The sequence below is a fragment of the Calypte anna genome, chromosome 20 (genome assembly GCF_003957555.1).
Source record: "Calypte anna isolate BGI_N300 chromosome 20, bCalAnn1_v1.p, whole genome shotgun sequence".
Classification (NCBI taxonomy): Eukaryota; Metazoa; Chordata; class Aves; order Apodiformes; family Trochilidae; genus Calypte; species Calypte anna.
In genome coordinates, this window is record NC_044265.1 from 14107623 (window position 1) to 14172029 (window position 64407).

The window sequence follows — 64407 nt, forward strand, 5'->3', positions numbered from 1 at the left end:
AAGTGGATCCCACAGGCTGGGCAGTGGCTCCAGGTGTACGTGCATGGTGCAGCTGCAGTGGGAAATCCTCCCAACCCCAAGTGGGTTTTTTTGGGGACCTCAAGTGCTGGGTGGAGGCCTCAGTGCTGCCCTGGCTGAGCCAGATAGAAGCTTCCTGGGGTGGCAGCACCTCTGGTCTTTTAAAAAATGAAACCTGCAGCCCTGGACTTTGTCCCTGGCCCATCACTATTCCACACATGTAGGGTTTTTCAAGCAGCACCAGTGCCAAGCTCCATGCTTCACCACTGTGGCTGTAGCTGGAGGGAGGCAGCAGCAGGGCCAGTGTCCAGGGGGTCCCTCGGGTGCAGGCTTTGGTGGCTTTGGTGCCAGCCTCCCTAGCAGGGGGAACACCAGCATGGCAAGGAGCAGGGGGACCTCACTGGCACAGGAGGTGCCAGGGGCCACGGTGCTGCCCCAGGCTAACACACAGATGTGTTTCATCTTCAAAGAACTCCCTGCACCGACTTTAATCCTCACACTCCTCAGCACTCCTGGGAGGTCCCCGCTATCACCGCCCCCCATCTCACAGCCCCCCAGGAGCCGGGACTGGGCCAAGCTCTGCGGTGCTTTGCTGGAGCACTGGTGGGCTGCAGGGCTGGCAGGGTGCTGGCTGCAGCACCCAGGGGAACCCTGCCAGTCAGGGCTCTGCTGGGACCTGCCAGACCCAACCACCACCGTTGTGCCCGCCAGGCCCCGCGCTGGCATGCCATGGCACAGCAAAGCACACGGCTGCCAAAGCAGAGATTTAATAAAAACAGCCACATTATTAATAATAATAATAATATTACTATTTACAGATCAAACATCAGGAAAAACAGTAGAAATGAGGAAAAGACCAACTGTCATCTTCATAAATATCAGGGCCCAGCATCCCTAGGGCTGGGTGCCCACTGGGACTCGTGAGGGTTAAAGGAGAGGTTGGCTCTGCCCCTCTGAAGAACCCCACTTCTCCCAGACCTCCAGCATTAAGATGGGGACCACCAGAATGTGGCCCCCTTTGTGGAGGCTGCAAGGGGGGCAGCTCCTTCCCCTGGGCTCTGCCTCTGCTCCCTGCTAGGGGATGAACCAGCACCTTATCCCCCACCCATGGGTGCTGGTGAGGAGTGGAGCAGGCAGGGACATCCAGCAGGCCGACCACACACAGCGTCCTGCAGGAGTGGGTGAGGGGAGGGTGTTGGGGACCAGCCATACACCCGGGGACACACGTCCCTTCCCACAGGCTCACGGGGGTCTGAAGGAGCCAGAGTCAGCAGGACGGGTGCCCAGCCACCACACCAGGGCTCTGCCAGTACCACTGTGGCACAGGGGCTGGGAAGCAAGCCCTGGGGGTTGGTTTCCAGTGTCCTGTCACCACCAGGATATCTCCACTCCTCCTGGGACACAGCCGGCACCTCCGCTGCCCCGTCCAGCATCTCCTGCTCCTCACCATACCGTCCCAGCACCTGCCACCACCATGGCACCGCTACACATTGGAGACCTGCTGTGTCTCCCGGGCCTGGCGCAGCCCGTACAGCCACTTGATGACACGGGCGTTGCGCTCGATGACGGAGATGCCGTAGGGGACGCGCTCGGCCGGACGTCCCTCTGGCGTGGCCGCGCTGGGTGGCGAGCGGCCGCCCTCGGAGCTGGCCGTGCTCACACTGTGGAACTTGAGGGACACGATGTCGGAGCTGGCACGGGCGAAGCGCTCAGCACCCATGTCCTGCACCTCCTGGGGGTCGAGGCCGCAGTAGTTGAAGAAGCGCTCGAGGTCGGCGGTGGCCCGCGAGAGGCGGTCGCTCAGGTCCGATTTGGAGCGGTGCAGCAGGGGCTGCCGGCGGGCACTCTCGGGGCGGGCGGCGGGAGAGCTCCGGGATGGGGTGGCAGGCAGCCCCCCGGGGACGGGGGATGCGGGCACGGGTGTCACCTGGCCCCGCGGAGCCCCGCAGGGATGGACGTCCACCCTCCGCACGGCCACGCTGCCGGGGGGCTTGTTGGGGGTCTCCGGCGGCTTCTCAGCACCCTCTGTCCCACCGCTCGGTGCCGTTGGCACCTCCGCCCTCCACTTGCACTCCCGGCCCAGCGGGCTCTCCGCCTTGGGGAAGGGGCTGTCGCAGAGGTTGATGAGGTTGTTGAGGATCTCCAGGTCGAGCGAGGTTTTTGGGCCACCAGCTTCTGCACGGCGTGGCCCCGGGGGTGCCCTGCGGCTGGGGGTGAGCGCAGCCCGGCGGACCCCCGGGGTGAAGAGGGGCTGCTTGAGCAGCGGCGGCTTCACCGGCTCCTGCTTGGTGCTGGCGACCCGCTGGCTCTTCACGTACTTGGCCTTGTCCGCCTCCAACCTTTCCACAGCACTGGGCTTCCCGGCACCCGGCTCCGCTCGCCGACGGAAATACGCGGGGCCCTTGCGGAGGATGCGGATGGGCATGGCCGAAGTGAAAGGTGCCGTCACCGTCACCCCCTTCATGGCGTCACCGGCTTGCAGGGCCTCGACGGGCATCCTCCCCGCCGGCACCGGGCTGTGGGGTGGGCAGCCGCCACGGGCAGCGAGGGGCTGCAAAGAGGGACCGGAGTGAGGAGGGGGTGGCGGAGAGGGGTGGGGGGGTTGGGAAGGGATTCTGCGGGCAGACAAAGGGCCCGCGAGGCTGTGCGGGGCAGCACTGCCTGCACCGCCCGCGCCGCGATTCCTATTTGAAGGCAGGGACCACGCCTCCGCCCGCCGCCCTCGCTGCCCCCGAACCTGCCCTGGCCAATCCGCGCACCAAAGACTGCTTCAAACCGCACCAGGGCCAATGGGGCCGGCGGGGAGGGCACCCCGGCTCCCCCGAGGAGTACCTCAGGGACTGAGGACGGGGACAAGAGGGACGGCCGTGGCCCGGTGCCCTCCGCCCTCGATTCTTTGCCACATTTCCCAGTCCAGGGGACGCATCCCCGGTCCCAGGGGGAGCAACGCTCACATCCAGGGATGCATCGCCCATCCCATTCACTCACCACTCCCCCAGGCTGGGGGATTCGAGGCTCCTCTCCCCCCCCATTCCCTCGGCTTTCAGCCCTCCCGCAGGCTCCGGAGCTGCTCCCGAGCTCCCCGCTCCTATCCTTGAACCCTCTGGAAAGCCCCGGCGAGGGCTTCCACCAGCACTTTCCCGGGCCGAGGTGTGCCAGGAGCCGCGCTGGGGCCCCCCCACCCCTTGTCCTTGGGCCCCCGCCAACCCCAACAAGCGCACCCTCCCTCCCCAACGGTCGTGCAGAAGCTCCGGCCCTCCCACAGTGCGGGGTGGGGTTCCCCAAACCTGCCCTGCACCCCTCCGCAGCCCCCTGCCCGGGGGTGAGCACAGCCGGGGGGTCTCAATGCGCAGAGAGGCTCAAGCAGTGACGGGGTGCACGGGGGGACGTGCAGGATTCATTCTCCCCCTTCCTCCCTTTCCCTCCCTATCGCCCTTCCCGAACTGCTCTGAGAACCACCCTTGGGGCCTCTCGGGTTACAGGCGACCCCCGGGGAGGTGACAGCAAGCCCCGGCACTCACCGAGCACGGCGGTGGCTCCCGGAGTGTCCCCGAGCTGGCGACTGTCCCAGCCATTCACCCACGGCCACAACTTCCTGGGTGCAACCCAAGGCCCGTCCCAGCACCCACAACACCACGCCACGGCCACGCCGAGCCACGGCTGCACGTGTGCCAGTGTGTCACCCGCGGGGTCTGTACCACAACGGGGTTCCCAGCATCGCCTGATGAACTGCGACGGGCGCGCAGCCTGGGGGAGTCTGTCTGGCTGTCACTGTCCCCTGTTCCCTGCCCGGAAGGGACAGACTGCCTTCTGACCTGGAAAGTGTCTGCAGGGGGCCCGGCCAGGAATGGGGACAGCTGGGGATGGTCCCAGCGCCAGCACAGACCTTCCCGCCTCCTGCCTGCAGGCAATTTTCCGTACCTCTTTGTGGGGACCCCAGCATGGGGCGGGGGGGCAGATGGACCTGGGGACAGAGCCAGCAGTGCAGGGCACCATTGTCCTTTGGGCAAATGCAAGGACAGAGATGGATCCTGCAGCCCAGCAGCCAGCTTGGGTGGTGGGGAGCCCTGGTGCCCGTGCAGCAGCAGCCACCCCTCAGTTCCCACTCTGACCAGACCCCTGTCCCATACATGCAGCATGCTGGGGGCCGGCCCCCCTGCCCCCCTACTCTGGGCCAGGCTCAGGGAGAGATCCCCGACTCGAGACAGGGGGGCAAATGTGCCCCCCAGGGCAAGGAAATGTCCCCATGTCAGGTGCTGGAGCTCGGCACGGTGTCAGGGATCAGATGGGTGTTGGGGTGCGGGGATATGGACACAGGGTCCCCCAACACAGCTCTCCGTGGCCGGTGTGGGGTTCCCTCCCTGCCTGGCCAGCAAGGGCGGCCCGGCTGGGCACAACCTGCTGCTCCACATTCCTGCGGTGCTGCGCTGCCTGCCCTGGCATGGCTGCACTGAACCGGGCTGCACCGAGCCCAGCCAAGCCCAGCTGCCCTCCCGACAGCCCCAAAATATTAACCCAAGCCTCGATGGAGTGTAGAGATCTAAGTGCTGGGGCTGACAACCCCACTCCCACCGGACAATGCCCAGCCATGGCCCCAGGGTCCTGCTGTGGGCAGCCTGGCCGGTATCACTCAGCACACCGGATCACTCCGGAACTGGGATCACTCAGCACACCGGATCACCTCCTTCCTCAAAGTAGATACTCCAGAGACCCACGCCAGGAGGTGTATGCTTGTACCTCCCCCCACCCCAGCCCACGCAGCTGTAACTGGACCCACACAGGACCAGCGCAGCCTCTGCCACCCACCTGGATCAGCCCCGCGATGTGGGAATCCCCTCGGCACGGCTCAGCCACCACTTCTGCTGCTTCTCCCTGCTTTGGTCTCTGTGGTGTCTTCAAGCCTCCTCCCCAGCCACGTCCTCTCCCAGCAGGATGGCGGCTGGCAGGGTGCTGGAGCAGCTCCGTGCTGTGGCTGCTCTGAGTCAGCGCCGGACTGGGAGGCAGCTTGGCACTCTCATGGGATTCAAACCACGGGGCATTCCCCCATGCCAGGCTGCGTCACACAGCGTGGGGGGAAGTGGTGACGTCCCAGCACGGGTTGCCAGTTCAGTGCGGATGGATGGATGGATGGATGGCCTCAGGTGCTCACAACACGGGAACAAAAACACCTCTGGGCATCCCCTGCCTGCTGCGAGCGAAGGGTCCCGGTGCCCTGCCAGGATTTGGGGTGAGGGGACAATCCCAGCCAGCTGGTGTGTCCTGGTCTGGTTTGGAGAATTCACCTTCTTCTCCCATGCACTTGGCAGTGACCCTCCACAATAAACCCCAAAATGCAGCAAAATAACCCATAGAGAAGGAAGGAAGGTGACAAACCAGAGCAAAGTCACCAAACCTGTAGCCTCATGGACCTGAACCCAGTCCCAGGGTGACTCCTGCCCCATGGCAGGGGACATGTCCCACAGCAAGGAGGGGCCGAGCGTTTGGCCCAGGCAGCTCAATGACAGCCTCACGTTTTTCAAACTGCTCTTGGAAGGAAGACAAGGAGCTGGCAGAGGGGGAAGAGCTGAAGGAAACAGACAGCAAAACAGGCACCAGGGCTGCCCTCAGCTTGGGCAATGGCAAAGGCAGATCCGCAGCACTGAGCCTGCTCAGGGTGCAGGCAGCAGGGTGCAGCCTGGACATGTCCTGGCAGCCGGGTGGTTTTGGAGCAGGGCGTTGGAGACAGGCAGTGCCTGGAGCCTCGGCTTCCCTGGGAGCATCCCAGGACAGTTTTTGGGAGGGCAGCTCCCCATCACCAGGTTCAACACCTCTGCCTCTGCCCTGGGGACACGGGGACAGGGTGGGGATGGAGAAATGGTGTCTGCAGACAGGAGGGCAGGGGGGGTGCTGGCGCTGGCTCTGCTCTCGCCTCCCACAGAGGCTCGGGGCTCCTCTTGGCCCTTCAGGGACCTCCTCAGAGCTCAGTGCAGCTGCCAATGAGCAAAAAACCTGTTCAGAGGTCAAATCCTTCCTGGAAGCACTGCTCCAGCAGCCCTGGAGACAAGAAACCCAACAACACCCTCGCCTCTGCAGGTGCTAATTTCTGGTGTTTAATTACAGCTCCACATTGAGGCTGCACCCAGCTTTGTGGTGGGGGAATTGCCCCCGTGCCACACGCACTGACTCGGGGCAAGCTACCGGCTCCTGCTTCGGTTTCCCCACCTGTGGGCTCTGCAGAGGAGCTTTGCTCCACTTCCCGAGGGACTTGGGTGCTCCATGGGGAAGCTCCTGCTGGGCCCAGCCTCGCCTTGCTCCCCCGGGCAGAGGGAAGGATGCTGCCCGCACCCGGCTGCCCTCACACGTCTCCGCAGGCGGCAGCTCGGGGCCAGGAGCTGGGGAGGTGACAGATGGGGACATGCCGGGCGCGAGGCCTTTGTCTGCACGACGGCAGCGGCAGGGACCCGCAGATGGTGGCTGCCGGCGGGGCCGGGGCTGCAGCCCGTGGCCAGGCGAGCGCCGGGCCCTGGGGATCCGGCCCTTTTGTCGGGGGTCTCACCTCCGGCAGCGGCCCCTTCCCCGCCAGCCTTTCAACTTTCAACTTGACCTGCTCCTTTCACATGAAAATGAGACGCAAATGAGGCCGGGGGGCTGCCAGGGGGCCAGCGGCTGCGACCTGCCAGCAGGGCCCCGCACCCAAGTCTAGGGGGTCATACCCACTCGGCCGGTGGTCCCCGGGGTGAAGGTGTCCCCTTTGTTCCCCAGCAGTGGGGCAGCAGCATTTCTGTCCTGCCCAACAAGACCATCCCCACTGCTCTCCACTGAAAGCAGGTATTAGAGGGTGGTCTTGCCCGGGCTGAGCTCAGGGACGGATTCCTGCTCTCCCGGGCTCCCGATCCGCCCTGTGCCCATCCATCACCGCGACGTCACCCCTGAACAGGCAGCGTGCCCACCCCGGGGAGCCCCGCAGCACCCCCTGCCCTGCACTGCCTGGAGGTGGGGAGGGGGCTTCCCGGCCGGCCTCTCACCCGAGCCTGGCAAAGTCCCGCGGCCGGGGACCTCTCGGCTACCAAATGTTGCCATCTGCCTCTGGGGCCTTCGCTCGCATCTGCCGGGGTGCGGTGGTGCGAGAGGGGCCGGGGAAGGGGGCGGGGGGGCTCAGCTGCAGCGCGGGGAGGGGGTGGAGAGGCCCCGGCCGTCTCACAGAGATCAGGCAGCACGGGCAGATTTGGGTGAGGAGCGTGAAGAGGGGGCGCGGGGTCCCCGCACCCCTCCAGACTCCTCTGACCCATTCGCCCTCGGGGAGGGTCTCGCCACCGGCTGCGCCGATTCTTTGTGCTGCCAAATTAAACACAGGACAAACCCCGTCCCCTCGCTGTCCCCCTCCCCGCGGACACACGGGGACCTCAGCTGCCCCGGGCAAGCCCGAGATTCCCCTCCACGCCTGGCTTCTCGTGCACCTGCGCACCTCTTCCCAGATCCCCCTGGGCACCTGTACTGGTTTTGCCTGGGATAGGGTTAATTTTCTGGGTAGGCGCTGGCGCGGCGCGGGTTTGGATTGGCGCTGAGCACAGCGCTGATAACCCGCGAGGTTTGAGTTCCCCCGAGCGACGCCTGCGCAGTGCCACGGGTTGGCACAGGAACACGGATGGGCACAATTGACCCCACTAGGGTGTCCCACCCATGGGACGTCCAAAAACATGGGGAGAAGAAGGAAAAGGGGACTTTGCAGTCTTTATCTCAACCCACCCCTTTTAACTCTTTTTTTTTTTTTTTTTTTTTTTTTTTTAACCCTTTTCATTCTCTCCCCCATCCCATCACAAGCGAGTGGTTAAACTGGGGGTTTAAACCACACCAGCCCCCAGACCGTGCCCCCGCCGCGGGTACCCGTCCATCCCACCATCCCCGGGGCACAGGGACACCCTTGTCCCCGCGGCACTCGGATCATCCATGATCAGGGCAAGGACGGGTCCAGGAGCGGAGCAGGGTGCAGGGGGGAGTCTGGAGCCCCCCGCAGGGACAGGGGACAGGCAGGGCGGACAGGCAGGGCGGGCACTGGAGGAGGCAGCCCCAGGTTTCGCAGGGTTGCAGCCCGCTCTCCCAGCGACACCCGGTGGGTGCTGGGGGAAGAGCCGCGTCCCGGGACGGTGGGTGCTGGGATGGAGTGGAACGGGGGGGGGTTGTGCTGGTGGGGGTGACCTGGCTTCTGTCTTCTCACCTGTGTCACCTCCCGGTCGGTGCAAGTGGCTCATGGCTCTGCTCATCCTTTGGTCCCCCTTGGACGTAGGTCAGAGGTGCCCAACGCCGCCGTGAGCCCGAGGGGGGACAGACACCCCGCGGCCATGTTCAGGGGGACCCCGAGGGTCCATCCCAACCCGAGATCCCCGGTGGGGACACAGGTTGTTATTGGGTGACATTCACACCTGCGAGAAGCAGCTTGAAATCAGTGTGACGCAGTTCAGCCAGGGCCAAGTGCCATGACCGGGACATCGCCAAGAATAATCATCGGCACTCGGCCAAGCCGGGGAGCACCGGGCCAGCGGTGACACTGCGGCCACGGCTATGGAACTGTCGCCGGCAGCGGCGGTACGTGGGGACGAAAGGCAGAGGTGACCCCCAGGGCAGGGTAGGGGCTGGGGTGTCCGCAAGCTGTCAGGGAGAGGGCAGGAGGTGACCGGGAGGGGGCGGTGGGGGGTGGGGGGGATATGCGGGACAAAGAAGGGGGAGGCATGGTAGAGTTTGGCCATCGGGGACAAAAACTGGGGACCCACCGCGAGGGGAGGCAGGAACAGGGGGGTCCTGAGCCCCTGTCCCCTATATCTGTGCCCAGGCTGATGCCAGCCCCTTGCCCTGCCCCGCGGGGGGTCGGGGTGGGGGGTGGGGGGTGCGTGCTGGGACCCGAGCTGGTGCCTCTGAGCCCTGGACATTCGCCCCTTAGTCCACGAGGGTCCCCTGGGGAGCGGGACCACCCCCTCATCCCCCCAGGGACAGCAGTGCTTTCCTTACACTTTCTTACCCCTTCTATCCCATCACACCCTGTGCCAGCAGCCGACCAACCCCGCAGCTCAAGTGTCACCCGGGGACCTGCTGGAATGTCCCCACCGCGGACAGACACCTTGAAATGCAACTTTGGGGTGAGCAGGTGACAGGAGGGCTCAAGGTCCCTCCCGGTGGGGAGCAGGACAGAGCGGGGCCAGGCCGTCACCCGTCTGCATCCGGAGGTGGTGGTGACGCGGCTGCACGTCACTGTCCCGGCAGCCAGGAGTGGCCCCCGCCGCGTGCCGTGTCCCCAAAGCGCAGTGAGTTCCCCCTGGGGAGGTGGCCGAGGGACCGGTCAGACCGGCCGACCGCTTCCTGCCTGGCTCCTGCTCCCCACCGGAGCCCCTCGGGGGGGGGGGGATGACCCCGGAGCCATGGGGGAGGGGGGGAGCTTGTGGACACCCCTTAGCCCCCCCGGAGCCTTTGAGTTTCCTCCGCCCAAGGGCTGGAGCTGGGGGGACGGGGACATGGGGGTCCCCCGCGCCGGGAGCGGGATGGGAGCCAACGCCCTGGGGCTGTGGCCGGATCCAGGCTGAGTCAGCCCGCCGGGACGAGCCGGGGCCGGTTGGCAGGTGGGGCCGCCGGGGCCCCGCTCCCGCCGCCGCCGGAGCCTGCCGGGATCGCAAGGAGCCGCCTGGGAGGAGACGGGCGCTGCTCTCTACCGGCCCTGCGGATGCGGTGGGAGAATACGAGGCCTCCGTGCCCAGCAGAGCGGCTGCCCCGGCCTCCTGGTCCCCCAGGTGAGAGCCATCGTCACCCCCCTGCCAGCCCGGGCCGTGCCGGGCTGTGCTGAGCCGTTCCAACCTGTGCCACGCAGGCCAAGCCAGGCTGTGCCAAGCCATGCCGGGCAACACACACACGTCGTGTGCCGGGCTGTGCTGAGACATGACAAACCTGGGCCACATCAGGCCAGGCCACCAGTGCCAGCCCACACTGTGCCAGCCCATCCCATGCCAGGCTGTGCCATGCCATGCCAGGCTGTGCCATGCCATGCCAGCCCGTGCCGTGCCGCACGATGAGGTGGGGCAGGTTCAATGCCCTGTTGGGTCCTGTCCCCAGCCCAGGATGGGGCCCAGGAAGAGCTGCGCAGGTCCCACACCCAGAGCAGGAGGGTGCGGTGTCATCACCCAGGGGAAACAGGAGGGTCCCCAGGGTTTGCAGAGGACAAAGGTGGGCCGGGGCGGGCCGTGGGAAGGCTGTGCTGCTCTGCCATCCGTGAGAGGAGCCACTCAGCCTGTCTGCCTCCCGGAGCGGGACTGCGGGGCTGTGGCTGCAGGACACCAGGGTCAGAGTCCGGAGAGGCCGAATCTCATCCCACCACTGACCAAAGCTTCTTTCCACAGCGTTGTCCCCAGGCCCGGGCATCCAGCCCTGAGCCATGGCACTGCTCACCCACCTCCTGGCCTGTGCCTTTGGCATGGGCTCCTGGGTGGCCATCAACGGGCTGTGGGTTGAGCTGCCAGTGCTGGTGACAGTGCTGCCAGAGCAGTGGGACCTGCCCTCCTACATCACCATCATCATCCAGATGGCCAACGTGGGGCCTCTCTTTGTCACCCTCATGCACCGCTTTCGGCCCGGCTTGCTGAAGGAGGTGGCTGTCATCTACGTGGTCGTGTCTGTGGGTGTCTTGGCCTGCTTGCTCTTGGCCTTCCTCTGGAGCCACGTGTCTGTCATCGCCGGGAGAACCCACAGCACTGCCTTCCTCGTCCTCACCTTCTTCCTAGCCTTGGTGGACTGCACCTCCTCCGTCACCTTCCTGCCCTTCATGATGCAGCTGGAGCCCCAGTACCTGACCACCTTCTTCATAGGTGAAGGACTCAGTGGACTGATCCCAGCTGTCATCGCCCTGGGCCAGGGCTCTGGCATCTCCAGCTGTGTCAATGTCACTCACGTGGTCAACATCACCACAGACAATGGGACTGTGGAGGCCACCATCTCCCAGATGGAGACCCGCTACTTCCCAGCCAATTTCTCCACCTTCTTCTTCTTCCTTTTCATGACTATAATGATGCTGGGCTGCTTGCTGGCCTTCTTCCTCCTCACCAGGCAGCCCAAGGTGTGGGAGCTCTCCCATCAGCAGCTGTTTCCCAGCAGCATCATGCTGAGCTCATTTGACCAGATCCCTGATGAAGGAGCTGGCTCACGGCTGAGCGGAGGCTGTGCGTGCCCAAAGGACACCAAGGGACGTGGGGACATCCTCCCAGAGAATGTCTATTACTCCTTGGCCAAGCTCACCTTCATCTACCTCCTCATCGCTTGGGTGAGCACGCTGATGAATGGGGTCCTCCCATCCGTGCAGTCCTACTCCTGCCTGCCCTATGGCAATACCGCCTACCACCTGGCAGCCACCCTCAGCTCCGTGGCCAACCCCCTCGCCTGCGTGGTGGCCATGCTCCTGCCCAGCAGGTGGGTAACAGGGTGCTGGGGGGCACGGTGGGGTTCTGCCCCCCAAACATCCCCCATTTTGCAATGGGGAAAGGAACAAGGCAGTGGGTGGGAGAGGGTCCGTGGGGTATCTGTGCCCTGGCAGCAGCAGACACGCTAGGAAAGGAGGATGGAGCCTGCATGGAGTTGTTGTGCTGTGCCTCTGGTCAGTTCCCCTCACCAGGGACGGGCTGGTAGTGTTCCCCAGTGTCACCTGAATGTCCCTTGCAGGTCCCTGGTCCTGCTGGGCACCCTCACCGTGGCAGGGATGGGCTTTGCCTCCTACAACATGGCCATCGCCGTCATGAGTCCCTGCCCGCTCCTCCAGCAGTCCCAGTGGGGCAGCGCCCTCATCGTAAGTCACGGGGTGCTTCTCACCCGAGGAGGCCTCTGGGGTCACCACAACGTCCCCTGTGGTTGTGGGGAACGTGGGGAACCCCTCCCACCAGCCCTTGCTGACCAGTCTCCTCCCTGCACCACCAGGTCCTCTCCTGGGTACTCTTCACCGGAACGCTCTCCTACGTGAAGGTGATGGCCGGGGTGATCCTGCGGAGCCGCAGCCACAGTGCACTGGTGTGGTACGGGGCCCTGGAGCAGCTGGGCTCCCTCCTGGGGGCCTTCCTCATGTTCCCCCTCGTCAACATCTACGCTTTCTTCAAATCTGCTGACTACTGCAACCTGCAGTGCCCGGCCTGAGCGGGATGGGCAACCCTGGACAGCCCTTGTCCCCAGCACCAACCCCCAAACCCAGCGAGGGACAGGGGGCTGGGAAGCAGTGCTGAGACCAGGGGTGCTATGGGCTTATCTCCCTGCTGGGCTCAGCTCGGTGGCTTTGTCCCCAGCTTGGGGCATGGGGTGTCCCAGTGGTGTTTGAAGCAATAGAAGGTTTTTGCTCAGCCCTCGACCTCCCTCCTTCGTGCACCCCACGTGTATCTGTGACAGTGCCCCCCGCCTGGGCCACGTCCCAACCCTTCCCTGCGGGGGTCTGGCACTGTTTGGCATCGTGTCTCCAAGGGCCCCCCAGGTCCCTGTGGGGGGGCACAGCCCCAGCTGCACCCAGCAGCACCGGCAGCGTTCCCAGCCCCGTGCCGCGGCAGAGGCAGCAGCTGCCCCGGGGACGGGGAGTTTGCTGCAGGGACAAAGGCAGCTTGGGCAGGGCCGCGGTGGCCCCCGGTCCCTTAGGAGAGGGACTGGAGAGGGAACACGGGTCAAGGAGGTTGCGCAAGAGCCCAAATAGCAGATGGGGAAACTGAGGCACGGTGGGAGCTCTGTTGGCCAGGGGAGTGGCACAGGACCGGTGTCAGTGCTGTGCCACCTGGTCCCTGCCCCCGGCCCGGCTCGCCAGCCAGGGTTGGTGCCCGGTCGGGGGCAGGGCAGCAGCAGCCCCCAGGCCGGGTCGGCACCCCACACGCTCCTGCGCCCCTTCCCCGGGGCACGAGGCAGCCGGGCCTTTGTCCCCGTCCCTTTGTCTGGCAATCTGCTCCCCGCGCCTGCCGTGCCTCCGAGCCGGGGATTGGAGCCGCTCCGGAGCTCCGGCTGCGGCCCGGCTGCGGCGGGAAGGACGCGGCTGGAATAGCTAATGGCGGGCAGCCCCCCGAGCCGGCAGTGCCGGGGATCCCGCGGCCGGGCAGGAGGGAGGGCAGCGGCCTCTGTCCCCGGCACCGCGATGGGGACCGGAGAGCACGTGGGGGGCTCTGTCTCCTCCCCGGGAGCAGGATGGATTCCACGGCCCTGCAGGGAGAGCGGGAGATGAACCGAGGGTCCAGCTCCCCCCTCCCCCTGCACCTCGAGAGGATGCTCCTGCCCTTGGGACCCCCCCAAAGACCCTCGCCCACCGGACACCCGCCACCCCCTCCTTCTCGCCGGGGAAACAATCGCTTCCAATGGGAATTATTTCCATACAGCTGCTCAGGAAGGCAGAAACCCGGCCGCAGCAGAGGAGAAAGGCTCAGCCTTTCTTCTGGCGCTCCCCTCCCTCCCCACGGCGGCGGGGGCAGGTTTGGGGGGGCCCAGCCGCCGCAGTCAGCAATATTAGCACAGCTCGGCAGGACTGATTGCAGGTTATTAACATACATTATCTCAGTCCCCTGCCTCTGAAAGGAGCCGGGTTCCCATTCCCCCTCTCCCAGTCCTCCCTCCCCCTGTCTTTTACACTTAATTACCTCCCTTATTACACCACAGCCTGGAGAAAGACAAAATCCCCGGGCAGCGGGCAGGCAGGCAGCGGGCAGGCAGGCCCGGCCCAACTAGGGCGTAAGTAATCGCCTGTTCTGCAAACGTGCCTTCAAGGAGCCACACGGCACAGGCGGATAAATAAATCAGGGAGCAGAGGCCGGGAGCCCGGTGCATGGCAGGGGGGGATCCCGGGGGCTGCCCGGCAAGGCAATGTCCTCCTGGGGCCGTGGCCCTCCGGGAGAGGTGACCTTGAACTTGTCAGAGGCCTGACATCAGGACGGCGCTGCGGGGACAGATGGGACCCGTGTGGCTGCCTGCGAGCCCCGGGCCAGCACTGCGGGAGCGGGGCGGGGACCCCAGCACGTGTAGGGAGCAGCTCCGGGACCCCCCACTCCTGGGAGCATGGGGGAGGGGGGAGTCGTTGGGGGCTGTGGGGTGATGTGGGATGTGGGATTCTCAGGGGTCTGGGATGCTGCAGGATGTAGGTTGCTGTGGGATTATGTGGTGGGATGTGGGATGCCCTGGAGTCTAGGCTGCCGCAGGATGTGGGATGCAGTGGGCTATGTGGTACCCAGGCCTGTGGGATGCTGTGGGATGCTGTGGGATGCTCATGCTGTGGCTATGGGTGCCACACACAGCATCAGCAGGGGCACACCAGCCTCAGACCTGGCCCCAAACAGAGCTGCAGGAGCAGACACGGCCAGGAGCAGGCAGGCCCTGGGATGCTGGGTGGGGGTGCTGCCTTGGCCCCCCAGACCCGATGCCAGGAGCCCGGCCAACAGGACTGGGGGCTTCTGAGGCCGGGGGTGCCCGGGGCTGCCCTGCACCGGGTGTGCCCTCGCTCTGCCTGCGGTGACAGATGAGGGACTGTCCTCGGATATGTGCTGCAACGCTCTCAGCAGAGCACAGGGCTCGGGGAGAGCAGGGCCCGCTGCCAGCCAGGTCCCGGTGTCAGCTGCCAGCCCTTGGCCGGCATAGGCCCAGGGAAAGCCACCCTGCAGGACCCGGGACTCATCCTGCTCCGGGCAGAGAGGCAGCGGAGCGCGGGGAAAGGGAGGGGGGAGGGGGGGCTCCGGCAGGGAACAATGCACTGCCACGAGCCCAGCTATTGTTGTGGGCTGCGAAGGTCACCGAGCTTCCCCGGGGAGAGGGACGGGGACAGGGACACGGGTAGAGGGAGAAGGTGGGAAAAGGGACAGGGCAGAGGAATGGGGAGTGGGGACTGGACAGAGAGCAAGGATAGGGAAAGGGCAGAGGGATGAAGACAGGGGAAAGGGGGCAAAGATGGGAATGGAGAACAAGAGACAGGGGCAGGAACAAGGAAAAGGTGTCTGTAGAAAGGGACAGGGGACAGAGACGAGGACAGGGAAGAGGAACAGCAATGGGGACAAGGGATAGGGATAGGAACAGGGAACAAGGACAGGCAAAGGAGAAAAGGGCAAGAAACAGACAGGGATACGCATGGGGAACGGGGTCAGGGATGGGGACACTCACAGGGATAGGAACGGGACCCCCGCCCCGTAGCCCCATCCTTCGCAGGCCCTGGGGGCTGGCGGCAGGGAGACAAAGGCGGTGGGAGTCAGCCGTCGTCCCCCCCCCCCCCCGCCCCCGCGTGTCCCCATTGTCCGTGGCCGGTGGGGGGGAAGAGGGATGGGGGGAGGGACTGGGGACCCCCCGTTGCCGTGATGCCCGGGGCTCCCAGCGATGCCGGTAACTTGGGGGGCTCCGGGGGGGGGGGTCCGGGCGCGGCCGGGCGGAACGGCCCCCTCCCCCCCTACCGCCTGCCTTCCTCCCCCTCCTCCTCCTCCCTCCTCCTCTCCCTCCTCCTCCTCCTCCTCCTTCTCCTCCTCCTGCCTCCCCGCCCCTCTCACTCGGCTCCCCGCTCCTCGCCGCCCGCACAGCCGGGGCCGGGGCGGGGGCCGGGGCCGGTGGCGGTGCCGGTACCGGAGCAGTCCCGGTGCTGAGGGCACCGGCCCGGCCCCGCCATGCCCCGCTCCTTCCTGGTGAAGAAGCTGAAGGCTGAGGCGTTCCCGGCTGCCGGGGCCCCCGCGCCCCCCTACACCCCCCTGGAGCCCCCCTACGCGCTGCCTGGCCCCGCCGCCGGCGATGGTGAGTGCGAGGCCGGGGGCTACGGGGAGGGATCCGCCGCTATTGTGTACCAAGGGAAACGGAGAGCCGGGGAAGTGGGGGGGGAGGAAGGAGGGCAGGACGGGGTGGGGGTCCCCGGCGTTGTATCCCGCATCCCAGGCGTCGTGCGGGGGGGGCAACGGGAGGGGGTCATCCCTCCTCGGTCTGTCCCCGCGCAGCTCCGGGGCCATCGAAGTTGGTCCTTGGGGAAACATCCTCTGTGTGACACCGACAGAAACCCCCGTGCCCCGGCCCGACCCGCTCCCCTCCAGCTAGGGGTGCAGCGGGGACCTGCTCCTTCCCACGACAAGTTTTCGGGGGTACAAAGCAGAAGGGCTGCGGGGGCAGGGTGGGGGGCGGCGGGGGGAGCGGTATCCTCGCCGTGCCTGCGGGTTTCATTGTTCGCAGCGGTGCCCCGAGCCCCCCCGGGAGCGCAGGGGGGGATGTCGCCTCCGGGGGCACGGGGAGATGTGTGGGGCAGCAGCCCCTCTCCGCAACACTGGGAGAGGTGTGGGGGGCTGAACTGGGGGTGGTCGGGGTCCTCCGAGCCCCGTCCTGCCAGGGGACACCGAGGGGGGGGACTCCTGCAATCACCTGGGCTTGGCAGAGACCCCCGACAGAGTGAGCCAGGGACCTGCTTGTGGGGGCCGTGCCGGGCGGTGGGCTGCCAGGTCCTGGCTGATGGGGAACCAGAGGCTTAGCTGGGTGCGGGGGTGACGGGGTGGGGGGGGTGGGCACGATCCAGCCACGCACACACCAAGACCACCCGACCGCTGTGGTGATTGTCCCCCCATTCCTACTGCTCGCTGCTCCCCAGCCTTTGGGGGGCTTTCCTTGTCGGGGGCAGGTGTGTAAGGCCTGGCTAGGGGGTTCTCTCTTCCCCCCCGCATCAGGAGCAGAGAGCCGGTGGGGGAGGGATGTGCTGCAGCTGGGCAGAAGCTGCCGACGCTGCTCTCCTGGAAATAACCTTGCTGCATGCTCGGAGGCAGCGTGAGAAAACGCTGAGCAGACGCTTTCTGCACAGCCCGCGCTGTCAGCACGGCACGGGGCGGGGGGGCATTAGGGCCGAGCTCAGCCCCCGCTGCACAGCCCCCTCCCCACCGAAGGCACCCCCAGCCCCCCGTGACACAAAAGGCAGCAGCCAGGCGCCCCGGGCTGGGGGTCCCATGGGCGGGGAGTTGGATGTAAGGATGCTCGGCTGCAGCTTAGGGAGTAGGGGGGTGGTCCATGCTGCCGTGCACGGGTGAGCCTGGTCCTACACCGACCCCGGGCCCCGGCATCCCCCGCTGTCACTAAGAGCAGGGACATGTCCTTTGAAGCGACTGACACTGGCCAGCAGGAGAGCAGCGGGACAGGTTTGGGGGACCCAAGGTGGCAGCATGTCTCTTGGGGTCACTGGCCACCATCCCGACACGGAGGGGCTGCATGGCTCCTCCATCGTGTGCCAGCACAGGGGGGGATGGGGATGCCCGAGTGGCACTGGCTCTGCCAGGGGTCCCTTACCCAGAGCAGGGCCATGCGCAGGCCTGCGCCAATGTCACACGAGGGTGACACTCTGAAGTGGCATCCCGGCCCCTCTCTGTGCCTGGGGGGACTGCGGGTCCCTCTCCATGGCTGGAGCGCAGGGTTCTGGTACTGCTGGTCTCCAGGTGCTGCCCCATCCCTGGGGAACAGCCCCAGCAGGGGACAGAGGCAAGCGAGGGGCCCCTTCAACCCCTGTACTGGGGAAAGGAAACTGGGAGCAGCTTTTCCCTCCTCGACCCAGCTTTCCTGAGGTTTCTGGAGGTGAGGAGATGGATGGAGCAGAGCTCATTACCGGCGCCTGCCCCACTGAACAATGAGGCTCTCGGCACCGACAGCTGTCGGGTGGCTAATGGCCCCCGGGGGCTGCCTGTAGCCGGGCAGCGGGGCAGCACCAGGGTGGGCGCAGCTGGATGTTCCCCAACCCCATCCCTGGATCCCACCTGGGGCAGCCCCACGGGACGGGAGCCATCCTGTTGGCAGATGCAGACAGGAGCTGGGGGCGGATCAGCCCCACTGCAGAAAAGCCCGAGCAGAGAGCGGGACCGGTGCAGGGGAGGACACGGCCAATGGGCATTTTTGGCTCACGGCTTTTGCGCGTCCCCGATGGCCTGGTCTGGAGGGACGGTGACCCGGCTGTGTCGTCCCCACAGGGTACCTCCAGCACTGCCTGGCACCCTCCGGCTACGACTCCGACAAGAAGCAAGGTCTGCCGCCAGCACCCCCGGACCCAGCCTACGCGCCGGGCCACGAGGAGTACAGCGACCCCGAGAGCCCCCAGTCCAGCTTCTCCGCCCGCTACTTCAACGGGGAGGCGGCGGTGACGGACAGCTACTCCATGGACGCCTTCTTCATCACGGACGGGCGATCCCGCCGGCGCAGCGAGAGCCAACGCCGCGGCAGCCACCGCCACTCCTGCCCCGAGTGCGGCAAGACCTACGCCACCTCCTCCAACCTCAGCCGGCACAAGCAGACCCATCGCAGCCTGGACAGCAAGATGGCGAGGAAATGCCCGACCTGCGGCAAGGCTTACGTCTCCATGCCCGCCCTGGCCATGCACGTCCTCACCCACAACCTCAAGCACAAGTGCGACGTGTGCGGCAAAGCCTTCAGCCGGCCCTGGCTGCTGCAGGGCCACATGAGGTCCCACACCGGGGAGAAACCCTTCGGCTGCTCCCACTGCGGGAAAGCCTTCGCCGACCGCTCCAACCTGCGCGCCCACATGCAGACCCACTCCGCCTTCAAGCACTACAAGTGCAAGCAGTGCGAGAAGACCTTCGCCCTCAAGTCGTACCTCAACAAGCACTATGAGTCCGCCTGCTTCAAGGGCTCCGAACACAGCTGTGCAATAGGGAACTAGCACCCCAGCCCCCTGCAGCACACCCCCAGCCCCGTCTCCGTCCCCATCCCCGTCCCGGTTCCCCATCCCCGTGCCAGCTCTCCTGCAGCCACAGCCGGCTGGTTTGTGGCTGTGCCGTGGCTGGAGGACACATCCCTGTAGACTCGCTCCCCACCTGGAAGGAGGGAGCCCCAGCACTCCCTGGGAAGGGGCAGATCCAGCCAGGTCCACAGCAGGACCCAGCTCCTTGCCCGGGTCCCCGAGTCCCCCCCCGCAGCCAGGCAGGTCTCTCTGCGGGGGACCCACCCGGAGACCTCTTCCAGACCCAGGAGAGACTTTTCCTCCCCCAGCTCGTGACTCCCACCTCTATTTATTTAATTTATTACTATTATTTATTTAGAGCTGCTGCTTCTCCTCCCGGGGGATCCCGAGGGAGAAAAGACATTTTTCTGCTCCCCCCAGGAGCAAAACCTCACCTTGACCCCTGATAGGACCATGGGCTGGAGCTACTGATGGCTCCGCAGGACTGACAGATGTGATTGATGGGAGGGCAGGGCTGTCAGCTTCCCTCAGAGGGACCCTGCAGCTCCGGGGCATCCCAATGCCCCCCTGCCTGGCATGGTCCCATGGGCCAGTGGCACGGGACATGTCCCTTCTGCTGGCTTCTGGCTTGTCCAGGCACAGCTGTTCCCCATCACAGCGTTGGGCTGGGAAACAGCCCCCTAGGCAGATGCAGCTCCCCTCGCCGTGCAAATGGCCAGGCTGGAGATCGAGCCCTGGGGAAGCACTGAAACCCCAACCACCCCCTGCACACCCCCAGCCTCTGCCTGGACCCCTCCCCAGCTGGCCCCCCCCACCATCACCCCCTACCTGTGCACAGGAGGAGGGGGTCAGTGTAGCTGTCAAGTTTAGGTGAGTCTATTTAAATGTTCTTATTTATATTATTTATAACTTATGCTTTTCACTATTTATTTGCCAAGACTGGCAGGGCCATGCCACCATGCCAGGACACAGCCACGGTGACACAGATGGGGACAGGACCCCGAGAGCAGACCGTGCGGCGGGCACAGAGGCAGGAGGGCACGAGCTGGCCCAGCAGCCACCACCCTCCCCCCCGGAGCCTCCGTCAAGGCAAAGCCCTTCTCCTTCGTCTTCCTCGCTGCTGCAGGCTCCAGCTCTGCTCCCCGCCCCACGCCAGGGACAAAACAGCCATTCTATGCAACCTCCCGGCGGAGCAGCCCCGCACCGGCCCCGCAGCCACCATCCCGCGGCGGGCCCGACCCCGCGCCTCCGCTTCCTACCTCGGGCCCCGAGCTGCCGCGACCCCGTCACCCCGGGCCGGTCCCCGACACTTTCGGGGCTCGGCCCGGCACCCCGCGGGGCCGCACTCGCGGAGCCCCACGCCGTCTTCCTCCCTGCACAGTCTTCCTCCCACCGCCTCGGTGTCCCGTGTTGCCACCGCCCTGGCTCATGGGCTCGGCCCCTCCTCCTCCTCCGGGGATGTCCTTGTCACAGTCCTCGCTGCCATGGCTCGGTGGCCACGCACCGCGAGCAGGGAAAGAGCATCGGCCCGGCCACGCAGGCACACCCCCTTCCCCCCCCCAGCGAGGACACAGCGGTTCTGGCTTTTCCCAGTGACGCCGGAGCCTTCCCGTGTCCCTGGGCCTGGCAGTGACGCGCCTCTGCCCCCATCTACCCTGTAAATAGCAGATACTACAGCAATAATTTTCCGTGCATGATAAGATTTTTTTCTGCCAGGTTTTGTACTCGACAGCCCCCCCTATTCCCCCCTCTCCCGCCCCCTCCCAGTAAGACAAGTCTACTGAGAACCGGCCGCCCGCAGTATTACTTGTAACGCAATTCAGGGATATAAAAGGGATTTCTGCCACTAACCGTGTGTCTCGGGGGATTTGTACTGGGCAGGGGTCTGCCCATCTCCTGGTACCCTAGGCCTGGGGCTGGGACATCGTGGAGAAAACATTTGCCCCCAAACAGCAGGCAGGGGTGCCGGGAGGGGGTGGCTGTCCCACCCAGAGCACCCAGCACTGCCCACTTTGCCTTGCCAGCCCCAGCCCTTCCCTTCACCCCCCGGCTGCAGCAGGCAGTTGGTTTGTAAGGAAGCAGTGGGTTTGTAATGCCACCCCGCTGGCCAAACCCCCCGGGAGGCTGCGAGCATTGACCTGGAAGCAAAGAGCCACGTGAAATTCTGGCAGCAGGGCAGCAAACCCAGCAAGCAGACCAGGGGAGGCCTAGTGATGCTCATGCACCCCCAGCCTCACCCCCAGGGCTCTGCCACGCTGGGCAGGGAGGGTTTGAGGACCTGATTTTATTTCAGCTGCTGTCACCTTTCCATCCACTCCCGCTGGGGTCAAGGATGGTGGGAACAACCCAGCAGAAACCTCATCCTGAGGGGTGCCAGGCAGTCCTGCCCCGGCTCTCTCACCACTTTCCCTCCACATAGAGAGGAGCCAAAGGGGAGAAGTCAAATTGTTTTCCTCCTGCAGCTCATCAGTGAAGCCCCCACTGAGCCCTGAGCTCCTGGGGACATCAGTGCTGCCCCAGAGTCCAGAACACAACAACCCCCCTGCAGCCTCCTCACCAGTTTCATCCTGAAAAAAAGATCATCCCAGAGCCTCACAGCCTCATCCCCGACTGTCACCATCACCAGCCCTTGCTGGGGGCAGTGAGTGACCCAGCATGTCCTGTCACCCAGCACGTTTCTGAGCCAGCACTGGGGCTGGAGACCCTCCGTGCCCCCTGGGGTCAGGGTGAGGGACCAGGAGGCACCACGGCCCCGCAGTGGATCCAGGCTGCTGGATCCCGGGGGGGCAGGACACCCAGTTCTTGCTGGGAGCTTCTCTACCATTTGGGACACTGGTGTGGAGAATGACCTAGAAAGATTGGAGGCTGGAGTGCCACGGTGCCTGCCCAGCCATGGAGCACCCCTGCTCAGCTCCGGGGCTCTCTCGTGGTGCCTCTTCCGTGCCAAGGACCATGTGGGAGTCAGCACAATGGGAGGGGGGCCCAGGGTGGGGAGGTGGTCCTGGCACATCCGTGAAGGGGGGGGGGCACATCCCATGTCCAGGCTGAGATGCCACAGACCGATCCTTAGTGCCCTGGCAGGGGCAGGCGGGATCAAAGACTCCCAGGGTGGGGGACAGGGCAGGGACCCCCGACACACCGGGCAGCCTCCAGCTGGGTGTCAAGCTGGCCGAGGAGTGAAGGGCAGCTCTGAGCAGAGCCTGACCGGGGCGGAGAGGAACGGGCAGCAGGCCAGGCGGCGCTGGCAGCCGTCCCAGGAACCCGTCCTGCCCCTTCACTGTGACTCTGCAAAACCGCGGGGCGGGAGCGGTGACGATGGCGATGGCCGCGGCGGTAGGAAGCAGAGGGGCTCGTCTGGGTGCTGTGCTGCTCGGGGCGGAGCGGCGGGCCCGGCCGGGTGAGCAGGAAGAAGGAGGAGGCCGGTTACCGGCAGCAGCCATGGCCGAGGCCCCGGAGAAGAGCATCCACACGCAGCACATCTCTGCCGTGCACAACGTGCCCATGAGGGTCCTCATCCGGCCCATTCCTGCCGTGCTGGAGCCGGGAAAGGTGCAGAGCCTGGTGGAGACCCTGCAGGTGAGCACAGCCCCGCTCCAGCCCCGCGGTGCCACCCGGGTACCCGGCCTGACACCCCCGGGGGCACCGCTGGAGGAAGCTGGGGCAGGTCGGGGAGTACCCGGGGGGTGCATTGCTCTCTGGGGTCTCTCTTTCTCTCTTTCCAGGAGGATCCCGAGCGGGTCCCTCCCATCGACGTGCTCTGGATCAAAGGCAGCCAGGGAGGGGATTACTTCTACTCTTTCGGGGGCTGCCACCGCTTCGCCGCCCACCAGGCGCTCAACCGAGAGACCATCCCCGCCAAGATCATCCCCTCCACCCTCAGCGACCTCCGCACCTACCTGGGCTCCTCCACTCCCCACCTGCGCTAGCCCCGCAGCCCGTCCCGTCCCGTCCCGGTGGGTCCCCACAGGGCGCCCGTGGGCTGAGCTGGGCCTGATCCGGGGGTCCCGTGAGCCTCCGGGGGGGATGGGGCCAGGGTCCCCCGGCCTCGAGGGGTCCTTGTGGGGATGGGGTCTCCCTGCGACCCTCCAGCCGCCATGGGGTCGGGGTCTCTCTGGTGCCGGTACGGCCGGACCGGCAGGTGGCGACATTGTGCCGCGCGGGAACGGGACCGGACCGGGCGGGGTGGACCGGGCCGGGATGAATCGGGATCAGACGAACCGGGAAGGACCGGGACACAGGTCAGCCGGAATGGGACGGGACGAACCAGGACAGGATGAACCGGGACGGGATGAACTAGGACGGGACAGGTTGAACCAGGGCATGGCTCAACCAGGAATGGCTGAACCGGGACAAGCCGAACCGGGCCACGCTGGAACTGGGCCAGGTCACAGCCCACCCAGAAGACAGCTGAACCCGGAAGTGATACAGGCAAACCGGGACAAAGCCGAATCGGAACACAGCTGCACCGGTGGGGGGCACAGCAGAACCGGGCACAGCCCAGGCCTCGCCCGGACACTGCAGCCTCATCTGTGCAGAGACCAGGAGGATCCTGGGCTGTGTCTGCCCCTAAACCTCCTGTCTCCCTAAACCCTGGAGCCATCCTGCAGTCTCCCACTCCAAAATGGGGTGGTGGGAAAACCAACTGCTGCACCTGGAATAAAGGTGATGAAACCTCCACATCTCTGGGACCTGGTGCTGGGGGGATGCTGGGGTCAGGAGCAGGCATGGCACAGCGAGGAGGCCTGGCACTTGCAAGAGGTGTCTGGGAGCGCAGGGGAAGGGGATGGATGCTCTGTGTCAAGGTATGGAGGTTCTGCAAGGGGATAGATGCTTTCCTGGGTGATGGAGGCTCTGCGAGGGGCTGGGTGCTGTGTTTGGGATGGATGCTGTGCTGGGGATGGAAGTTCTACCACTCCCCAGTGCCATGCAGCTGAAGTCAGGGTCAGCTCTGCAGTCCCTCCATGCTGTCCTTTCTACAGACAACATTTTCACCCCATGTGCAGGCTGGAAAGACCTCCCTGAGCATCCCCCGAGGCATCTCAGCATCCTTCTGAGCTGGGAACCTCGGTCCAGGGAGGGGAAAGGCCACTGAGTCACCCCACCAGGCTGTGAGTCAGCAGGATGGGGACAGGAACCGTGGCTGGACACTTCTGTCCTTGCTTTACCCCCTCAGCCACACTCCTCCTCAGAGGGATCCTGTCCTCCTGGGGCAGAAATGGGCTGGGGAGAGGGATCAGGAGGAGGGCATGGATATTTGGGCACCAGCTCTGCGGGGGATCCTGGCAGAACTGGCTGGGGCATGCCGGGGGCTGCTGGGTCGGAGTCTCCCTCCTGCCCCTTCCCTCGCAGAGCCGCATGTGCCACATCAAAGCAGCTCTGTGCCGGGAGGAAACTCTGCAAGTGCTCATGGAGCAGGAGCAGCCCTGGCCCGCGGCTCCCTCATGGGCCATAAATTTCTCTGAAGAATTGTGGCGTGCTAAAAAGTTTCCTCTTGGTAAAGAGCCGGGGGGGGGGGGGTTGGAAAGGCGGGAAAGGGAGGAGGTGACAGCTCCTGTGACAGCACTGGATATCACCAGGGTGTCCTCAAAGGGGTGCTCCATGGCAGGGACTGGGATTTGCCAGGGCATCACCCGGGGGCTCTACTCAACCCTCTCTCCCCAGTCTGTGGCCCTCGGAGCTGGGACCCCACAAGGGGGGGGATGAACTGAGGCTTCCTGGACCCCACAGCCCCCTTTCCCTCCAGCCTGTGCTGCCGGTGCCACAACCGGGGTGGGTCTCCCAGAGCTGGTGATCTCTGCATCGGCTCCGTCCGTCCGTCTGTCCCTCCCTCCACCTGTCCCCTTTCCCTCTGCCTGACCCGCGGGGTCTCCGGTGTCGCCGGCTGACAGCCGATCCCCCCTGCCTCCAATCCATTCGTTCCAGGGCAGGAACAAAGGCTCTTTGTGGGCTCCCCCCAGCCCCGGGCCGGGTAGGGGGGGGTCCCGGCTCCGGAACTGGGACAGACTTCCCCGTGCGACAGGCGTGTAATGCCTTCCAGACCTGGGGTACAGCCTGGAGGGCCCTGGGGGGTCCCAAAATCGGGGAGCTGCAGGCAGAGGGGACAGTCCCAGATATCCCCCTATGCCAGAGGGGTGGTGAGGGGCTGTGGGTGAGCAGAGCTGGGCAGGACCTTTGGGGGACTCAGTGGGGTGGGATGGGATGGGATGGGATGGGGGGGATTGGGATGGATGGGATAAAAATGGGATATGATGGGCTGGGATCTGATGGGATGTGGTGGGAGGGGATGTGTCGGGTCAGTCCAGCACTGCTCTGCTGGGGCTCAGCAGGGTCAGCCCCTGTGTCCTGGCAGCCACATGTGTGCTGGTGTTGCTGGGGGTCTGGAATCCATTTGCCTCGCCAGCACTGGTGTTTTCCCAACAGGGCAGGAGCTGCCCCATGGGGCTGGGGGCAGCCCTGGCCTCCCGGCCCATCTGCTCCCTGTTTATTTTCTTACACTTAAGTATCACCTCACAGATAAACACTCCCTGGAGAGGGGGCAGGGGGCATTTCCCCACCAGTGGAGGCAGGACCCAGACTTCAGGGTGCCCTCAGGAACCCCAATTATGGGGATGCCTGGCAGGTTGGGCTGGGATCACAGCTGTGCCCCCATGCTCAGGCTGTGTCCCCACCATGCCACACGTCCTGTGCAGGGTCCCGTACCCATCACATCCACCCAACCCATCTCCTGGTGCTCTGTGCCTCCCCAGCAAGCCCCCCAGCCCAGTGACCGGTTTGTTTATCCGGATCCTCTGAAGGAGCAGGGATGCCAAACACAGCCCTGTCCTGGCACCCGCTCAAGTCAGCCACGCGGCCCCGAGGTTTGGGATGTCGCAGCCCCCGGTCTCTCCTCGTGCCTCCCGGCTGAGTCACCCCCCGGGGCTGTGCCGGGGGGGTCCGGGCATGGGGACACACGTCCTGTCCCACGCGTCCTCCCGCGGCAGCATCCGCAGGCAGGGAGCTGGCAGCACTCGCTGCTTCCCCTGGCTGCTGTTGGTCTCCTGGCTGGGACTGACGGCTCCCTCTGTCTGTCCGTCTGTCCTGACGTGTGCGGGAGGGCTGGCAGGGGGTGGTCACACGCGTGTGCCAGCCCAGGGAGCAGGCGGCGGTGGCAGTCGGGGTGTGTGTGGCACCGTGCACACACAGACCTGCAGCGTGCACCAGCTCACACGTACCGACACGCGTGTGCGGCTGCATACAGGCGTGCACTTGCACCCCTATCACACGTATCCCTGCACACGTGTGCACACGTATGCACTGCCCCCAGCCCCATCTCCAAAGCCTGCTGCTCCTTCCCTGCCCGTGTCCCCACGTGTCCCAACTTCTACCGCAGCAGCACAGGCCACCGGCACCCTACGCATGGCCGTGCCCCCCCAGAAGCACCCCGGGGCAGCTCATCTGCACCCCACGGGAGCCTGGGCTGTCCCCCCCCGGTCCATCCCCTCCCTGTCAGCTGGTGACCATGTGTGGGGCAGCCGCAGCTGAGTACACAGCCCCTGCCATCCGTCTTGCCTCCTGTCAGGGCCGGGGGCTGCTGTGGCCCCCCAGCCACAGCCCAGTGGGATGCTGAGGCAAGAGCAGGGGCTCCTCTCTCCACTCAGGCACCTGCCTGCTCCCTGCCTGCTGTGCCAAACAAAGGTTTGTCCATCCCCAGCTCTGCCCTGGCACCTCTGTGGGGGTAGAAAGAGCTCCCAGCCTGTGCTGGGCAGGGCCAGGAGAGGGTCGAGGTCCCTCGATGTGCAGCGAGGGGTGTCAGGCAGCAGATCCAGCAAGGGGACAGACAGGTCCCCAGGGAAGTGCAGACACCCGGCGCAGCCCCGCACACCCCCAGCAGGACCCCCGACCCCCGCCGCGGCCCTTTCCACCCCTGCTGTGTGATTTACAGGCTCGGCACAGGCAGACAAATGGTGAAGGAAAACAGGGCAGGGTTGGCCCAGCTGCGAGGGGCTGCCTGTGCCTGCGGGGGTCACAGGGTCCGTTTGCTCTCAGCCCTTGGGCAGTGAACCGGCACCGTATTAGGGAGCAGGGCCACCCCCTCCAGAGCCCCAGCAGTGCCAAGCCATGGCACGCAGCAGGAGACCCCGAGGGGACATCCACAGACCCCGAATTCTCCATGAGCTTCAGCCCCAGAGCCACGGGGATTTGGCTGTGGGGTGTAGCAGGACATGATGCCACCCGATCCCATGGCCCTGGCCACGGTGTCCCACTGCCTCTGTCCCTGCAAGCCCTTGAGGTGTCTTTTTTTGCACCAGTAACAAGATTTCCCCCGGCAACTCCCTCTGGCTGTGGGACTGGTGGTCTGATGGTGACTGTAGCTGGCATAGGCTGGCACTATGGTCACCATCAGGCCCTGGGGACATGTCCCGACCATCAGCTGGGAGACCGGTCCTGCCCGAAGAGCACCCCCTAGCCCTCACTGCACCTCCCACTGCTGCCAGGCCCCCTCGGCCCTCTCAGGAAAAGGCTCCGGGTTTCCACTGCCGGCGCACACCTTCCCCCGGGCGGGAGGAAACGCTCCTGCCTGCCTGCCAGCGCTGCCGGTCACGCTGTCCCTGGCCTTGACAGTGTCCCCTGTCCCCTCCCGCGGTGGGCAGGCGAGGTGCCAGGCTCTGGGGAGAGAGGGGTGAGGGATACAGAGCATCCCCGGGAAGCTGTCTGGGCACACTGCTCCCTGCCCGACCGGGGCGTCCTCCTGGGCACGGGGAGCAGCGTGTGCCCCACCCGGACACCAGCATCCCATCCCATAAACACCCTGGGGACAAGACCTGTGCCACACACTGCCGGGTCCCTGCCCCATCTTGGCTCCTTCATCCCATGCTCTCCGGGTGCCACCCTGTGCAGGACCCGGGGCTGGCAGGGGACGGCTGGGCAGGGGCTGGGGACACACTGCCCAGAGACTGGACATCTCGTGCGGCATCATGGGCGCCGAGGATCCAGGACTGTGCCACGCGGAGGTGCCACAGGGCACAGACGGTTCTGGCACCGGCTGTGGCACCGCCGGGGTCCGGTACCACCGCGGGTAAGACCGGGGCCGGCTAGCGCCCGGTGCAAGGTGCCTGCAGCCAGCCCTGCGTGCCGGAGCAGGGCCAGGCCGGTGGCCGGAGCCAGCGCTGGGGCGAGGACGCTGGCCGGAGGCTTGGGGGGCCGGCTGGGGGTGGGCTCCGGCGCCAGCCCCTCCCCGGCCGTATAAATCCCGATTCCCCCCCGCAGCCTGTCGTCCCAGCCCCGCTCGGCCGCCGGAGCGGAGCAGCAGCGGGAAGGCGTCCCGGAGCCGTGCCGGCGGGGGAAGGCTCCCCGCAGCCCCGGGGGGTCCCCCCAGCAGGGCCGGGGGTGCGGGAGGGGGGGGTCCTGCCATGGCCTTCACCATGCTGCGCCCTGTGGCCGCCCGCGTGCTTTATCCCGACCTCAGCATCCTCTCGGAGGACGAGGAGAACCGGAGCGAGAGCGACACGTCGGATCAGTCCTTCGGGTGCTGCGAGGGGGGCGAGGGTCGCCGCAAGCTGCCGCGGAAGCCCGGGCCGATGGTGATGGTGAAACAGCGGCAAGCGGCCAACGCCAGGGAGCGGGACCGGACCCAGAGCGTCAACACGGCCTTCACCGCCCTGCGGACCCTCATCCCCACCGAGCCGGTGGATCGGAAGCTCTCCAAGATCGAGACCCTCCGCCTGGCCTCCAGCTACATCTCCCACCTGGCCAACGTGCTGCTGCTGGGCGAGGGCTGTGAGGACGGGCAGCCCTGCTTCAGTGCCATCTACGGTGCCAAGGGCGACCTGGACAGCAAGCAGCCCCGCAGCATCTGCACCTTCTGCCTCAGCAACCAGCGGAAAGGGGTGAGCGAGGTGGGATGGGGGCTGGAGGGTCAGCAGGTCCTCACGGGGAGGAGGACGACCATGTCTCCACGGGGCAGAAGGGTCAGCAGGTCCCCACAGGACGTGGGACAGCAGCCCCTACCCGGGCTGAGCAGGGCAAGAGGGTCAGCGTGTCCCCATGGGATGGGGACAGAAGCCCCTGGCCGGGGCAGGAGGGTCGGCACATCCCCACGAGAGCCGCGGGCTCTGATTCCAGCACCCCCCCCCCCCGTGTTTTTGGCTGCTCCCGGCCAAATCCTGCTCGTAGCCGCACGCCCACAGCTCCCGCTGGCGTCAGAGGGCCGGGCTGCTCCCCCACGTCCGTCCGGGCCGGGAGGTCTCGGGGGGTTAAGCAGTCACCCCGGTGCCGGGGGCACTTGGCCGCCTCTGGGGTGTGTGGGGGCGCGGATTCGGAGCTCTCCGGCTGACCCTGTCCCTGCAGCCAGCCCTGTCCCCAGCCCTGTCCCTGAGCCTCCGGCCCCCCATTATGTCCGTGACATGAAGGGGACGGGAGGGGGGAGAGAGAGCTCACACCCCACATGCGAGGGCCGGGCAGGGGTCCCCGTCCCGTGGCCCCACGCAGGGGGTGAAGCACCTTTCCCGTGCTGACCTCGTCCCTTGGGTGCTGGGTGCCCCTGCCTCGGGATGGGCTGCGCAGGGTGCAAGGTGGGGGGCTGGCCATGGACACCCCCAGGCAGGGCTGTGGGCAGGGGCTGCCGGACCCGCCGTCCCCCACACCTCACCCCTGGACCGTGGGGCACACTCCAGCCCTTTGGGCTCTTTCAGTTTCTGCTGATTTTTTAATCGCTCCTCCTGCTCCCGCCTCTCTCCCCTCCCCAGCCGGACTCTGCAGCCCCCCCGGCCCTCCCCAGCTCTGGGACTGGGCTGGAAATGGGCTGCACTGGGCTGGAAATGGGATGGGATGGACTGTACTGGGCTGGAAATGGGATATACTGGGCTGAACTGGGCGGGGCTGGGAGCAAGTGGGTAGGGCTGAACTGGAGATGGGCTGGGCAGGGATGGGGATGGGCAGGGTTGGGCCGAACTGGGCCGGAGATGGGCTGGAAGAGGGCTGGGCTGGAAATGGGCTTTACTGGTCTGCTCTGAGTTATACTGGGCTGAAGTCGTGCTGGTGTGCTGGGAGGTGGGGCTGAGCCTCCTCATTAGGGCTGGGGGTCTGTCTGGAGTCTGTGGGTCTGTCCCAGGGTGGCACCCGCCCTGCCCACAGGTCTGGTGTCACTGAGCAGCCACGGGGACCGTGTCCCTGCAGGGTGACAGGGCCACAGGTGCCGCACCCAAGCCACCTACCCAAGCACAGCTCTGTCCCTCTGTCCGTCCATCTCGAGCAGCACTGAGCCGCCCCAGGACCGCGGCACCGGCTGCTTCGGGTCAGCTCCTCCCTGCAGAACCAGCGCGGGTGGGTGGTGGGCAGGAGTGGGACCCCAGCGGGCAGGACACCCCCTTGCAGCTCTCCCCCTTCCTCTCTCCTCAGGGCGGCCGGAGGGACCTCGGGGGCAACTGCCTGAAGGTGCGAGGGGTGACCCCGCTGCGGGTGTCTCGGAGATGAGCTGTGGTCCGGCAGCACCCACCTGAGACAGCGGCAGAGCCGGGGGAGCCCCAGAGACCGGACCGGAGCGGGGAGGGGGGCGGCGGGCTGGCACCGCACCCACACCGGCCCCGGCAGCGGGGTGGGGGGGACGCTCCCGGGGCCGAGGCCACCGGCACGGGGCAGGGCCGGGGAGGGGGGTCCCCGCGCCCCGGGGCTGGACGGGAAGGGGCCCGTGTGCGGCCGGCGTCGAGGCGCTCCGGGGGGGCCACGGTGTGGTAGCCCCACGGGACCCGGTTGTGACCGTGCAGCCGCTTGGAAAATAAACCTTATATTTTCTGATGGGCCGGGTGGCCTCTGCGGGGCAAGGGGGGGCACGTGGAGTCCCCTCTCCTCTTGGCTGTCACCCCTCTCCTCTTGGCTGTCAGGCTGTGCCACTGGACTGTCCCAGCTCTCCACACAGAGTGAGACCCCAGCACACACTCTCCCCATGTCCCCAGGGCCAGACGACAGCTCCAGCCCTACAAGGGCTACAAGACCCTCGCCACGGGATGGCACTGGGGACCCACAAGCAGCTGGGTGGGGATTGAGGACAGTGTCACTGCTTTTGTGACTCCTGCGCCATCGTGGCGCCATGACTGCCACCATCACCGTGTCTGCCAACAGCACCAGGACTCTTGTGGCTGCCACCGCCAGCACGATTGTCCTGACTGCCACCACCGTGACCGTCCCCACTGCTGTGACCGCCACCGGCACCCTGTGCACGGCGAAGCTGCAGGCAGCAGCACCTGCAAGGGGTCAGGCAGGGACACGGGGGGTTCCCAGGCCAGACCCCCCCTCCTGGGACCCATATGTGGGGGCCGGGCCGCGCCAAGCCTGGGAAAGGTGCCGTGCCGGGGCCAGCGGTCCCAGGGGCCACCACGTCCCGCCGAGCAGAGGCAGCTGTGGCTGGGGCAGCCGGGTGACCCCCGAGGGCCGCGGGACCAGACCCTCCCCATCCCCCCGGAGCATCGGGGAGGGGGGGAACGCCCCGGGGGGTCCAGCACTGAGGAGGGGGTGAAGGCAAGAGCCCACCGGCACCTTTGGTCCCCCGGCTCGACCGAGGTGATCCTGTCCCGGGCTCCCTCCCCCCGGGTTTGATTTATGGAGCTGCCAGCGCGGCGCAGCTGCGAGCGCAGGGCCCCGGCGGGGAGCGGGCTGGGGGGAGAGGTTTGTTCTCAGCGTGGCTAATGTGTCCCAGACCCCCAGAAACAGCCGTGAGATTCTCCAAACAGCCCGGGACACAGAATCCCTGTCCCTGGGTTTATCGGGGGGCGTGGGGAGGGGAGGCTTTGCTCTGCAAACAACCCGACCCGCACGTGGTGGAAGGGGACTGTCCGCTTGAAGAGGCGGCTCTGGAGCTCCCAGGGGGACAGAGAGGGCGGTGGTCCCGGTGCTGGGGGCATGGTGGGTCCCCAGGTGTCTCAGCTGCAGGGTTTGGGTCCCCAGCATGTCCCAGGGATGAGCAGGAGGGTCCCATTATGTCCCAGTGACAGGGATGAGGGTCCTGCCAAACTCCAGCATAACAGCCATGGTTCCCAGTGTGTCCCAGTGCAGGGCTGTGCATCCCAGCAAGTCCCAGTGCCAAGCTTTCAGCACATCCCAGTGTCAGTTACTAGGGTCCCAATAAGCCCCAGCATAACAGCCCTGGGTCCCAGTTAAGTCCCAGTGCACTGCCATGGGTTCCAGTGTGTCCCAGTGCTGTGGCCACGAGCCCTGGCATGTGCCAGTGACAATCCCACAGGTCCCAGCACATTCCAGCCCCTCCCAGCACCACCAGTGGGAAACGGTGACTCAGAGGAGCCAGAGGCTGCCGGACTGGTGGGAGCTGGGTGCCCCGGTGCCCCTTTGCTGGGAGAATCCAGGGCCATTGCACCCCATGGTCCCCATGGCCACGGTGGCCATTGGCCACTGCAGCCCATGGCCCATGGATGCTGCCGGGGACCCGCACTGAGCCCGGCTCTGGAGCTCCCCTCCCATCCTCTCCCCTTCCTCCGCTCGGACACCCTTGGAAAGGCTCTTGGCTGCTTTCTCTGAGACAGGAAGGTGTCCCCGAGTCTCAGGAAGGAAAAACACTCAGTGCTGAACCCACCAAGACCGTCTCCGAGGGGCCGGGGCTGGAGAGGCTCCAGGCCTGACATCACCTGGGAACTGGAACCAGAACCACAGCTGCACTCCGTGCCTGGTATTTTTTTCTTTAACTTGTGTTTTTAAACTTTCTTTTTATAGAAATTCACCCCCCCCAATCTCTTTCCCCTCCACCCCCCCCGGAGCTCCTTTCCCTGCTCCATTCCCCTCCCAAATATTTCAGCCTCTCTGCAGTTTAACCTTGCTGGGCCAGCCAGGCTGGAATGCAGCAGGGGGGGCTGCTGGAAGCCACCAAAGTGCTGGGACAGCAGAGGGGTCTGGAGCTGCCAGAGTGGTGGGCAGAGGGCTGGGGTAGGGGGGTGTGCAGTTCATCCCCCTGTGTGCCCCGGGCAGGGGTCTCTTCCTATTCTGGAACTCCCTGGTGATTGGGGACCGGGACCCCACAGTCCCTGACACCTCTGAGCACCAACCAGGGTGGGGAAAGGGACTCAGAGCCACGCAAGGACCAGGAGGGTCCTGATGGCACCGGGGGGATGGAGCTGCCATGTGGAGGGGTCTGGCAGAGCCTGTGGTGGGTGGGCAGTGCTGGGACCCATGTCCCCCAGGATGGGGCAGTGGGGTCATGATGTGCAGGAGCTGGAGCTGGCTGTGGGACAGGGCTGTGGGACACACCAGCCCTGGGATCCAGCCCTCCTCACGTGGCCTTTGGGAACACCTTTGGGTGCTCCCTGGTCTCAGAACAGACCCCAGTGTGTCCTGCCCCAGCACCAGAACCGAGCTCAGGTGCTCAGTGCCCAGCATCACAGAGAGCCCTGGGACTGTTCAGCCGGGGGACAAACAGCTGGGAAGTGACCCTCGAGGTCCAGATGGGAGAGAGGGGGACAGGGTGACATGGGGATAGGGCAGAAGGACTGGGGAGGGATGGGCAGTCCCAGCTGGGATGGCATGGACCATGGGCATGGTGTGATGGGCACACTGGGATGGAGCAGGACGGGATGAGCTGACCAAGGAGCAGTGTCACAGTCCCTGGGATGTTCCTCCCTTCTGCTGGTGACAAACACCACCTGGCCCTAACCCCACCAGCACCCTGCCAGGGTCCCTGGGCAAGGAGCAGGGCGAAGGGTCTGCTGGAGACCCCCAGGACACCTGCCAGCTCCTCACCCACCCCCAGGATGGCCCTGAGCCCCACGTCAGCCCCCGGGGCCACCACCCTGCTGTGTCCTCCCTGTGCTCCAGACCCCTCGGAGCTGCTCGCCCCCCAGGCCCCCGTGCTGGCCACTGTCCCCGGGGACATGGGCCTGGCCAGCAGGGACAGGGTGTGAAGGTGTGGCGGGGGTGAACACCAGGTTAATCTCCTGCTGGAGCTTCCCTCTGCAAACAATAAGACAATGCCCGGCCGGGGGCCGCCTGCGTAACCAGTGGTGTGGAGGGGAAGTTGTAATATTTGGATTTAGCACTCAGTAAATTAAGGAAGAAAAAAAAAAATAAAGGCAAAAGTAATTTACCCCAAGTAAAAAAAGTAAATTACCCCCCTTCCCCTCCCCTAAAAAAAGAAAAAAACAGAAAACAAAAACAAAGGCTGGGGGTAAGCAGAGAGGGGCTGGCCCTGTGCCCTGCCCCACAGCCAGCAGCCCCGGGGGGCTCAGCTCCACAGCCCCCAGAGCCCCTCAGCACGGCTGGGACAGAATGTCCCCAAGGGCTGGGCAGGGGACAGACGTGTCCCCACGGCTGGGACGTGTGACCTGGAGGGTCAAGGCTGGGGGCACTTGGCAGGGCCACGGGCAGTGCCGGTAGCAAACACGGCATCTCCTGTGGCACTGGCAAAGGGATCTGGGCCAGGAGTTTATTTTAATCCAGACCTGCCCACGGGAAACAAAACCCCATTCCTGCAGCTGAGGGGTCAAGGAGTAGAGGGCCTTGAGGGGACAGTGTTGGGGGGGTGACAAGCAGAGGGGACTTTCCCTGGGGTGCAGCCCCTGCCTGGGGACATGCGAGGGGGCCTGGGGGGCACTGCAGGTCCCAGGAGCCACTTGGGATCAGGACCCCCCTCACCACCAACCCTGTTCCCGCTGGGGCAGACCCCTGCCAGCCCCGACCCCACTGGGGTGTGCGGGGAGCACTGAGGATGGTTTTGGGGTGCAGGGCTGGACACCCCTCACTCACCGCAGGGTCAGAGCTGGGGGGTTGGGACGAACCCATCCCCCCACGTGCCCCGGGCAGGGGTCTCCCCCTGCTTTGGGAACCACAGGGTTGTGGGGGTCCAGCAGGAAGGTGGCAGCGGGTCTGGGGGCGATGGGGGGGAGGTGAGGGGTGGGCAGCAGCACGGGAAGGCCCTGGGCACGCAGCCGTGTGCCGGGAGCCCGTTCCCCCCCACACCCCCCCAGTGGGGGCCGTTATCAGCGGCCAAAACTCAAGAGTGGTCCCAGGGGGAACCTCCAGCCCTTCCCCTCCACCTACCCCACCGCTCTCCCGCTCCGGCCCACGTCAATGCTGCTCTGAAGGTGTCGGAACAATCGCCTGACAAAGAGTTATTTTTAGGGGCCGGGGCTCGGAGCGAGGATGCGGCGGGGCCGCTGACAATGGGGGGAAGGGGGCCGGGCTTCCCCCGCCAGCACTCGGCAGCAGAAGGATCTGTAAGATTTCCTCGATGACCCAGGCCCGTACAATACAAGGAAAGCGCGAGAGGGAGATACCCCCGCCAAGAGGAGCTGCTCCTTTACCTAATGGGCCTGACCTGGGGTGAGGGGCTGTGAGATTCGGGCCAGCAGCACCTCCCGAGGGGGGGCAGAGGCTCCCACACCCCCAGCCTGGCCCTGCTCAGCTGTCCCTGATCTTGGGGGGCAGCCCCGGGCCGGCTCCTGCTGCTGAGGAGAGTGGGGGTCTGAGGAACAGCACAGCACAAACCCCCCAAAACCTCCTCCTGTGGTGTCTGAGTGAACCCAGCCGGGGTGGCAGGGACACGGCCAGCCCGGAGCCAGGAGCTGGAGCATGGACCGGACCTGCCCTGCCCTGCCCTGCCCGGGGGGCTCCAGGGGCAGCAGCTGAGGGGTTGGGCTGTGCCCCGAAGCCTTTCCTCATCCCCAGGGTCTCCTCCAGCTCAGCTGGAGATGGAGGGGTCTGGGGACGATGGAATCATGGAATTGTTTGGGATGAAAATGACCTTTCAGATCATCCATTCCTCCAGCACCACCCCACGTCCCTCAGCACCACAGCTCCAGGGCTCTGAAACCCCTCCAGGGATGGGGACTCCACCTGGGCCAGGCCCTTTCCAGGGAGAAATTGTTCCCAAGCTCCCATTTAACCTTCCCTTAGGAAACGTGCGGCCAGTTCCTCTCCTTTTATCACCTGTTCCCTGGGTGAAGAGCCCAACTTGTGACCGGCTGCCCACTGGGTTTACCTCCATTCCCCCCACCTCTTCGGGCCTGCCCACCCAGAGAGGTTTTTTCACCCGTCCAGCCCAGAAGCAGCTGCAGGACGCCGTGCTTCGGCCAGCCCTTGGGGGTAACCCTCACCCCGGGGCCGTGGGGCAGGAAACCGGAGCTGGAAAGGTGACGGGCAGGGCGGGAAGGTCACCGGGGCCTGGGAGAAGCCGCCGGCTCCCGGCGCAGCTGCCATGGGGGGGGGCACAGCCCCTTCCCCCACCCCGCAGCCTCACGGATCGGGGACCCCTGCGGTGGAAACCCCCCCGGATCGCGGCCTCCCCGCAGCCCCCGGGAGGGTCAGAGCCGCCCCCACCCCGGCTCCGGCCGGGCCCTTCTCGGCTCCGCAGGCCGCAGTTGCCACCTGGCGGCGAGCCCCGGGGCGGCGGGGCGAGGGAGGCCGAGAAGGGCAGGGGGGCCACGCTGGGCTAACGGGCCCCGCCGCCTGGCCGTACCCCGTAGCACGGGGCGGCCCGAGCTTCCCACACCGGGACACGGCCCGGGGAGGAGGGGGGGAGCGGGCTCAGAGCCCCCGAAACCTCCCGGGAGTGACCCCCCCCCCGTCAGCATGGCGCCGGACTACAACTCCCATGAGCCCTTGGGGCGCGCTCTCCCGCTCCACTCCGCATGCGCGGCGGCGGCGCTTCCGCTTCCGGCGCGCCTCGCTCTGGTCCCTGCGGCTGGCGGCCGAGCCTTGTGCCTCCGCCATATTGTCTGTGTGCGGCCGGCGGGCGGGCGGAGAGCGGGCGGAGAGCGGGCGGCCGCGGCAGGTACCGGCGGGCCGCGGCGGCTCCGGTGCCCCCCCCGGGGGCCCCGCGATGGGGGCGGGCGGAGGGAGCGACGGGGGGGGGGGAGGCGCCACTGTGTCTCCAACCCCTCTTCCCCCCCCCCACCTTCCCGTTGCCCCCCCCGCCCCGCTCTGGGCTCGGTGCGGGTTGAGGGGCCCGGGCCGCCCCCTCAGGACAGCGGGGCCGCGGCTGGGGGGGGGAGCGGCCCGGCCGTGCCGAAAGGGAAAAGGAGGCGGCGGGAAACGGGCGGGCCCGGCGCGGTGAGGAGGGCAGGGCCTGCGGCCTCCCGCCGGCGGAGGGGCTCGGAGGGGCCCTCGGGGGGGAGCGGGAGGAGGGCGCGGCGGGAAGGCCGCCTCGGCCTGGCCTGGGAGCAGCTCGGGAGCCGCCAGCTGCCTCCCGGCCACGCAGAAAAGGCCCCCGGGCCCCACGGAGGGGCGGCCTTACCCCCCTCCCCGGCTCGCCCGGGCCGCGGGTTCCGGCGCTGTGGGTGTTGCTGACTGGAAAGGCTCCGTCCTGCCCTTGCCCCGGCCGGCACCGCAAGGCAGAGGGATGCGAGGTGTGCGGAGGGCCGAGGAGAGGCCTGGTTCTTCCTCCTCCCCCCGCCAGCCGCCCGAGGTCCCCGTCCTGGGCCTGTCGGGGTGGAGGGGGAGGTGAGGTTCGGGTTTGCAGCCCGGGTGCTCCCCTGGGTGATCGGTCCCGTCCCTGCTGTACTGGAGTTAATTGTGCCTTGGGGCAGCGGGCTGTGTGGCTGTCGTGAAATGAGCTTTGTAGAGGAGAAGGCAGATAAGGTTATGAAACCCCACACTTGTTGTGTGTCAGATTACTTTATTCTTCCTTGCTAAGGGCTTTGGGCACAACCAATAAAGTTTGGATTACGAGCACTCCGTCATCAGTATATTTTCTGCTGACAGCAGTGGTTGATCAGTGCAGAGACTCAGGAGGGCTTGGGCCTCACTTCTGAGACCTGAATTGCTGCTTCCTGGGCCCCTGCCCTGGGCTCTCCGGGAGCTCTGCAGTGGCACAGGGCTCAGGTCTGACCCCGAGGTGGAGTTTTGGGGAGCTGCTCCTGTGCCCAGTGGTGGTGCCAGGCTGCACCCCCGGTGCTGTGTGTGTGCCTGCTGCCTGCACTCACCTGCACACTCCGGGGCCTTCAGGAGCAGTGTGGGCAGAGCAGCTCCTGCTGAGGGTCAGGAAACTCTTTTTTTTCCTAAAAGCAACAATTGCTCAAAGTATTCCTGCTCAGAGCTGGTGTTCAGACCCTGCTGCCCATCAGCCAGGGGGCTGGATGTGGCTCTGCCAGCAAGAGGTTGTTGCAGAGAAATCATTTGGCCTGTTTGGAGTTTTTTTGTGTGTGTGTGTGTCAGTGTGATGTAGGAAATGTCAAAGTTTGTGCTAGGAGAGGGAAGGTTGTGCTTGGGAAGAGTTGGGGCAGGACTTGGGGACAGCGTGCAGCTTGGTCAGCTCTTTAATTAGTCCTGAAACTTGGATTAGGGAGGTAACATCACCTCAGCCTTGGCTGCAGCAGGGGAGGAGGAGCTGCTGTTGCTGGAGAACCTGCTGTGGGGGGGATGAGCCACAGAGGATGGAAAAATGTGGTGAGGGAATTGGGTGCTGGAGGAGAGAGCAGAGACTGCCAGGTGGGGGACTCAGAACAGGTTCTTGGGGTTTGGCAGGCTGGGTTCTGGGGGAGGGATGGGGTTTGGCAGCAGGTTCTACCAAAGGTGGAGGAGCTTGGGCTGTGCAGTGGGGTTTGTGGTGTGAGGCAGAGGAGCTGAGGAGCTCTGGGAGTGGGGATTGCTGTGTAGGACACTGCTTCCTGAGGGGGGATGTGAAGTGGGGGCATCTTCAAGGAGTGCTGGTCAGATAGATGGGCATGGAATGGATTCCTGGTAGGAATCTTGGGAAGAGAGGGTGGCAAAAGCCTGGGATTTGTGGAGTTGTAGAGAAAGAAAGTGTTCTGTGCACAAGTGGCACTTCCCAGCTTCACTGCATGGCAGTGGCCTCACACCTGCCACTTGAATTCCTTCTCTTGCTCCTCACAGAACTCATTTTCCCTTTTTGTCTCTCCTCCTGTCCTCTGAGGGACAAGGGACAAGCAGAGAGGAGAAGCAAATGGGTGACATTGTGGTGGGGTCATTAATTTCATGGCACATTTCTGCAGAGGGAGGGATTTCCAGGGATTTCTTTCTGGGTTACCAGACCTGTCACCTCCACTCTTCCTCCCTTTCTGAGTTGCTTACATGACAGGATCTGCTCTAGAAACTGGGTAATGGTGAGATTTATTTTTTTTTTGTCCCCTAAGGGTACATAACCTCTTCCTCCCCAGGTTTTTAGCTCGGGAAGGGCTGTCACTCAGCCTGGCTGCAAACATTACCTGGTTTGGATTGATTCAACTCTTGAATCATTTTTCTCAGGTGGGATTTCTCCTTCCAGGAGCTGCCTTTCCTGGAACTGACAGAGCTTAACTGGAGAAAAGGAGTTCTCCTAGAAAAACTGCTGGGAAGAGGAGGCTGCAGCTTCCTGAGGGGGTGTTAGTGCTGCTGCTGGAAGCAGGGTGGGTTTGGGAATTGGTTTTGGGGTGCATTTGCCCCCCAGGTGCCAAAGGTGTGTGTGGGTGTGAGGGGCTGTGGTGGGACTGATGGCTCAGAGTCTGACCTGCTCTGTGCTCACATTGTGCTCACAAATGATTTTATTCCCCACTTTGTGCTGCTGCTTGGGGAAGCTGAAGAGCAGAAAGGAGAGCTGGAGCTCTGTGCTGACTCAGGACAGTGTCACCACAGACTCCTCTGTGCAAGGTTCTGGTTTCAGGAACTTTTAGTTTTCCACAGAGTTTATTTCTGAGGTGGATCTTGTCCTTCTTGTGACCTAGTTCTGATCTTTCAGGAATATCACCATTTGCAGGGGGCCTCCTAAAGCAGGCTGCCCAGCTGCTTGCTCTGATGGCTGGATTAGATTACAGCAGCTTATTCAAAGGGAATGGTGAAGAAAATCTCTAGATGGCAGTGGAAAAGAGTTGTAGGCTGGGGTGGCAGTTGGCTGCTGGTTGCCAGCTGGGTGGTTGTGTCTTTGGGTGTTAACAGGAGTCCTAAAAACCTCAAGTTACTCTTTGGTCCTGTGTGTCTGCATCTTCTGGAACAACTACAGGGGAAAGCCATTTTTTTATTTTAAATTAAGCTGAGTGTAGGGAGAGTCCAGCTTGTTCTGCAGTGCTGAGGCAGAGTTACATGCCAGAACTTGCTGTGCCAGGGCAGGAGAAGTCTCCCCACGTTCTGAGGCAGCACCCCAGAGCCCTCCTGCCTGTCCCAGGAGGTGGAACAGGAGCCTCTCTGGCCAGAGCCCTCAGAGGAGGCAGTTTCTCAGCCCACATCTGTCTGAGCTGTCAGTAAATCTTTACTTTTAGTGTTCTGGAAACAGATGAAGGTGGATGCCCACAGCTAATTAATTCCCAGTGTAGAAAAGCAAGAGCTCCTGCCACATTCCCTCTCTTCTAAGTCATCTCCCAGGTTTCCCAGTGTGCTGGGACATCCCAGCCTCCCCTTCTGCCCTTCAGGCACCACTTGGGGTGTGCTCCAGAAGGAAGAGGAGGACTTTTGGCTGTCCCAGGAAGCTGGGCAGCACCCAGAGTGCAGAGGGGGGGTGTGAAGTGTAGAAGTTCAGCTCTCAGAGGTGTGAATGAGACCAGCAGACTCTTGAGTGCACTCCTGGGCACCACTGAGCTGCCCAGGCAGGCTCAGAGGGGCTGATGTGGGAGACTGGAGCTGCCCCTGGGGCTGGGGGGGTCATGCAGCCCTGTGTCTGCTGCACAGCTTGGGATCCTCACTGCCAGGGATGAGTTCCCCACTGGCAGGAGCTGTGAGGAATTCAGGGGAGGGATTGGTGAAGCTGCTGAGGGGAGAACCACTCAGTTTCGGGATGTCTCTAGTACAGAATGACTCCAAGATGTTTCTTCCAGCTCCCAACTAAACCTGTCAGCTCTTCTCCCCAGTGGCTGGTCCTGTCCCTTTGAATTCCTTCTGAAGAGAATGTTTGAGGTCTCAGTGTGTTAGGGTTTGTCTTCAGGGCCAGACACGAGCAGATATTTAAAAGAAATATGGAAAATAATTAAATAATTTTGATGGAAAACCATAGTTAGAGCAAACTGTGCTGTTCCAAAAAATACCATGAGGAAAGTTTGATTTCAGCCCTAAGCTGCTTTCTTTTTCTTTTTTAACTCCATCAGGCTTTAAAATCTGCTTTTCAGTTGATGGTGTCTCTGAAGTAGGTAAATGTCCTCCAGAAAGGATGTAAAATGTCAGTTTTGTTAATCCAGGGTGCTTGTTTCTATTTCAGCCATAAAATAATAAAAAAAATATAGGTTGGAAGGGACTTCTGGAGGTCATCTGTTCCTTACTTGTGTTCCTGCAGTTCCAGCATTGTGGAAATCTGGAAATCAGATTTCTGTTGAGATTGGATGTGTTTATATTATGAAGTTTGTTACTGTGATTCCCTCCCTGCAGGCTGAGGGGGGTTTGGTGGATGGCAGCTGCCAGCAGGCTGGGCTGTGCTGTTGAAGCATGTCTTGATCTTCTCATTTCAGCCATGTCTGCCCAGTCCCAGATGTTCTCCAGACTCTGAGGAAGTGAGTGCTCCTTCTTGCAGGGCAGAAATGGGCTCTGTGAAGGGAATCCTCATCAATTTTCTCTGCTAATTGTAATGCTTCCTCTCACTAATGAAGCATGTTGCACACTCCTGATTTCAGAGGTTGAGTTTAGGCCACTGAGGATGAAAGGGAATGTCTCTTGGACTGTGGATGAAAGAGAGGAGTAAGCTTTGGATTCCAGGCTGCTTCCCATCCTTCTGCTCTTCTCAGCTGACAGAGCTTTTCTTCTCTCGGGACTCAGCTCCTGGTTACAGGCAGCCTGTAAGGAGCTTACATGGGGAAAGTAGAAGTGAGGGGAAAGTCTCCAGCCCTGTTTGACCAAACTGGGCATCTCCCTTCTCCTTCAGGTTGTCTGGGATGGTCCATCAGGACCTGGTCAGGTGGTGGCAATGTTTCCTTGGCTCTTGAAGTTTGGCTCCATGCAGTTTGGGGCCTTTCTTGCTCCTCTGGGTCTGCTCTGCATCCAGCTGAGGCTGAGCAGTGGTGATGCTCATGTGGTTCCCTGAGTTCACTCTGCTCTGGCTGGGGGAGGTTGGGGCTGGCACTGAGGGCAGGACAGGCACCTGGGGGACAGCAGGGTCCTGGGTGCATTATTTATACTCCCAACCTTCTCCCCAGAGGTCATGGCTGGGATAGCACTCAGGCTTCTGGGAAGCTCTTGGCTTCCAGCTCTGGGAGCTTTGCTTGCCCTGCATTGTGCTGGGAGCCTTCAGGTTAAGGATCTGAGTCACTGGGAGCTTGGAACAAGCTCTGTGCCAAAAATGTTCCCAGTGAGAAGCAGAAAAAAACCCAAAAGGTTCCAGTATCCCAGTTGGTGTTGACTTAAAAAAAAAAAAGAGGTGAATTTTACCAGAGGCTGAGGAGTTGTGTTTCTCAGGAGGTAATTGCCTGGTTCCCCAGCTGTGGTGTGAGGGGCACATCTGGAAGGATGGAGGGTGTAGGACATTCCTGTTCTGGTGGGGTGTAGGTGCTGGAAGTGTGGGGAACTTCACACAAAATCTTGTCCTCCAGGGGTTGCCACTGGGATTCAGACATTGTGAGGATGATAAAATCCCTATTTAAAAAGGAGGGGAGTTGTAACATTAAGATGTTTTAAAGACTGGATTCAAAGTAGATTCAGAGGTTTTTTTACCTTTTTTTTGAACTTTAGGCTCAATAAGTCAGACAGCAGCCTGCTGGCAGGATAATTCAGACTTTTAAGACCAAATCTCTTAATTATTAGACCTGCCAGTTCAACAAGTCCTGTGTGGTGGTGGCACAGCTTCTCCTGTCCCTGGGCAGTGCCACGGGGTGGGGATCAGCAGCTCCTCCCTGGGCTGTGTCCTTGGGGTTGGATGCAGGGGAAGGGATGGATGAGCTGAGGGGGTTGTGAATAGTTTTTCAGGGCAGGCCTAGGTGGGAAAGCCAAGCACTGAGGCTGTAGCGTGGTGGTGATGTGATCCAGCTGCCCTGGGAGGGTGGTGTCTGCCCAAGGGCTGTCACCACAAGTGCCACAACAGAGGAGCTGTTTGTCCTTGTGCCTTGGCACTGAGCAGTGTGTGTCAGACAGTAACGGGGAGCTTTGTCTTTCTTTGTGACCTCTGCTGGAGTGCCTGGGCTCAGGGTTCTGTTTCCTGCTGGAGCACTTCCCCACCAGAGAAATAAACACTTGCAGAGGTGTGTTGTGGCTTTTCTTTGGAGATGCTGAAGCCTCCCCTGGCCGTGGCCATGGGCTCTGGTTTGATCTGCTGTGACTGGGTTACTTTTAGCAGTCTCTCCCCATGTGCATGGTTCTGTGATTCTGGCACTGAGGCAGCAGTTACTGAATGGCAGGTTCTGTGTGGATTCTGCAGAAACAGAGCTCCTGTACCAAGCTCAGGACACTCAGTCTGTAATTGCTGCTCAGACTGTGGATTTTCTGCCTTCAGATTGCAAACTAAAGTGACACTTAGGTGGCCACACCTGTCCCCAGTGTTTGTCCCTGTTTGTGTCAGTCCCTTCTGTCAGAGAGCTTGAATCCCCTGCAGAACCATCCCTGGCTGGGGGCACTGAAAGCAAAATTTCTTTGTTGTTTGGAGCAGAGGGAGCGAGAGGCTTTGGGGCAGGGGAAGTCTGTGTGTGTGTGTTTGGAGCTTTGTTTGCTCTCAAACCAAATTGTCTGTGCAGACTCTCTCCTCTTCCTGTATGCAGAGCAGCAGACAATAATACCTGCACTCAGAAACAGGCATTGTGTGCCATTCTTAGAAGCTACAGTCAATGATTTCCTGAAAAAAAGCCCTTTTCTGAGCAGCCTGCTGCACCTCACAGCCTGAGCTGGGCTAGAGCTACGTGACAGCAAATATCCTCTGTGAAATCTGATCTGCCTTTAGATAACCTGATTGATTTTTCTTTTTTTTTATTGTTTGGTTGGATTTTTCCATGCTGAAACTGGTCTTGCCAGGCTGGGTGAGCTGGGGCAGTGGTGTGTTCTTTATTGATAAAACTGGGCTTCAGAATTAAAATTGCTAAGTCATCTTGGAGGGCTGTAGGTTCCTTTAGTTTCTACCCAAGGAGCATTGGACAGAGGAACTTACTCAGTGCATCTCCTGCACACGGACTGAGGAGAAGCAAATACACAGCAATTAAACTTGGAAATGTGATAAGTTTCCCTGTACCAGAAGTGTTGTGGTGAAGTTGCTCTGCTGAGGCCCAAGTACGTTTTTGGGTATACATCTCATTTCTGTGTGAGTCATGCCTCATAAATGGCTTGAGATTGCTGTGCAGTCTGAAAGGGTGTTTTGTTGGAGGACTAACAGTTTGTCCAGGCACGGACTGTTTCTTTTTAGCAATCCTTCACCCTCCAGTCAGTCAGCTCAACCCTTGGCTCAAGTGTCTCCTGCTCCCTTCGTGAGGCTGAGGCTTCCTTCCCACCTCAGGTGTGACCTGGGGGCTGGGCTGCCACCACCCTGCCTACCTGGAGCTGCCTTTGTGTGTCAGTAGGTCACAGAATAACCCTGTGCTGCCAGGTCTGTCCCACCTGGGGGGGCTCAGCCAGGGCAGAAGGGGCCCTGGGGGAGGTGGCAGAACCAGCAGAGCTGTGTCCCCAGCCCTGTAGCTGGTGGGCCTTGCTGCGGTCCCTGCAGCAGAGGGAAGCACTGCAGACCTCCAAGGAATGCCAGGACCCTGCTGGTAGAGCAGGATTTTGCTTCTAGAATTTTCTTGAGGGATCCTGCTAGCCTGAGCTGGCTGCTCTGAGCACATTTCTGGGTCTTTCTGATTTAATTCTGATGAATGCAGCTGCTGCCTCCTCCTGCAGCCTGGCAGTTGCCTGTTTGCTGTGAAGGGAGAAGATTGGCATAGGAAATGAATCCATTCTCTCTGTTCAGATCGGTGCCCTCTGACTGGGGTGTTCTGGGTGGTTTCTGCCCAACCCTCTCATGCTCCCCTCCTCCTCAGATGTCCTGAGGCTTCAGGAAGTGCCAGGCTGAGGTTGCAGGGGTGACCTTGGGGACCTCTCAGCAGCGTTTCTGGGGGCATTGGAGGGGTGAGGGCTGTGCAGGGCTCTGGTTCTGTGTGGGGTGGCTCCAGGCTCCTTCCTGGGTGGGGGAGAGGTTGCAGCTGAGAGCTGTTGCTGTCACTCTGGAGCTGAAGGGAGGGAACTGCCCTGGGCAGACAGAGCACAATGCAGTTTTTTCTCGTTTGGAAAGTTGTCTTTGCAACCATAAGATGGAAACTGCACGCTGGAAAGTTTCAGGGGCTGGGGTGTTAGTTCTGCTCAGAGGCCCAAGCAGTGCTGTGGTGTTTGGGGGAGGGGGGGAGAGCAGAGAAATCAGTTCCAGTCTCTGCCCCAGGTCAGGGGCTGTGGCTGGGCTGCAGCCTCTGCTTCTCTGGAGCTGTCAGTGAGTAACTTGAACACTTCTCAGGTGGCTTGGAGATTTCACCTCTGGTTTCTTATCTCTCTGCAGGTGAAGAATCTGAGGGCTTTCTCCTCAGTGCAGCTGTGCAGGTGGGGAGCCTCTGAGCTCAGGCAGCTCTCCCTTTCCACCTGCCATCCTGTCTGATATGTCGGGACCCGTGCCGAGCAGGGCCAGAGTTTACACGGATGTGAACACACACAGACCCCGGGAGTACTGGGACTATGAGTCACACGTGGTGGAGTGGGGGTGAGTCCCTGGGCTTTCCTGGACAGCCCTGCACTGGGATCAGTCTCTGTAGGGTCCTGCGTGGGGGTTTTACCTGTGCTGCTGGGGACTTTTTCATGCCTGGTGACAGAGTTGTAGTTTGCAGGACAAAGATCAAAGATCACAGCTTTTGTTTCCCATCAAAGCTGCAAATCCCAAGCACTGCAGACACATATTTACCACTTAAATATGGGTTGAAGTATTTTTGCCAGGTAGTCAGGAAACCTCCCCTTTTAGAGGGATGAGGTATTCTTCTGAAACAATCTGCACAGCCCTGGCTGAAGTTGCTTCTGAGTGAAGAGACTCAGCAGCCTTGAAGAGGGCTGTGCTATTTTGTGACTTGTTGCTCAGCTCCTGCAAGTGACTGGAAAAGACATGTCTGCTGCTGGTGGTGGAAGGAAGGAGGTCTCTAAATAGAGCTCATGACTAAACTGTCCAGGAATCAGTCAGCAGTGATTCCAGCTTCCAAGCACTGCTTTTGTGTCACAGGACCCAGGTGAAGTTCTGCCCTCAGCTTTGCTGCAGTTCCTGAAGTCTTCACAGTCCTCTCACCCTGAGTGGTGTTCTCTGCCCAGGCTGTTGTTTTGTTGTGGTGTTTTTTAAACAGGCTGGCATTTAAATTTTTGGTCTTTCTGGCTTTGTTGATTTTTAACAACATTATGCAAGGAAAATGAAACATTCCAGATGTGGAAAGGCCAAGTGGAAGGGGTAGCTCAAGTTTGCTGGTGCTGAAATGCAGAGTTGGGCTTACATTACCTTCTGCAGAAGAAATAAATTCTGGATTGAACCTGAGGTGGGCAAGTAGAAGCTCCCTCTCTCTCTCCTAAATCTTAATCATCACTTCCAAGAGGTGTAAGACACTAATTAGTCCACCTTGACTGGAAGGTGCAGCAGAGATTTAGTGTTAAGGAGAGGTTTGCAAATCGTGATGGGAATGACTGAGCCCTTTTTATCTCCACAGAAATCAAGATGATTACCAGCTAGTTCGGAAACTAGGCCGAGGCAAATACAGTGAAGTGTTTGAAGCCATCAACATTACAAATAATGAAAAAGTAGTTGTTAAAATTCTCAAGGTGAGCTGGGGATTGGGCAAAAGATAGAATCTGTATGGTGGTGGCCAAAAAGTGCAGCATTTGGTCTAAAATGTTCAATGTCTGAAACTGAAATGGGTGAAGCCTGGCTTAGGAGTGTGATTCAGGTGCATGGGGCATTGTTTGGGGGTCTGAAGAGAAGCCCTACACTTGGGTTTTGAGGCCAATCTCTGCCTGTAAGGAATTCACCATTATCTTACAGAAATCCTGTAGTGCAACATACTTTTACTCTGAGCTAAGGAGCACTGCAGTAGCTGACTGGAAAATTCTCTCCTCCTCTAGCTCCCAGTGTGCTGTCATGTGCACAGAGGCTTGTGAGCTAATGGGGTCATTTTCCTCTAAAGCCTGATCAGATTTAGGCACTGCTGACCTTAAAATTTTCATTTCTGCCTTGCATGTGCCATTGCAGCCATCAGTTCCCTCCAGACTGAGTAAGGATCTCCTGAATGCTGGCTATTCCACAGCTCTGATGGATGAAATGCCTTTATCTGGTGGGGCTCAGATACCTCTTGGACTTCTCACAGTTACATGTTTACCCCAAGCCAGTTAAGAAGTTTTGGACCATCAGATTGTGTTCAGGAAGCTTTAAAAAAAAACTCCCCCATCTCACTACCCCTCATTCACACCAAGCTTATGTCTGTAGCTGTCAGGGCTGGGTGGTTAGAGAGGAGCTGCAGGTATCTGAGCTCTTAGTGCAGTGGGAACAGCAAAACCCATCTGTTTGAACTCAGCTGGCAAAGCCTGTGATGATGTTTTGGTGATTTGCAGTCAGCTACCTTGGTCACCTGGGTGTCAGGCTGGCTGTTAGCCTGCTTTGCTGGAGTGCTCAGTCTCACACCTTGGGTTTTTATTCTCCAGCCTGTTAAAAAGAAGAAAATCAAGCGTGAAATCAAGATCTTAGAGAACCTGAGAGGAGGCCCCAATATAATCACCCTGGCAGATATAGTAAAAGATCCTGTGGTGAGTATGGGAGAAGGGGGCCCTGGGCCTGGGGGGGAAGTTGCTCCATTTGACTTCAGCTCTGATCTGGCTTTGTTTTCCCTTGCTCCAAACCCCTGCTTCTGAATTGTGTGATCAGATCAGCTCTTAATCTGATTAACTTCTTTTGGAGGGCCCTCCCTCCCCCATGGGCCCCATCAGCCCCCACTCTGTGAGGGTGAGATGGGAGGGAGCTGAGACAAGTTAATTCCTTCTGCAAACAGTGCTGCTGGGGGGCTGCAGGCTTGGGCTCTGCTCTGGCTGAGGGGAATCACAAGGATGTCAGGCAGAGGAGCTCCAAGCAGCTGTAGGTGTAAAAGTGGTTGAATTCCTTACCCTAGATAAAAATGTGTATTCTCAGTGGCTGAACACTGCTCTCTCTCTTTCAGTCCCGGACACCTGCCTTGGTATTTGAACATGTAAACAACACAGACTTTAAGGTACAGTGTGGGAGGTGAACTTCTGGTGCTTTCCTTTTGAAAGGTGCTCATGATGTTGTTCTGGGGACAGGAGAGTACAGAAGGGCAGGCAGGTTACTTAATGATTTCCTTCCAACATAGCAACTGTCTTTAGAGGTAAATCTGCTGAGACAGAGGTTTGGAATTAGTGCTTTAGTACTGTTTTGCCATAGAAATAACAAGGTTAGAATCCAGATGCCAAGTGTTGTTCTAAACTTGAGAGCAAATGAATCTGTTATCTGTGGAGCATCAGTGCCTGTCTTTTTGAAACACTTTGCTTTTATGTTCAGCATCTAACTATTTGTTAGACACACTTGGAAGGTGGACAGCTGTTTGTGGCAGTCCATGCTTCTGGGAAAAGGGATTTAAATGTCCCTTTGTCCCCTTCCCTCCCGAGCTGCCTCAGGAGAAGAATGGCTGTGCAGTGCCAGCTGGAACAGCTCTGCATGGTGCAGAAAGCACTTGGTCTTTCTGAGACCCAGTGTGCAGGCATAATGCTGGTGGTGGGTGAGTGGAACCTCAGGGAGGCAGTGAGAGGAACCAGAACACAGTGTCTGAGGTCAGCTGTGGAGCTGGTTTGTAAGGGGAGAGGAGCAGAGTGATCAGAGTCAGGTGTGGAATCTGAGTAACTTGGGCAACTTCTCCTTCAGATGAGTTTGGAGAGAAGTCCAGCAGCAGAGAGAGCAGGGCTGGGTTGCTCTGGGCTGGCAGGGGTGTGATGTTTTCCTTGGGTGCTGAACACTGCTCTGATGTGTTTGTGTCCCACAGCAATTGTACCAGACATTAACAGATTATGATATTCGATTCTACATGTATGAGATTTTGAAGGTATGTTGGTGTTTTCCTGGTCCTTTGGGGCAGTTCTGGGTTTGCACTCAGCTAATCATCTAGAGATGGTTTTCATGTCACTTGTGGGGGGAAGAGAAAAGAAAACCTGTGGAAGAGTTGCACAGAAGAGTATCTATCAAGTCAGTACCAATTGCTCAGCTTTGTTTCTGCAGCAGAGTCAAGTCCTTTTTTTGTTTGGTTGGGTTTTGTTTTGGTTTGGTTTTGGCTGTTTTGTTGGGTTTTTTTGAGGATTGCAGAGCCTCTGGATACACTGAGATAACTCAAGATCCTAAATCACAAATGCATGTAGCACCTGAACAGCAAACTGTGAGCTGTTACTGGCTGGTTTTGTGCCCTAATACAACGTGAGTCAAAGGTGTTGGCCCCTTTTTCTGAGAGAAATCTTTTCTCCTCAGGAGGCTGGAGCTGTTGATTGCTCAGCAGTGCCCAGTAGCTTTGCCCTGAGGGACTCTGCAATTCCACTTTGTGTGAGGAAGTTCATGAGGTGAAATCAGAACACTCCTGGTATGGCACCTCCCTTTGAGAGGGGGCTCCAGGGGTGTTTTCTGTGCTCTCTGAGTCTCAGCCAGGCTGTAGCAGTGGATGGTAAAGTTTTGCTGGCTTCTTAGACTTGGGATGTCTGGAAATACTTCTGAATATTAATTAATTCTGAATATTAATACTTCTGATTAAAGTTGAAAGTTTCTTGTGACTCCAGCATCTGTTTCTTTGGGTGTCACCTCCAGGCTCTAGATTACTGCCACAGCATGGGAATCATGCACAGAGATGTCAAACCTCACAATGTCATGATTGACCACGAGCACAGAAAGGTAAGAACCTGGGGCAGGGAGACATTTCCAGGGGGGCTGCACTTCCATCCTGTGGAGAAATGTAAAATGAAATCCTGTGTGCTGCTTCTCTCAAGTTTCTCTGGGTTACATGGCCCATAAATAGGTTTTGGGGAGGTGTTTTATTCAGTATTTGGTGATAGGGTGTGGGGAGAATAACTGAGCAGATACTCTGATCAGTTGAAATTAATTGCAGATAGACTTGTAAGTGGAGCTTCAAACCAAACTCACCTGCAGGGGGGTTCAGCCAGTGGTGTGCTGGAGCAGCCCTTGAGCCTTTTTTTTTTCTTTGTTTTCTACTATTTCTAGCTTAGATTAATAGACTGGGGCTTGGCTGAATTCTATCACCCTGGCCAAGAGTACAATGTCAGAGTGGCTTCCAGGTATTTCAAAGGACCTGAACTCCTTGTAGATTATCAGGTAAGCATTACCAGGATTTGGCACTGACTTTCCATACTAAGGTCTGTGTCATGTCAAGGTAGCACACCAGACATTCAGGTACCTGGGGCCCTGAAGCTAAAGACTCCATTCTAAATTGTATCCCAGAAAGCAGTGGCTGTAAAGCCACTGAATTAAAGAAACTAATGAGTACCTCAGGACCTGAGGAAGAGCAGCAAAGCTGTCATCAGGGGACATGGAATACAAATGTTAAATATTTTTTTTTAGCCAGGCTGCTTTTGCAGTAAGATACAAGAAGGAAACAAAGCCCTTGTGGGAGTACCTAGGACTGCATAAAAACCTCTCTGTACCTCAGTGAGGTTTGCATGATGGAAACTGGGGGCTGGAAGGAGCAGCTTTGCTGGTGACTTTCAGATGGTGCTGGCACAAAGATGCTTCTGCCCCTGTGCCCTGTGGAGCTCACTCCTCTTGGTGCTTCCCTTCCCAGCACTCCCAACAACGAGTGGTAACATTGACAGTGCAGGGAGAATAAGAAAAGACACTGGGCTGTAATTCCTTTATGGACAAGGGTGGAAATGGGAGATTGCTGTTCTGGTTGGTGTATCCCAGTCTGAGGAACTGGAGGCCTGAGCTGAGCAGCCATCCCCTGAGGGAGATGCCTGAAGGTGTTTGAGTCACTGGAGGGAGGGAGGGGGAAGCCTCTGAGTGTCAGAACTCTGTTCATCCATTAGAAACTGAATTGTCCTTCTGGTTCTGTACAGATGTATGATTACAGTCTGGATATGTGGAGCTTGGGCTGCATGTTGGCTAGTATGATATTCCGAAAGGAGCCATTTTTCCATGGCCATGACAACTATGATCAGGTGAGAGCTGGTCAGGTACAATCTCTGTTCTCTTACCACCAGGGAGGTTTCCTGACACTTGTGGCAAGGCATCCAAAGGAGAATTTAAGCTTTTTTCTAATGGCTGCTTTGCTCTGCTTGAAGCCATCTTCCTTTCCTCAAAATACAAGATCATGTAACCCATTAAATAGAGATTTGTAGTGCTGGGTGTTCATGGGCTCCTCAGTCCCAGCTGGGACAAGTCATAGCAATAGTTACCTGGAGGCTGGTGTGTTCTGGGACCTAGATTGGTGGTTCCTGAGGGTATGTGGAGAGTCCCTGCCACTCCCTCTGCTCTATATAGGAACTGCATTTGGTACAGTTGCATATAGACTCTGAAACCTTTGTGTTGCCTTTAGGCCAAAATTTACACCTTCAGCCTGTGCTCTGCATCTGCCCTGGTGTGCAGACATTGAGGAACATCCATCTTCTGTTCTGCACTCTGGAGCCCTCCCCAGGGTGATAACTTCACCCTTCATGTGCAAGCGCAGAGCTTCTCCTCCTTTGCCCACCTATTCTTGCCTTTTCCTCTGTGGGTGTTGAGTATTTCCCTGCTCCAAAGGGAGCTGGTACTGCAGTACCTCACGTTTTGTGACGTTAGGGTTGGCAGGTCCCTCCTGGCTGTGTGGCTGGGCTCATGTGGTGACTCCTGAGCCCGTGTGTGCCTGGGGACATCGGAGCCATCAGGTGACCCTGTGGCTGCTTGTTGACACCACTGAGACCATCTTCAAGCTCCCTGCTGGCCCTGGCATTGTGATACCCTCGTTTTAGTGACTGGTTTTTCTGTTTGTTCCCAGCTGGTGAGGATAGCCAAGGTGCTGGGCACAGAGGATCTCTATGACTACATTGACAAATACAACATTGAACTGGACCCACGTTTCAATGACATCTTGGGCAGGTGAGGCAGGACCCAGAGGAGCTCCTGAGCTCTTGGTAGACCCAGAGAGCTGCTGCTTTGTCAACAGATCTCGAAGTAAACAAAAAATTGCATCAGAAAACAGAAGGGTTTTCTTCAGAGCTGTCACTTTGTGCCTTTGATCCCTTTTGCCAGTGCTTCCCACGGTACTTTATCTGAAAATGAACTTGAGGGAAGGTTTTTAAATGTCATCTGGGCAATAAATGAACTGCTGGAGCATAGAGCATGAAGGGCAAGTGTTCCCTCCAGGAGTCTTGGGGGGAAAAAAAAAAACCCAACCCCCAAAATGATGTTTCTCAGAATTACAGTGCAGGAAATCAGTTGCTGCCCGAGCTGGCATTTACCTGTTTTCTCCCTCACAGAGTTCTTTTGTGCACCACGTACCACAGCTATAAGGCACTATTGTTGGGGGGAGGGCTAAGGGAAGAGCTGAAGGGGGATTTCAGGTCTGTAAATCCATCCCACAGTGGGGTGCAGGGGCTGCCCGTGGCCGTGCCCCCCTCTGGCCGTGCTCTGCACTGCTCCTCCCCTGCAGCACCGGCCCCTCCGCGGTCCCTCACTGCCCTCTCTCTTCACCGAAGGGAATTTCTCTGTGGATGTCCCCTCCCCAGCCTGCTCTGGGTGTGTCAATTCCTTCTCCTTTTCCCTGCAGACACTCCCGTAAGCGATGGGAGCGTTTTGTGCACAGTGAGAACCAGCACCTGGTGAGCCCAGAAGCTCTGGATTTCTTGGACAAGCTGCTGCGATACGATCACCAGTCCCGACTCACAGCCAGAGAAGCCATGGAACACCCCTACTTCTGTAAGGATCAGCTGCTGCCAGGGAGCTCTGCTCTGGGAAGCTCCCCCTCGGGCTCTGCAGGTGCCACCTGACAGCAGCAATGCAAAACACCAATATTTGCTGAGTTGTTTGGTTTTTTTTTCTTGGTGCTGCTGAACAAACGTTGTGTTAATGGTCAGGCAGTGCTAGGTCTGTGTTACAGCTCTGGGCAAGGCTCAAGTGACACACGTGTTGAAGGAGCAGAACTGAAAGCTTGGAAGGTAGAGTTGGACAAACAGCTCAGAGTGGTTTGTGTCCAAATAGAATCATAAGAGGGATTGGGTTGGGTTGGGAGGGACCTTAGAGATCATCAAGATCCAACCCCCTGCATGGGCAGGGACCTCTCCCACTAGAGCAGGCTGCACAAAGCCTCATCCAGCCTGGGCTGAGGCACTGCCAGGGAAGGGGCAGCCACAGCCACGTGCAGAAGGAGCTGCAGGTTGTACTGAGGAAGGGCAGGATGTGACATTCCCTTGTGTGCTGCAGCAGGCTTGAGGGGCAGGAAGGAGAAGGCTCTGTCCCATGGGATTTACCTGCAGCTGAAAATAGTTAATGAGTAAACTGGGGACATGTTAGAGAAGGCAGGCAGTGACACTGCCACTGCAAGGTGTGCAGAGACACAACTGCAGTGAGTGATAAACTGCTTGTGAGTGATAAGCTGCCTGCTGCACCCATTCCCTGGGTTTGTCTGCATGGAACTGCTCAGCACAGAGAGCTCAGTGTCACCTTTGGTTCCTTCAGCTCTGACTGCCACTCAGTCCTGACTCCAGAGCACCTCATGGAGGTGACTTTGAGTAACCCTGGTTCCTTCCTGGGGGCTCAGGTGGTGGGTGGTGCTTTTGGGTGCTGCATTTAAAGGTGTTTTTTGCTCTTCCCAGATCCCATTGTGAAAGACCAGGCTCGGATGGGCTCCTCCAACCTGCCAGGTGGCAGCACTCCTGTCAGCAGTGCCAGCATGATGTCAGGTCAGTGCTGCCCCACTCACCCCGGGGCTCTGGCATGTTAAGGTCCATCTGTAGGGATCTGGGAGGGTGAGTCCTGCATTGGGACATCTCCCAGCACCCATGAGAAGGGCAAGAAGGGAGTGGGAGGGAGAGTGTGGCACCCAGGGCCTCTCTGCAGCCTGCCCTGCTTTTCTGGTCCCATTTGGAATAGCACTTTGCAGCTGGGGTTTTTTTCTTCTTGCAGCTGTGTGCAGGAGAGTGCTGTGACCCTCTGCCCCCCTCCCTGCCCTCTGCAGGGAGCACTGACACAGCTTTCCCCTCAGCTTCCTCTGGCAGCTCTGCACAGAGCAGCAGCAGCAGCAAACCTGACCCGTGGGGAAGCAGCCTGGGTAGCCCTGCTCTGCTTTCACTCATCCCTGCTTTCCCTCTCTCTTTTCCAGGGATCTCTTCAGTGCCAACACCTTCACCCCTCGGACCTCTGGCAGGCTCCCCTGTCATCTCTGCCACCACCACCCTGGGGATGCCTGTTCCAGCTGCTGCAGGAGCTCAGCAGTAGCCGGGGGCTCTGCTGCTGCCTGGGCTGAGATGGGTGGGGAAGAGGCCTCTCCCCTCCACCCCTCCTGGGGGAGGCAGCTCTGGTGCCTGGCAGGGGCAGGGAGGGGATTGACTGCTTTGGAGGCACCGTGTCTGAACTGTTGCTTGTGGATTTATAGTAGTTCAGTCATTATATACAAAATTATTATAGGCTGATTTTTTTTTTTTTTTCCTTTTTCTTTTTTTACTTGAACTTTTCGTAACTCAGGGGATTCCCTGAAAAAAAAAAAATTACCTACAGATGGAATATTTCTTTGGACAGTTGTTTCCTCTCCCTGCCCAACCCCCCACCCCTTTCCCTCCCTCCCTACTAAAAAAAAAAAAGAAAAAAAAAAAAAGGCACTCTTCAGTTAAGAGCAAAACTGAATCCAACAGCATTTCCAGGCTCTTGCATCCTGCTGGAAATATTTTCCTGTTCCCACATTACTCCTCCATGAACACCTTGGAGGATTGTGCTGTTCTCCAGAGACCAAGCCTGGGAGAGGCAGGGGAGGGGGATCCCTAAAGCACCACTCACTGAACCCATCACGTCCTGGGTGCTGCTCTGCCAGGGTAGCTGAGGAGACACTTCCAGGATGGAGAGGTGGTTCTGGGCATAAAAGAAACACAGAGATAATATCTGGAACCCAAATTGGATCGAATCATGTCTCCTTAGGAGAGCCAGGATGCCAACTCACCCCCTTGCATGTCATTTTAGTCTTAAAAGATGAAGTTCCTGATCCGACTGGAGTCCTCGCCACCTCTGGAAAACGGGGCTGCTGCAGAGCCAGCCCTGCTCTCCTCAGCCCCTTTTTCCTGCAGGGTTCTTCTGCCCTCGGCAGGGATCTCTGGAATCAGTTTGTTATTGGGTATATTGTTTTTAAATTCTTTATATAGGTTCGGAGCTGGTGGCTACTTAAAAGCTGGGAGAGAAAACACAACAGAACCGAAACCAAACCCTAAAACTCAGACTGCGCCAAGTCCCACCCCACATCTTCACCCCCAACACCCCCTCCCTCGGGTGCCATGTGGTGAGAACACCGATACCTCACAGTTTGTGACCCTGCACTGGGAGGAAGGGGCGAGCAGAGGGGACCCGGCCCGCGGTGCCGGATCGGCTCCGGTGGACGAACGGGAGAAGCGCCCCGGTCACGGCCCTGCTACCCTTCGCTGTGTATATACCCTCTGTCCTTCATCTGTGAGAGATCCAGTGTTGGAATTCTTTGGTGTAAATAAACATTTGGTTTTATTTATCGAGGTCAGAGCCCGGTTCCTGTGTCCGGACCTCACGGGGGGTGCTGGGGCAGTGACACCGGGGGAGAGGGGGGGGGCTGCGGCCCGGCCCGGGGAGCGCGGAGGATCCGCGGCACAACGGCCCGAGGGCGGAGACCGTGCGGGAAGGAGGGGTTGGGGCCGGAAAAGCGGCGGAGGGAGCGGGAAGGACCCGGAACCGAACCCGGATCCAGACCCGGTTCCGCCCCGGCCCCGCCCCGGCCGCTGCGCCTGCGCACTCGCGCGCCGTGACGTACGGGCCGCGCGCCGGCGGCGGATGGGCGGGGGGAGCGGGCGGGGGTGGGACGGGACGGGACCGGACGGGACCGGATGGCGCGGGGAGCGCAGAGCCCCAGCCCGGCCCGGTCCGGTTTATCCGCCCGGTATGCACCGCAGAGTTCGGGAACGTGGCCCGGCGGAACCCGCTGCGAAACGGTTCGGCGGCCACGGTACGGGCCGGGCCCGGGCGGGCGGGAGGCAACGATTCCTGGGAGGCGGGCGGGGGCTGGAGCGCCCCCTGCGGGCGCGGCGGCGCCCCCTAGCGGCGGGGCGGGGCTCGGCACGGCGCTCGCAGGTCCCGGCGGTCCCGAACCCCCCCTCGGCCTCGGGGGTCCCGAACCCCCCCTTCGGGCCCGGGCCCGCGGCTGCGGGACCATCCCAAGGTTCGGGAGCGGGCCGCCCAGCTCGGGCAAGCGGCGGGGGCTGCGGTTCGGCCGGTGCCGGACTCGCCGTCGAGCCCCTAAGTTCTCCAGGCTTGGTCCGGGCCGGTCCTGGCGGCGGTACCGGGGCGGAGCTCGGCAGCAGCGCCGGGGTTGTCCCGGGTGCTGCCCCACGCCGGCCGTTGGATACAGGGCTGTTTCGGAACCGGGCGGCCATCCCGCTGCGGGCCGAACCCCGGGGCGGATAAAACCCCCCCGTGTGCCGGGGAGCTGCCCCGTCCCGGGGTACCGGTTCGGTGTCGGTGATCCCGGTGCTCCCAGCCCCTCTTTCCCGGTGTAACTGCGGCTGCCGGCTCGGGGTTTGTGGGGGCACAGGACAGGGTTTGGACCGCGGGGTTCTGGGCTGTGCTGGTGCCTGTTGCCCGCTGAACATCGGGGGTGTTGGGCACGGAACCGCAGGAGAGGAGCTGCTGGACTTCTCCTTCCCTCCTGCTCCTCAAGTTCTTTGTGTGTGAAGTGGAATTCCTGCCTGCCCAGGCTTTGTCTCCAGGGGATGTGCCAGCCCGGGGGCTGAGGTGGTTTTGCTGCTTTGCTGGCACAAGGGGTGGAAAAGGAAGGGAAGGGAAAAGCCGAGAAGTTGTGGTCACGGGCTGAGCGCTCGGGGCTGCAGTGTTCCCAGGAAGGTGGGGTTTGGAGCAGGGCTGCAGGCTGTTCCAGCTCGTTTTAATCCACAATGGGGACTTTGAGAAGAGGCAGCACCCCCTTACACAGTGTCTGAGCAGGCGGTTCCCTCCCTCTGGGCCGGGCCGGGCCAGCACCGGGACACGGAGCTGCCATGTGGGCAGGGAATGGACTCCTTGAGTTGCTGTCAGGGGTGGAGCCTTGGGACACAGCTGTTTCCCTGCCAGGATCCTTCCCATTCCTCCCATTCCAAATCCCATTTGGACACGTCACTTATCACAGAATCCCGGGTTGGATCCCAGAAGTGGTTTGGATCCCTCAGAACAGCAACGTTTGGTGCCTCATCCTCTGCTCCAGCCCAGCAGAGCCTCCCTGCTGGGAACTCCTCGGGTGTGGGATATCCAGTGGCCCTCTCTCACCCCCCTCCTTCCTCAGGAGAGGCAATGGGGACAAATGCCACCATGCAGTGTGAAACCATGTCCCTGCTCAGCCCCCCGGGCATGTCCTGTAAGTGCCTGTGTGCAGGCTTTGGGTTTATTCCCTCCCTGCCTCCCAGGTCCCTGTGCTCCACAGCACAGTGGGATTGGGATCATGCTGGCTGACCTCCACCTACCCCATACCTGGGAAGTGTTTGTTGGGAGGGAAGCTGACACTCCTGGTTCAGTCTTTATGCCCTTTCTTGTGGCTGTCAGTGGGAACACTGACTCTCCTGTGCTGGCGTGGCCTGTCCCCTCACCCCTCTGGTGATCTCCTTACAGACTTTGACTCGAAGAAGAAGAGAAAACTGGCAAAGATTTACCAGGCCCTGAGCAGTGACCCCATCGACGTGGCCACGCTGCGGTGCATGGCCATCGGGGAGGGAGGGCTCCTGACAGATGAGATCCGCTGCAAAGTGTGGCCAAAGCTGCTCAGTATCAACACGGATGATCTGCCCCCTCTGCCAGGTAGGGAGCTGGGTGCCTTGGGAGGGTCTGTGCAGCTGGAGGAGGGATGATCCCAGGAGCTTTCTGACAGGCTGGGTCCCTCCTGGGCGCAGGGGACTCACACACTGGAGCTTCATACACTGGTTTGGAAATACTCAACTTCCTACAAACAAAAAAACAAACCCAAACGTTTTCTCTGTGCTGTGGGGGTGGTGAGGGGACAGTGCTGGTGTGTGAGTGGGAAGGGGAGGTGCCAGGGGGCGGTGGTTTTGCCCTCCAGCCAGGTTTTCCCCAGCTCCCTCACCCCGCTCTCTTCCTGCTCTCCTGTTAATTCCTGTTCCTCTTTTCTCATCAGGAAAGGAGCTGCGAGAGGACAACAAGGATTTCCAGCAGGTCCTCCTGGATGTACGGAGGTCCCTGCGCCGCTTCCCACCAGGTGAGGGGGGGATTCTCCTCTTCCCACCCTGCAGGGGAAGGGCTGTGTCCTGGGGCTGTGTCCTGGGGCTCCTCCTGGCACAGGCATCACTCAGAAGGTTGCAGCAGAGGATGCTCCACTGCTCTAAGAGCCTGAAGTCCAGAAAGCTTTTTCCTTGGGGGCTTCCAGCAGTTTTTTGGGGCAGTTTCCTTCAGCTGCTGGTGCTGCAGCTGGTTTTGATGAGTCTTTCCCAGTCTGCCAGCTGACTGGTGCCACCAGTCACAGTCCTTGCCTGTTGTCACCAGGGTGAGGTTAACAGAGATGGGAGTGCTTGGGGAATGTTTATTTTTCAGTTTATTTTAGACCGTGGCCTAGCTCAGGGGTGTGGAAAGCAGGTTTGTCAGTGGGCACAACAATTCCTGGTGTCAAACAGCCACAAAACAGGGTTCATATACCCAGTGTAAGAGAGCTCTGACATTTGTGCAGCTGGGTGGTTCTGCCAGGTGGCTGGTGCCTTGTTGTGCTATTTATAAAACATTTAATCCAGCAGCTCTGTGACTGCAGAGCAGTTGTTCTTTTGAGCCAGAATCTGCTTCCCCCTCCTGCCACTTTTATTTTGTGTCACTGTTGAATCACTTTGATTTTCTGGAGTGCAGATGCTGTGAGCCTGCTGGATTCCTGAAGGCTCTGCTAGAACAGGGCCTCCTGCCCTCCAGTGACAGCCTCCTGCCTATTTTTAGCCACACGTAGTGAAGCAGGGAAAAAAAGAGAACTTCAGCACTGCAGGATCTCCACTGGGACTTTCTGCTTGGCCCTTGAGCATTTCTCTGTTGACAAGAGCTGCCAGGAACCGGCTGCAGCTGCGTGGCAGCAGAGTTCTTCCTGTCACACCCTGTCCCTAAACCCCTGTCCTCAGCAGGGGACTGATACCTGACGTGGTGATGGAGGCCTGACAAGCTGGTGCAGTTGGCACAGTTTCTGTGAAAGTGGGTCCTGGGTAATTTTTGTTACAGAACCCCTGGGAAATTAAAAATGAGGCAAAAGTCTCAGCAGTGCTGGATGGGAGCCTCAGCAAGCCCTGCTCCCCTCTCCCACCCTGACTTCTCCCTAGGTAGGGAGGGGCACTGCAGCTCCAGAGATTAAACACCCACACAACAGCTTCCCCTGAGCTAGCAGAGGTGTTCTGGGGTAGGATTTTGGGATACTTTTCTTGCTCTTTTTACCCCATCCCTCGGGGACGGGCAGGCTGGTAAATGCTCAGGTCCTCTCCTTGCTCACCTCAGCCACGCTCACTCCTGGGGCAGGCACCAGCAGGGGACACAGCTGGTGACACATCCTGTCCCACCACCACGTGTTGCTGTCCCCACAGGGATGCCAGATGACCAGAGGGAAGGTTTGCAGGAGGACCTCATCGACATCATCCTCCACGTCCTCAAACGCAACCCCCAGCTGCACTACTACCAGGGCTACCATGACATCGTGGTCACCATCCTCCTGGTGGTGGGGGACAGGCTGGCCACTGCCCTGGTGGAAAAGCTCTCCACACATCATCTCAGGTACTCGGGGAGGGTTCAGCTGGAGGACAGGAGCCACCTGCCTGTCCTCAGGCTGTGGGGAGGGGCTGGGGCTGTCCTGGGGTAAGGCCATGGCCAGGGGGGTGCTGTGGGAGAGCAGCCTGGCCACGTGTGGCTTTGCAGAGAGTTGTCCTCTGGGGAAGGGACAGTTGAAAGCTGTCACCTCATGTGGAGCATGTCTTGAAGCTGAGAGCACCGAGGTGTCTGTGTTATTCATCCCCCTGTGGTGGGGCCTCTGTGGCAACAGAGCCTCCCTGGGCAGTGTGGGCTCTGCCACCAGTGTCCTCAGCTCCACATCAAGTGACTCTCCTGTCTGTGCACTGAAATGAGGACAAACCCACGTCTGGGAAGTGGTGTGGAGGGATTCTCCCTCCCCTCCCAGGCGGGGAGTTAGGTTTGGGGTGCACTGCAGCAGGATAAGAAGTTGATACAGTGTCCTTGGGCCCAGGATCAGCCCTCTGTGTCCTGGCCAAGTGTCCCAAAGGGACAGAACTCCTTGGGGCTGGGGGCCACCCTGCCAGCAAAGCTGTTTATTGCAAATCCATTTATTTACTTCCTGGCTGCTTCCCTGGAGGGAAGAGCTCACTGATGCTGTTGTTTCACAGAGCTTTTTTCAATCTGTCCTCAGGGCTTTTATGAACCCAACGATGGACAGTACCAAGCACATTTTAAATTACCTGATGCCCATCATAGACCAGATGAACCCTGAGGTGCACGACTTCATGCAGAGGTACACGGACCTTCCCTCCCAGCTCTGCCCAGCACCAGCATGTCCCCAGTACCACAGAGTAGCCCAGATCTGATGGTGACAGTCCTCAGCCATCTGGGACTCTGCTTCTGAGCAGACCCAAACCTGTGCTGCCTCTCTTGAGGGGTTTTCCATGGTGCCAGCTTCACCCTGCTGGTCTGCACCCATCTTGGAGAGGCTGAGGGTTGGCAGATGGTGTCACACAAAGGTGCCACAGCTGCTTCACATCCCCAGTGTTGTTCCTGGTGTCACCTTGCTGTGGTTTGATGCTGGCTCTGGGGATCACTGCCAGGTTTTGCAGCAGGGACACACAGGTGTAAGCCAGGCAGATGAAAGCAGAAGCAGGAAGGTAAGTGGGGAGGGTTCAGTTCCAGAGTCCTTTTCTGGGCAAGTGTCTCCCATTTTATGGTGTCTTTGGCTTGATAACCAGGAGTGCAGCACCAGGAGCATTACAGTCCTGCTGATCTCACAGATGTAACTGGTTTTGTCTCTGTGCAGTGCTGAGGTGGGAACTATCTTTGCTCTCAGCTGGCTGATCACCTGGTTTGGGCACGTTCTCTCTGACCTCAGGCACGTGGTCCGATTATACGACTTCTTCCTGGCTTGCCATCCCCTGATGCCCATTTATTTTGCTGCCGTGGTAGGTACTGGGCAGAGTGGTCTGGGGGTTAAACTGAACCACAGCAAGGTCTTGGTGGTTTGGGGCTGTAGAGGGGTTGCTGGCAAAGGACAGGTGGGATCAGGATTGCTGGAGGCAGCCTGGGGGTGTCCAAGCTGCCCCAGGTCCCTGCTGTGGGAGCATGGGAACAGCATTTCCTGGGGTCTTTCTTGGCTGTGATGTCCTGGGGAGGTGCACCTCTTGTTGAGGTGCCTGTGGGACTGTGCTATGCATCCATCTGCTCCTCCTACAAGAAGCCCAAATAAACCTCTTTTTGAGGGCAGGCTGCTGAGGTTCTTCCCACATCCCTGACCTGCCAGCAGCAAGCTGTGCTCTGAAGATGGAAATGCCCAGAAAGGGTCTTCCCGTGGCCTCAGGATCTCAGGAGGGGTTGGGGGTCTCTTCCCTGACAGGGAACTCTTCCCTGCAGTGTGTCCTCGTGAGGAAGGGCAGTTCTTACAGCTGGGAGCAAAATGTTTCACTCTTGTGGCTGTGAAGGGAGGGCCAGCAAGTGAGGAGGGGTCCTCCCTGCATCCCTGGGTGTCCTCAGTGCTCTCCTTCCAGATCGTGCTCCACCGGAAGCAGGAAGTCCTGGACTGTGAGTGTGACATGGCCTCTGTCCACCACCTCCTCTCCCAGATCCCACAGGACCTTCCTTACGAGACTCTGATCAGCAGAGCTGGAGACCTTTTTGTCCAATTCCCACCATCCAGGCTGGCCAGGGAGGCAGCTCAGCAGCAGGCTGAACGGTGAGGGGGTGCATCCCCTGCTTACCCCCTGAGCACCAGCTGCCAGGAGGCTGCTCCCCAGGGCTGGGGGACACTCCCTGACCTGATTTCTTCTCCTCCAGAACCGCTGCTTCCGCTTTTAAGGACTTGGAGTTGGCATCAGGGCAGCAGAGACGAGATGCTGTGTTGAGGCAGTGCTTCAGGAAGTGGCCCCGAGGGGAGGAACGGACAAAATCCATCCTGGCAAAGCCCAGGATGCCCAGGACCAGGACCAACCGTTTTGCCAAGCTGGCAGTGATGGGGCTGGCAGTGATGGGGCTGACGGTGGCAGCTGCTGTGGCGAGGAGTGCGCTGGAGTGGGCACCCAAGTTTGAACTGCAGATTTTCCCCTGAAGCAGAGGAAGGACCAGCCCTGCCTCCTGCCCCCGTGGGAAGGGGAGATGATGTCTGGGGAAAGGACCTGTCCAGAAACCACCCGCCTGAAGATGAGTTTGCTGCCTCCAGTGACACTTTTGGCCTTTGTGACAAAGACTGAGGGGAACCGGCCCGGCAGGACTGTCCCCCACCCCCATGCTCCCCTTCTCTCCTCCCCCTGCAGGGGTGAGGGGTTGGGCACCACCAGAGGACCCAGAGCGATGGACAGGTCAGGTTCTTCAGGGGATGGTGTGAGAGGAGAGCCCTGGGTGGGCTCTGCTGGAACGGGGTGATCGGTGTGGAGGGGAGTGTCACAGCAGAGAAAGGGGCTGTCACAGAGCCCTCTGTGACATTCCTGTGCAGGCAGCCTCTGGTCCTTCCCTTTCCACAGCCTCCAAGCAGAGCCAAAGCCCTCCCAGAGCAGGGAGCTGGCTCCAGTGCATTACACTCACTGCCTCCCTGCTGCCTCCTGTGCAGCCTGACCCACGAGTGGGGGAGCAGGACAGCTGGGGACAGGAGCAGGACAGCTGGGGACAGGAGCAGGACAGCTGGGGACAGCCCTCTCTTGCTGTTGCTCCTTCCTCAGGTCACAGTGAGAGCTGAGGTGTGTGCTGTCACATACCAAATCATGTCACCACCAGAGCTGGTGGCACTGTCCCCCCACTGCAGGCTCTGCTGCAGAGAAAGGCTCTTTCCAGCTTGGGAAACACTTTGCACAGGACAGAACTCGTTGGCAGTGGGAAGTCTGTCTTAAATCTCCCCCGTGAGCCATCAGGCTGCAGTGTCACCCTTCGAAATGACACAAGTTGAGGGTATTTTCCTGGAAAGGCCACCCCCAGCCCTGCACAGCTCCCATTGCCCCCCAGCCCTGTGCAGCCCCAGTGCTCCCCCCGCTCCCAGCTCAGCAGCAAATCCTCCTGCAGGACTCAGTGTCCCACTGAGACGAAGCCAACAGACACTCTATGCCTCTACCTCTCCCCTGAGCTCTTCAACCTCCTTCAAGTGCCCTTACCCATCCCCTACCCCCCCTGCAGCCCCCCACCCTTGCTGTGTTGTGCTCAAAGCCATCTGTGCCGTGCCCAGGGACTGCACACCCCAGAACCTGCTCTTGGCTGAAGAGTTACAGATTTTAGGATAGAAAAGGAAACCGGTGTCCTGGGGAAGCTCAGCACCCTCCTGTCCCAACCCCCAGCCTGTCACCTGTCCCCTGGCTCTCCGGAGGTGCCTTGGTGGCTGGAGGGCATGCTGAGAGTTGTCACCCAGCCCTGCCCCCTCCCCAGGGCAGCAGGGCAGGGGGTGGGGGGTCTGGAATTCAGCACTTTAGAAATGGGTGGTGCAGGAGAGGCTGTGGTGATGGGGGTGTGGGGGGAAGGGGGTCTCTCAGTGGTCCCAGGACCCCTCTGTACACTCCCCACTGCCCCCAAGGAGAGAGTGGCTGGAGGACCCTGCTCAAGAGAAGCCCCTGGGCCCCCCCCCCACTCTCTGGCCTTGTTGCACTTTAGTTCTTGTGTTGTCCCCAAGGAGAGGAAGGGGCTGGGAGGTGACAGTCACTGCAGGTGCTCCAGTTCCTCTGTACAGACTTTACAGACCTTTGTAAATGCAGATTTGTACAAACTCTAAACTGTGTAAAATAAAAAGTTACTAAACCCTCCCCTCTCCCTCCCCCTGTCCCTGGGGGCTGCTCTCAGGGCACCTGGTGGCCCAGAGCTGGCTCATCCCAGCCCTGCAGTCACTGATCCCCATGGCCTCCTGCCCAGCAGCCCCGGGGGAAGAGGAGCAGGAGCCAAACCCTCATCATTTCCTCCCCACGTCCCCGTGGGGGGCTGGATTCAGCCCCAGCACCCTGTGTGCAGGATCAGGCCCCACATCAGGCCAGCAGCAGCCACCCAAGGGCAACCCCGGGGAAGGAGGGGTGGTGGCAGGGGGGATGTGGCACTGCCAGGGGGCTGGGGGGCTGCTGGCTTGTGGGGACACAGCCACTGCATGTGTCCCCTCTCCTGCCCCGATCCAGATGGGTAGGGTTGTCCTGGGATGGGCATGGGCATGGGAATTGCTCAGCTCTCACCAGGGCCTATGAGTGAGTGTGTGTGAGTGTGAGAATGAGTGTGAGTGTGTGTGTGAGAATGAGTGTGAGTGTGTGTGTGAGATGGGCAGGCTGTGTGCAGGCAGTGCTGTGTTGGGGGTGTTCTGGGGTGAGGGTGCTGTGTGTGGGGTGGGTGCTGTGGGGTGGGTGCTGTGTGTGTTACTGTCAGCCCGAGCAGGGGGGATGGGGCTCAGGACCCTTTCTGTTCCAGCTGCAGCTCTGAACAAAGCCCCAGCACCAGAGGGGCCTCACGGGGGGGAACCCAGTGCCAACAGCAGAGACTGTCCCCAGCACAGCCCCAACCAGGCTGTCCC

General features: G+C 60.8%; 7 protein-coding genes across 17 annotated transcripts; 6 read left to right on the plus strand and 1 right to left on the minus strand.

Annotated features, from left to right (window-relative positions):
• Window positions 1–779: 779 nt before the first annotated feature.
• On the minus strand, window positions 780–9104 carry FAM110A (family with sequence similarity 110 member A). Of its 5 annotated transcripts, XM_030463315.1 has the most exons (3): window positions 9030–9104; window positions 8213–8417; window positions 780–2569 (listed from the first exon to the last, which is right to left on the minus strand). In XM_030463315.1, exon 3 carries the CDS (start codon window positions 2513–2515, stop codon window positions 1502–1504), a length of 1014 nt encoding a protein of 337 aa, XP_030319175.1. In that variant the 5' UTR covers window positions 2516–2569; window positions 8213–8417; window positions 9030–9104; the 3' UTR covers window positions 780–1501. The 5 variants fall into 5 exon arrangements, with proteins under 5 accessions (XP_030319175.1, XP_030319177.1, XP_030319176.1 ...); XM_030463317.1 differs by lacking the exon at window positions 8213–8417 and having other exon boundaries at window positions 9030–9094; XM_030463316.1 differs by lacking the exons at window positions 8213–8417; window positions 9030–9104 and adding an exon at window positions 4825–5334.
• On the plus strand, window positions 9050–12353 carry SLC52A3 (solute carrier family 52 member 3). 4 transcript variants are annotated; one of them, XM_030463309.1, is made up of 4 exons: window positions 9050–9128; window positions 10377–11439; window positions 11689–11812; window positions 11941–12353. In XM_030463309.1, the coding sequence occupies exons 2-4, from the start codon at window positions 10412–10414 to the stop codon at window positions 12151–12153; spliced, it is 1365 nt and encodes a 454-aa protein (XP_030319169.1). In that variant the 5' UTR covers window positions 9050–9128; window positions 10377–10411; the 3' UTR covers window positions 12154–12353. The 4 variants fall into 4 exon arrangements, with proteins under 4 accessions (XP_030319169.1, XP_030319168.1, XP_030319172.1 ...); XM_030463308.1 differs by lacking the exon at window positions 9050–9128 and adding an exon at window positions 9182–9293; XM_030463312.1 differs by lacking the exon at window positions 9050–9128 and adding an exon at window positions 9182–9293 and having other exon boundaries at window positions 10377–11293.
• A 3264-nt stretch (window positions 12354–15617) lies between these two features.
• Window positions 15618–18675, plus strand: SCRT2 (scratch family transcriptional repressor 2). Its single transcript, XM_030463327.1, has 2 exons — window positions 15618–15741; window positions 17934–18675. The coding sequence occupies exons 1-2, from the start codon at window positions 15618–15620 to the stop codon at window positions 18638–18640; spliced, it is 831 nt and encodes a 276-aa protein (XP_030319187.1). The 3' UTR covers window positions 18641–18675.
• A 936-nt stretch (window positions 18676–19611) lies between these two features.
• SRXN1 (sulfiredoxin 1) lies at window positions 19612–23338 on the plus strand. The gene is made up of 3 exons (XM_030463364.1): window positions 19612–20153; window positions 21889–22237; window positions 22384–23338. The coding sequence occupies exons 1-3, from the start codon at window positions 19612–19614 to the stop codon at window positions 22585–22587; spliced, it is 1095 nt and encodes a 364-aa protein (XP_030319224.1). The 3' UTR covers window positions 22588–23338.
• Window positions 23339–27930: 4592 nt separating this feature from the next.
• TCF15 (transcription factor 15) lies at window positions 27931–30221 on the plus strand. Its single transcript, XM_030463331.1, has 2 exons — window positions 27931–28527; window positions 30038–30221. Exons 1-2 carry the CDS (start codon window positions 28051–28053, stop codon window positions 30110–30112), a joined length of 552 nt encoding a protein of 183 aa, XP_030319191.1. The 5' UTR covers window positions 27931–28050; the 3' UTR covers window positions 30113–30221.
• Window positions 30222–36296: 6075 nt separating this feature from the next.
• Window positions 36297–54890, plus strand: CSNK2A1 (casein kinase 2 alpha 1). Its single transcript, XM_030462954.1, has 13 exons — window positions 36297–36407; window positions 44988–45185; window positions 46165–46276; window positions 47153–47254; window positions 47662–47712; window positions 48499–48558; window positions 49305–49388; window positions 49716–49826; window positions 50567–50668; window positions 51484–51584; window positions 52255–52403; window positions 53300–53386; window positions 53806–54890. Exons 2-13 carry the CDS (start codon window positions 45085–45087, stop codon window positions 53919–53921), a joined length of 1176 nt encoding a protein of 391 aa, XP_030318814.1. The 5' UTR covers window positions 36297–36407; window positions 44988–45084; the 3' UTR covers window positions 53922–54890.
• A 613-nt stretch (window positions 54891–55503) lies between these two features.
• On the plus strand, window positions 55504–63655 carry TBC1D20 (TBC1 domain family member 20). Of its 4 annotated transcripts, XM_030463183.1 has the most exons (9): window positions 56949–57057; window positions 57309–57494; window positions 57829–57909; window positions 59258–59444; window positions 60091–60192; window positions 60709–60850; window positions 61433–61617; window positions 61719–62000; window positions 62032–63655. In XM_030463183.1, exons 1-8 carry the CDS (start codon window positions 56994–56996, stop codon window positions 61987–61989), a joined length of 1218 nt encoding a protein of 405 aa, XP_030319043.1. In that variant the 5' UTR covers window positions 56949–56993; the 3' UTR covers window positions 61990–62000; window positions 62032–63655. The 4 variants fall into 4 exon arrangements, with proteins under 4 accessions (XP_030319045.1, XP_030319044.1, XP_030319043.1 ...); XM_030463185.1 differs by lacking the exon at window positions 56949–57057 and adding an exon at window positions 55504–55659 and having other exon boundaries at window positions 61719–63655; XM_030463184.1 differs by having other exon boundaries at window positions 56931–57057; window positions 61508–61617; window positions 61719–63655.
• Window positions 63656–64407: the final 752 nt, after the last annotated feature.

Bases quoted from the DNA above. Each gene is read 5' to 3' on its own strand.
- SLC52A3 (XM_030463309.1), top strand. From the start codon at position 10,412: ATGGCACTGCTCACCCACCTCCTGGCCTGTGCCTTTGGCATGGGCTCC. The intron at 11,440-11,688 runs GTGGGTAACAGG...TGTCCCTTGCAG, and splicing joins GCCATGCTCCTGCCCAGCAG to GTCCCTGGTCCTGCTGGGCA. The intron at 11,813-11,940 runs GTAAGTCACGGG...CTGCACCACCAG, and splicing joins AGTGGGGCAGCGCCCTCATC to GTCCTCTCCTGGGTACTCTT.
- FAM110A (XM_030463314.1), bottom strand. From the start codon at position 3,593: ATGGCTGGGACAGTCGCCAGCTCGGGGACACTCCGGGAGCCACCGCCG. The intron at 2,570-3,539 runs GTGAGTGCCGGG...CCCTCTTTGCAG, and splicing joins GGGAGCCACCGCCGTGCTCG to CCCCTCGCTGCCCGTGGCGG.
- TCF15 (XM_030463331.1), top strand. From the start codon at position 28,051: ATGGCCTTCACCATGCTGCGCCCTGTGGCCGCCCGCGTGCTTTATCCC. The intron at 28,528-30,037 runs GTGAGCGAGGTG...CTCTCTCCTCAG, and splicing joins TCAGCAACCAGCGGAAAGGG to GGCGGCCGGAGGGACCTCGG.
- SRXN1 (XM_030463364.1), top strand. From the start codon at position 19,612: ATGCCACCATGCCAGGACACAGCCACGGTGACACAGATGGGGACAGGA. The intron at 20,154-21,888 runs GTGGCCACGCAC...AGGAACGGGCAG, and splicing joins GTCCTCGCTGCCATGGCTCG to CAGGCCAGGCGGCGCTGGCA. The intron at 22,238-22,383 runs GTGAGCACAGCC...CTCTCTTTCCAG, and splicing joins GCCTGGTGGAGACCCTGCAG to GAGGATCCCGAGCGGGTCCC.
- TBC1D20 (XM_030463185.1), top strand. From the start codon at position 55,596: ATGCACCGCAGAGTTCGGGAACGTGGCCCGGCGGAACCCGCTGCGAAA. The intron at 57,495-57,828 runs GTAGGGAGCTGG...TTTTCTCATCAG, and splicing joins TGATCTGCCCCCTCTGCCAG to GAAAGGAGCTGCGAGAGGAC. The intron at 59,445-60,090 runs GTACTCGGGGAG...ATCTGTCCTCAG, and splicing joins CTCTCCACACATCATCTCAG to GGCTTTTATGAACCCAACGA.
- SCRT2 (XM_030463327.1), top strand. From the start codon at position 15,618: ATGCCCCGCTCCTTCCTGGTGAAGAAGCTGAAGGCTGAGGCGTTCCCG. The intron at 15,742-17,933 runs GTGAGTGCGAGG...TCGTCCCCACAG, and splicing joins TGGCCCCGCCGCCGGCGATG to GGTACCTCCAGCACTGCCTG.
- CSNK2A1 (XM_030462954.1), top strand. From the start codon at position 45,085: ATGTCGGGACCCGTGCCGAGCAGGGCCAGAGTTTACACGGATGTGAAC. The intron at 47,255-47,661 runs GTGAGTATGGGA...TCTCTCTTTCAG, and splicing joins ATATAGTAAAAGATCCTGTG to TCCCGGACACCTGCCTTGGT. The intron at 49,827-50,566 runs GTAAGCATTACC...GGTTCTGTACAG, and splicing joins AACTCCTTGTAGATTATCAG to ATGTATGATTACAGTCTGGA.